At 33.7% G+C, this 62,440-nt stretch overlaps 5 protein-coding genes and 1 long non-coding RNA gene across 7 annotated transcripts; 3 read left to right on the top strand and 3 right to left on the bottom strand.

Moving 5' to 3' along the window:
- Positions 1-15,362: 15,362 nt before the first annotated feature.
- Positions 15,363-16,373, top strand: LOC139905081 (uncharacterized). The gene is made up of 3 exons (XR_011779559.1): positions 15,363-16,025; positions 16,078-16,217; positions 16,280-16,373. It is a non-coding gene; the product is annotated as an uncharacterized lncRNA (long non-coding RNA).
- Positions 16,374-19,990: 3,617 nt separating this feature from the next.
- Positions 19,991-23,885, bottom strand: smo (smoothened, frizzled class receptor). The gene has a single exon (XM_040710338.2). It carries the CDS (start codon positions 23,534-23,536, stop codon positions 20,765-20,767), a length of 2,772 nt encoding a protein of 923 aa, XP_040566272.1. The 5' UTR covers positions 23,537-23,885; the 3' UTR covers positions 19,991-20,764.
- A 187-nt stretch (positions 23,886-24,072) lies between these two features.
- Positions 24,073-26,073, top strand: LOC121116115 (ubiquitin carboxyl-terminal hydrolase MINDY-2). 2 transcript variants are annotated; one of them, XM_040710337.2, is made up of 6 exons: positions 24,073-24,475; positions 24,527-25,238; positions 25,302-25,391; positions 25,532-25,566; positions 25,600-25,670; positions 25,734-26,073. In XM_040710337.2, exons 1-6 carry the CDS (start codon positions 24,328-24,330, stop codon positions 25,746-25,748), a joined length of 1,071 nt encoding a protein of 356 aa, XP_040566271.1. In that variant the 5' UTR covers positions 24,073-24,327; the 3' UTR covers positions 25,749-26,073. The 2 variants fall into 2 exon arrangements, 1 of the variants encoding a protein (XP_040566271.1); XR_011779876.1 differs by lacking the exon at positions 25,734-26,073 and having other exon boundaries at positions 24,198-24,475; positions 24,527-25,242.
- LOC121116626 (DNA repair protein rad50) lies at positions 25,917-30,305 on the bottom strand. The gene is given in 5 exon segments (XM_071888064.1): positions 25,917-26,510; positions 26,569-27,050; positions 27,053-27,081; positions 27,141-29,110; positions 29,241-30,305. Coding segments are annotated over 5 exon segments (3,975 nt in total). The 5' UTR covers positions 30,265-30,305; the 3' UTR covers positions 25,917-26,040.
- Positions 30,306-31,270: 965 nt separating this feature from the next.
- Positions 31,271-36,179, top strand: LOC121116114 (histone-lysine N-methyltransferase SUV39H2). Its single transcript, XM_040710335.2, has 7 exons — positions 31,271-31,410; positions 31,483-31,653; positions 31,724-31,869; positions 31,934-32,339; positions 33,310-33,537; positions 33,635-33,779; positions 35,679-36,179. The coding sequence occupies exons 1-7, from the start codon at positions 31,321-31,323 to the stop codon at positions 36,023-36,025; spliced, it is 1,533 nt and encodes a 510-aa protein (XP_040566269.1). The 5' UTR covers positions 31,271-31,320; the 3' UTR covers positions 36,026-36,179.
- A 13,417-nt stretch (positions 36,180-49,596) lies between these two features.
- Positions 49,597-56,069, bottom strand: LOC121116113 (uncharacterized). The gene is made up of 2 exons (XM_040710333.2): positions 55,767-56,069; positions 49,597-51,899 (listed from the first exon to the last, which is right to left on the bottom strand). Exons 1-2 carry the CDS (start codon positions 55,800-55,802, stop codon positions 49,824-49,826), a joined length of 2,112 nt encoding a protein of 703 aa, XP_040566267.1. The 5' UTR covers positions 55,803-56,069; the 3' UTR covers positions 49,597-49,823.
- Positions 56,070-62,440: the final 6,371 nt, after the last annotated feature.

Here is a 62,440-nt window from a genome sequence, read left to right as displayed (position 1 = left end):
TGTCAACAATATGTGCTTGCTGAAGTAATTTTACAGAAGTGTACATTGAAACTAACATAGCCTATAAGATAGTAAAAAATTTTAGCAAACTATTTTTCTTGGTATTAGAAGAGTTCCTTGGATATATGTGACACTTTGGCAGTAGTTTTTAAGGATCCAGCCAATTCATCCAATACATTCAAGGAACCCCACTAATACCAAAAAATAGTTTCAAGCCCTCAAGTTGTGTGGAGTACTTGGGAATACCCCTGAGTCCATAAAAACTACCACCAATTCATCCAAAGAACCCCTCTAAAACCACAAAATATTTCAAAGCCCTCGGATTGGCCGGGGTACCGGGGGTAGTGTGGGATAGTTAAAAACCACTGCTAAAACATTATATAAGCCCAAAAACTCCTCTAATATCAAAAAATAGACACCAACCCTCGGTTTGTGTGAGATACTTGAGGGTACCCACGGATCCTTAAAAAAGGAACCTTTCTAATACCAAAAAATAGTTCATTAATTTTTTTTTTTATAATGTTATAGACCATTTATAATGTGTTATTATTCATCATGAAGTTTGAACAAAATACGGGCGGGCAATTTTCCTAACTAGCAATTTTCCTCCACGGCAATTTTCTCCAGGGCAATCTTCCACGGGTAATTTTCTCCGGGCAGTTTTCCTAGTACCGATTGCATCATATAGATAGTTTTCCCTCCAAAAAGAGAGGCTATTAAAGGAGTTTTTTTTTGCAAGTGGATTATCCCTTGAAAAATGCCGCCAAAGAAAAATCCAAAGTTGTTCTGTAATCTAACTAGACTCCAAATTTTGTCTATTTATTTCTTAAAAGTTACGAAAAACGAGCAGTTTTTACAAAAAAGGAGCAAAAAAAGCAATTTTTTTAAGTGATTGAGTGATCGCTCCCCTATTAATGTAGATGTAAATCGTCTATATTTTTAGTTGGTAATCTGAAGTATGAATGTTCTATTCCTCAGTTGTTGATATTCAGGATTTACACCTGAATAGTGAACATCTCTCCAGTCCAGGCTTATGACAGGTCCTTAAGACCGTCAGTCGTTCAGACTCCCAGTAAAGAAACTGATTAAAAAAAAATAGAATGACGACATCAAGGACACAACTTTATACTTTTTAAGAACTAATCAAAATTAATACCTTCATGTAATCCAGAATTTTCAATTTGATGTATCGTACCGACTGCTGGGCAAGACAGACATATGTGGACGTCATAGAGTATAAAACAGTACTCTAAGAGTAACAGTCAAGGAAGGTGGTATATTCACTTTTGGTAAAAGTTATACTCTTTGACGTATCTATTAAAAAAGCCTGATGGAAGTCAAACATCAGTCGGAAAAGCGTTTTGGTATACCTTGTATTTATATTAACCTTGGGACTGAGGAGTAGAACTGAACTGGACTGGACCGAGACTGAACTGCAGTCTTCAGTCCTAAATAGGGGCCGACACAATACTACTAATAAATCTCGAGGAGGAACCTTCGTTATTAGTGGTGAAAATCCTGTGAATTTTTTAGCTGGCAATTTTTTTTGAATTGGTAGTCTGAAGAATTAATTTTCTTTTCTTTAGCTGTTGTCATTATTATTTAACTCCTGAGACGTACACTTATGTTCCTACTACATTCACTTATAGTCAAAACCTGATTGAATATTTGTGTGTGCCCATAAAAGACGGAGAGTAACCTTCATGATTTGTTGCGGAGTTACAATTGTAAGTCCTTTTTGTACTGAGAGGACAATTGAAGATAGACATCGGAGTAATTCTTGCCAATTTCTATTTCATTTCATTCTCCCCTTCCTCCCTCGTCACAGATGATAATAGCTGATCTAATGAAACGTCATAACAGCTAAGTTGTCGTGAGTCAGCCCTTTCCATCAAGTGAATTATCAACCAAAAAAGGCTACAACAGGATGATTGAGTAAAATTTTCTTAAATTATTACAACTACAAGATAACGAGTCAGAGACTGTTCTGATTCCGACCTAACAAAGATACAAGACATTTTATGACTTTTTTATATTTCAACATACTTTTCATGTAACTCTAAACCATTCTGTCAGGGATGCTCCCATCTCTGTAACCCGTCCAAATTGTACTCGGTGTTTTTTTCTCCTAAATAATTATTCACAAGACACTTTTTGTTTTGGGTCCATTACTTCGAGTTGGATTGAATTAGACGTGTCAAATTTTAACAGAGCAAGTCTTTATATGTTTGCAATTGTTTGAATCTATTTAATATTTACACTTTACAAGACAAATATTGAATGACAGCTGTATACTCGATTTTTGTCCATTTTCACAATAACACTCACATTAACTCACTCAAACGGCACTTACATAACAGCTGCTCCTTCAAAATGGCTGAAACATTGAACAGATTTGTTTAATTATACCAGATCGGAAAATATATCGTCATCAACCCATGTCTAGTCTTAACGCTAAAACGATCTATTAACACGTCATTGCCTTTATTGTATCACCCAACCTTTTAACCAAAAAGAAACCGATAAGAGGACCGAAATCATATGGTAGTTAGCCAAATAAGTCAACCTACCAACTGCTATATATCTCTTATGTACTTCCAGACTATCATAGTGATGTTATTTATCTATAATTTTAAAAATATATATATGGAATAATATTAAAGCCCAAAAATGATTTTATTCGATCCTTTATTATGATATTGCCGTGTAATATTTTATAAAACGTACTGTAAATTTGTATTTCAATATGATTGCCAAAATTTCGTCGTATAAATAATAAAATGGTCAATATAATATATATTATAAACAACGAGGGATCAAGAAGAAATTATATTTCTGTTCTTTTGGAAACGGAGCATAAATATAGAATAACTTATTACTTTGTTTATTTATGAAAAAGACTACATTATGAAATAGCCATGACGTATCAAAAAAGATGAAGAAATCAACAGCTAACAACAAAATACAAAGGGTATTTTTGTGTAAGCGAGGTAACGCCGTGTTAAAGAATCAACAAAAGAGAAGGATAAGATCAACCGTTTTTCCTCTTCTAATCTTGAAAGTTTTCTTTTTCAATACATTTTGCCCATAACTACTTATTTTCATAGTTTCTCTAATTTGCCGCTCTATAACCCCGTTGGCCGTATCCCCTAAGTTCAATAACCACTATTCTAATATAGTTGATTACATACAAAAGCTTCGTTACCCCTGAGCTAATACCTAGATGAAAAAATAAAGTACTTGCATTAGCAATTAAGACATGGGACTACTAATTGTAAGTCTTACTTCGTAAACTCATGTTATACTCCATTAAGCCATGTAGAAACATCATGAATCATAACATTACACAATCATATGTCAATAAGAATTATATCATTCAAAAATTGAATACAATTATAAATAGTCAGCACTATAGTATTTCCGATTCAAAATGCAAATAGTCCAATTCAAAATGTGACCAGTGAAATTTGAGATGTGGAATTTCCAATTAAAATGGGAACTATTCTATTCAAAAAGAAATAATCTAGTTCAAAATGGATACTGTTCTATTCAAAACGGAATACTATAATTGAAAATGGAATAGTCAAGTTCAAAATGGGAAATTTACGAATCAAAATGGGAACTGTTCTATTCAAAATGGAATAGTCGTGTTCAAAATGGAAATTGTTCTATTCAAAACGGAATAGTCCAATAAAATGTGGAATTATCGAATTCAAAATGGGAATAGTACAATTCAAAATAAAATTATCTAGTTCAAAATGGGAACTGTTCTATTCAAAACGGAATTGACCAATTCAAAATGAAAACTCTTCCATTCAAAAGGAGAATTGTTCATTTCAAAATGAGAATAGATCAATTCACAGTGGAAATTTATAAATTCAATTCAAGAACGTAGGTAAATTAATATAATTGGTACTGCTTGTTGACAATCCAATACAAAAAAATGACTCCGATAACCTGTGCAAGATGTATCACAAGTTAAGTCAGCGTTCCTATAAATCTTGATGGTATGAGTTTTTTTTTAATAAAATCATCTCTTTCACTATGTATCTGATTATTATATTGGTATTAGTGTTGGGGTTCAGTTTGGAAATCCTAGACCGTTCTATGACCGTTATATTCTTTGTTGAACCGAACTAATTCGCTCCAACAAAAAAGCTCAGTTTGGACCAGTCCCATATAAAAATTCGGTCTAGATCAGTCCAAATGAAAAATTCGGTCTACTCAAGGTAATAGAAATACAAGGTTATACTATAACACGTGTACGACTCATGTTTGACATGCATCGCGCATTTAATATTGACGTCATAGTAGATGAGTGGTTGTGTGTTTTGTCAAAATCTGCCTGTCTTGCCCAGCAGTCGGTACAATACATCAGATTGAAAATTCTAGCAAGCCCAATTACATGATGGTATAACCTTGTATTTCTATTAACCTTGGGTCCCAAAAAAATTGGTCCGATTTACAGATAAATAGTTTATAATATGACTTCAAATGTTTTTTAAAGTACAATTACGTTCTTCGAAGTTTTAACAGAGATAGCTTGGATAAATTTTGATCCTACCGTCTCTTATATGGATTCATTATTTCTTCGAAAAATTATTAACGTCTACTTTTGAATTTACTATGAGAAAAATGAATGACCGTTGATCTAGAAAGAAAAATGGTATCTCATAGTATATGAGACCGAAAAAACTCGGACCATAAATTGAGGCCGGACAAAAAATCGGTCTACAAAGTGAAACAAAAAAATCGCTCAAATGTCTGAGACCGCGGTCTTGGGCGAAAAATCGGTCTAGAAAAAATCACTTAAGACCGAACAGAAAAAAAAATGAGTCCTCAACCCATATTTTATAAAACTCTATAAAATTTTAAATGTTAGTTTGTAAACTTGAATCAAAATTTGCAGGATTTGAGGCCAACTCTATACTAACATATGAACTGAAAATTTCAGGGCTTCACACATATATGGCGCTATATTTATTTATTTTTAATTCACCACATTTTCAGTGAGTATCAACCTTTAAAAGACAGCCATCATAATTTCATGACAGTCTGTTCTTTAGTTTGACACTCCTTTTGTTATTCCTTAAACAATGGATCACAAGCAATATGTTTTTTTTTTATTTTACACGGCTTCTTGATGGGGGGGCCGTAAAGCTGCACAATGGCTTGAAAAGTATTATGTGGACGCCGCTCATAAAGTGGATAAAAAATAATAATAATATATATTTTTTAAACACAAATTTTAAATTCCTTAAGAACGTTTGTCCTACGGACTGTCAGTATTAGTCTTTAGTCCTAAATTAGGACGGACTCAATACGTACTAAATTTGAGTCCAACCCGTTCACTCATAGAATTGGTAATCGGAAATATGGATTTTCTTTTGCTTAACAGTTTTCATAATATATTAATTCCTGAGTTGTGAACTTCCTTTCCAACTACATTCAACTATATTCAAGACACCTGATTGAACAGTCGTGTGTGATCATAAAAGACGGAGATTAATCTTAAGGATTTTTTGTAGAGTTATAATTGTATAACTATTTGGACTCAAAATAGAATTGAGGATCGACATACGAGTAATTCTTGACAATGCCTTTGCTCATTTACCATGTCGAATTTCGGTTTCTTTAATTTCACATGCCAAAAATACAAAAGATTTTTGTCACTCAACATAACCCATGATGATTGAAAAGGTTTATTGGGAAATTTATAAATAAACTTCAATTTTTTCATTAAATCCTATGAATTAATTTGTATTCGATAAGTATCAAAGATATGATAACGTATCATATGTTTTTATCAAATTTTCTATAGTAGTCAAATTAGATCAAATCTACCAGGTCGGATGGAGTTTTAAATTTCACTCAATTGTTTATTGGTTTTGTACTCTAAATTACCGGAATTAGTTGTGATACTAACCAATGATAGGTAATGTTAACACTAGCTTGAAACATTTATATGATTTAACAGACTTAATTGGACACCAATCATTATATGGCTTTTCAAATACAGAGTGCTGCATTGAAATCTGAACACTTACTAATTCAATAATTAATGAAGGTTGAGTGATTGAAATTAATTCATATTTAGATATATAAAGGCATAGATAATTAGTTACAAAACAAAACAAACCTGAGCTCTCTAATCTACATACTATTAGAGATAATGAAACTTGAACGTGATCACCGAATTTCCATTCGCCCACTACAAGCAGTTGGACGTCCCCAGGACTACCATCTACGTTGTCAGCAAGTTTGGAACGTTCAAGAGAAAGAATAGCTCTGTCAAAATGGGCAAACTGGACCCAGAGGAGTTACAGAAAACAGTCCAGACAATCCCCTCAAATCCATGAAGGCCCATGCAAGAAATCTCGAGATTTAACAATACTGTTCAGAGAGCTATCATAAAAATGAACGGAAAGAGCATTATGACGACGGAGAGACCACTTTTGAAGCCAATAACGAGAAAAACCCATCTCTCATATGTTGTAAAACTCTTTTGAATGAGTCTTTTGAGTTCTTTTGAACTCTTTTTTGATACTTTTGGCTCCCCCAAAGCCCTGATGCCAAACCCCTCGACAACATCCTTTTGGTACAAGTCGGAAGGAAGGCGTGCAGTGTCCGTCATCCAAACACTGAGTCCCTCAAAGCAACTGTTGGCCAGTACTGATACCCCTAGTCAGGGGATTATATCCACAGCTGTTGGCAGGTCCTCTGCCACTGCCTGGAAGCCACCATTCATGCTAAGGAGGGCTACATTAATGATTAAGAGAGCTCAGATCTCACATCTATTTGTAGTATTCATTTTGTTGAAAGTCTTATTGAAGTTTAAAATTCAAAGTGCTCAGATTTTAATTACCACTCGTTACATCTAAAATCTATAAATTTCTAATTCCTTCGTTATGCTGATGATTTACGGTTTTCTTTCAAATCTTCAATATGCAGAATAGATCCTTTGGAACATGTCCTAGAAACCAGGAGCGATTTTTTCTTGTAGTTAATTTTAACATAATTTAAAACTATTTAGCAAAGATTTTGTCTTTATTATTCCATTCTTGAAGTCAAAACATCGAAGAATAAATTATTAGCTAGTGTATATGTTCATGAATAGTGCTGTAAATCGTCTGTATTTCCAATCTTTTAGATAGCCTTTTTTTTTGGAATTGGTAATCTTAAAAATTAATTTTCTTTTACTTAGCAGTTGTAAATTATTATTTAAATCCTGAGTTATTAACTTCCTTTTCTAATACATTCAATTATATTCAAAATCCGATTAAATATTCGTGTGTGCTCATAAAAGACGGAGTTTAATCTTGGGGATTTGTTGCCGAGTTATCATTCTAAGTCCTTGTTGTACTCAGAGTAAAATTGGAGATCGAGATCGGAGTAATTCTTGCCAATTTCTTTTTCATTTCATTCTCTCCTCCTCCCTTGTCACAGCTGATTGTAGCTGATCCAATGAAACGTCTTAGCAGCTATGCTGCTCTCTTTCAAAACATTTTTTAAATGGTCAGGGTTGCATGTTAATTTGCGGTTTCTTTATTCTTTTAACATACCCGTATATGCTATTGGCACTTATGTATACCTAGTAATTAATATATTACATTCAAAATTAAATATTACATACAGTTATATTTTACAACTCCTAAATTAACAAGTCTTTGACTTCTAATTCTGTACCTTCTACTTGCAATTTTATGAGTTTTTCCTTCGTAGATCCTCAATTCTACCCCGAGTTCAACCGGGACTTTTTTTGAAATAATCCCCTAATTGGTCACATAGAGTTGCACTGATATAAAATCAGGAGCGTCCGTAGGGGGAGGGCTGTAGCCCCCCCCCCCCAACAACAACAAAAAAAGAAGGAATTTTTCCTTTTATCTAGAAAAAATTTTATTTGAAATTTTGTATACAAAAATTTAAATTAAATTTTTCAATTTTTTTTTTCCGAAAAATTTAATTTTCTGTGTATAGCTATGGATTTTGAAATTTTTCTCTAAAAAATTTAATATTTGGATATTTTTTTCCAAATTTTTTTTTGAGAACAGCTGTTCACAAAAAAAAAAAAATATCTAATCCTGCAGACGCCCCTGTAAGTAAACAAAATATTAAAATTACTCCACGGCACATAGGAATTGTATTTGAAGTCCATATATTTAATGTATATTTCTCCAAGAGCGATCGAGTATCGAACCTACACAGTACGGGCATTCAGTTTAAGATAATATATTCTCCCTAGCGTGTTGTCCATTGAGCTACGTCGCTCCATAACAGGTTCTCACACTTATAATTCCCCAGAAAATCCTCGTTTATCCTGAATAACATCTTCCATCATCTCATCAGAATCCCTATCGTTTCAAAGTACAGGGCGTCCACAAGGGTTTTCCAATTTTCTTGTTTTTACAGGAAAATGTAATATTTACTGAATAACATCTTCCATCATCTCATCAGAATCGTTGGGGCTTATTGACTATCGGCCATCTTAAGAGTTTTCAAAAATATAGAAGAAAAATGCACAAAAATCAATTGTGGAAGCATTTTGAGAAACTCTCTCTTTTTGCTCTTCATGTACTCCTCTCGAGAATCAACTGAAAATCAACATGTTAGCCCTACCAATTTGATAAGGAAGAGGGGCAGAACAATATCAAAGTACTTACAAGTATAACTGTTCCCTCGTCCTCTGCCACCATATAAGATTCAATCTATTCAATAATTTTTCAGGTAGTAACATGAAGGGGAGATTGCATTAGCCAGTTAATTCACCTTGGATTGATTGAACACTCATGAGAATTCAATCTGTTCTATAAAGCCAAATAGTTACATTGTAGAACTAATTTGAGATATTACGTTCGTAACATGTCTTCTTGATTACTTAAGACAACATCAATATATTTCGAAACAAACATCAGATCTCACTTTCATTATCTCCACCATGCGCCCGTGGAACGGGCAGGCTCATACTAGTCTTTACACAAAAATTGGGGTTTGAGATATAAATCAAAAAGTAAGTGGCATCTAAAACAACCAACTAACCGAATAAAGAGGCTTTCTTTATTTATTAAAAATCATAAAAGTTATGAGCAAAAAATGAAATTGGCGAATATTGCGGTTTTGCTTTTGTTTTCAGGTGCAAAAAAAATGGATTTTCAATTGAATATTGGATTCGTAGATAAAATGAAGTTTGTAGAAATGTGTCTGGAAATTCGTTTGCATATAAATGATGAATTTGAAGATATCATTTTAACCCTAATCATTATTATTTTTAATTTCCATAATTTTTGCAATATCTGTAAAAATCAACTAGTTATCGAGGTTTATTTTTACAGCGACATTATTCTCCATAATTTTTTTGATTTTGCAAGTACGAAAAAATCTTGCTAGTTTTGTATTTCTCTTTAAAATTCCAATAAATGTTACTAAGTACATTTTTGCAAAATTAGTCAAAACAGTTTCTTTCCAATTGTCTTCGCAAATTTCTACTTGGTGTGTTACTTGAAGTTTATAACACTTTTTTTTTAATTCATAATAATTAAGGGGGATAATTTTGTCAAGAGTAGAAAAGCGTGCGAGGAGGAAGGAATAAATACGCATGGCATCATTGCTTGAATAGTATACATCTTCTTCTATCAAGAACGTTATCATTCCCGCCTATATTATTCAATATTAATATAATATTAGATGCTGATAGTCGATAGAGAACTGAATAAAATGCCTAAAATAACGTTGCCTTCTGTCTGGATTTCTGAAAAATTTCTGGGGCCATCACAGCTTTAGAAGGACGATTACCCTTACTTGTCAGCATTACTATCGTTGAACTGTTACGAAATGATATTAAGCTAGAGTCATTCCGATCTAAATTGACCAATTTCCTATTAGAAAATCCAGCTTAAAATGAATTGCATGACCTAGCCTGTGTTGAAGATTCAATTTATAGAAATACCCCTATTGTAAATTGTGAAGTTGAGAGAATTTTCAGCATGTTTAGAGTCTTCCACACCAAATTAAGATCAAAGTTATCAGTAAAAAGAATAAAATATTTACTGATTTCGAAATGGAACTCTGAATTTTGTACCATCTTACAGTAAGTATTCATTTTTTTAAATCTAATCATAAAATATGATTTTATTTTAGCTAAAACTATAAAGAATTGTGATACACAACTCATAAAAGGCAAGAACAACTGCTTAAATGGTTACAACAAGGGGGTAGTAGCTTTGGATGGTTTGCAACTAGTTTGTCTGACACTGGTTTCTTCACTTAAAGACTTGGGTATGATCATTAGGTTTTCCAATATAACATAGTCAATAAATATTACTTTTTTGTCACTTAAGGATTAGCTATGGTTCATAAGCTCCAAGAAAAGGTGTTCAGAAAACTCATAAAAAGTAAAAACAACTGCTTAAATGGTCACAACAACGGGGTAGTTGCATTGGGTGTAGCATTATAATTAGCAATTGTGTGTATCCTTCATGATAATAGTATGTTGTTATACAAGCATAAATAACCGGGGGGAAATCTTTTTTTTGATGCTCTTAATAATGTGTATAAGGTTATCGTTAGACATTACTAAATAACTAGCTTTTGCTCTAAATCTTTACGATGTCATGTTAGAAAACTACATTAAGTCAATAATGGTTGCCTGAATTGTTAGTTATAAAGGAGTCTCATTTTTATATCAAAGGTAAGTAATTAAGGTTTAAAATTTGACTGCATGGATTAACTTTTCTTTTTTAAGATAAACATGAAATAAATGAAAGTGGGATTCTAAAAGCTGTTCGTACTAAGATTGGAAGAAGATATGGATTTAAATCTAACATTATTTTATGATTTTGACATTTACTTTATTATTAATAATTATTAAGATCTCATCGGTAGAAATATATCTATCCTGTGCACAATTGTATATGCAACTTGCACATGAGGAAAAAAGGGATGTTGATCTTTTTGGTTAAACTCCACGTTTGGCTTGTGTTTCGCAACCTAAAGCTTTGATATATTGAACTGAATTCCGATGTCAGAACAAGAAAATATTATTTGGATCAATTTATTATTTCAATATTCTGTATTTATAATTTATTGTTATTATTAGTTATATGATTCTAATTGTTTAATTTTGTATATTTGACTTAAATGTATGATGGTTTATTTTTTATTTTTTAGTATGTAAATAATATTGTCTAATTTTATGATTTTGACTTTTACTTTATTATTAATAATTAGTTAGATCTCATCGGTTTTAGATATATCTATTCTGTACACAATTCTATATAGCAACTTCCACATGAAGAAGAGGGGTGATTATCTTTTTGATTAAACTCCACGTCTCGCTTGTGTTTTGCAACCTAAAGTTGTGACATATTTTACTGGATTCCGATGTCAGAATAAGAAAATATTATTCGGATCAATCTATTATTTCAATGTTCTGTATATAATTTATTGTTATTAGTTATATGGTTCCAATTGTTTAATTTTGTATATTTAACATAAATGTATGATGGTATATTTTTTAGTATGTAGATTATATTTCATTTAAGCCTTCTATTTTAAACTTGGAACTTCAAATATATTTTGAAATACTCTTACTTTGTCGTTTTATTAGTAATTATTCTGAGAATATGGTTCATAATGAATTACAATTTCATGGAGTGTGACGTTTTCAAATCTATTGTAACGGATAAAAACCGTCTTTAAGTCAATTATGCGTAGTATATCTTTATTAAACATTTTGCTAATAAAATCTTTCGTTATACCCTCAAAAATCATAATAAAGGAGGCAACTGATAAATACTCATGTGATTATCAGTGAAAATCACATCATTATTTTAAACAGTGATACCATATGTCTTTCTCTCTCCCCCCCCCCTTCTCCTCGCACGCGTTTTTTCTCTACAATATTATCAACTATAATTCCATGTTATATACAGGTACTATATTATAACGCTGGCCCACACCGAAGGGGTTCAAACATTAAGAATAAATAATATTTCCCACTCCCTCCTTGGACTGAGCAACGCTGGGTAACCTGCTGCTAGCTACTTCATATTTTGATGTTCCCTTCCCTGGATTGAAATAATAATAATAACAGATTTGAAATATACAAAACGTCCTGTTCAGATTGCCAGCTAGAAAAAGTCGCTCCCGCTTTCTCAAGCATGTTTTATACACCTTTTATTATTAATTATAATAGTATGTATAGTAAAAATAGCTGATTTAGACTTTCAATTTTTCAAAAGGGAGTCAACCACCCACCCTCTGCCATTAAAGTCTCAAAACAAGCAACAAGTATCAACTTATAAAAAAACTCTCACAAAATGTCGTTGTATGTTTAATCTTAAGTTAATCATTTTTTTTTTTTTTTGAATGCATTAATATACATACTTCACGTGTTAAAACTTCTTTAAAAACTCAAGTGATTGGTGGAATAACATGACATCATTATTGACCAGAAACCAAGGTTGTATCCGGTTCAGTTTCAGCGGTTCTATTGGCCGTGGTCTCAGCTCTTTCATTTCAACAGTTTAGGTCTCGGTTCTTTTTATACGGATAACAGGGCCTTAAAACAAGGGGCGTCGCTAGAAAATTCAGACCCAGGAAATGATATTAGATACAAACAGGGCCGTAGCTACCTTATACGTATTGTCCTAAGTTCCAGCGGGAGCCCCAAAAACTAAAGTTGCTTAAGAAAATGGTTTTCATTTTTCAAAGTGGGGAGGAGGCGTGAAGGGAGGATCGGGTTGGGGGAGGAGGTAGATGGAGAATTGAGGATTGCTTTCAGTCTACACATAGATAGTACGACGCATGTTTCGTATAAAGGGGGCCTCAGCTAAAAATGTATTAGTGTAGGGGGCCTTGGCATAATAAAGTTTTGGAAACCCTGCCTTAAGAAATATTATAGTTATCATATTATAGGACCTGGATCCATAATCTACCCACCCCTTCCCTCTTGTATTTACACTGTCTGGTGCCTAAAACCACTTTTCCAGACCCATAAGAAGCCCTTAGCTATTTGGAACTCGGATACAACTGTATCATCCTGGCGAAGTAAAAAATCATTGGAAAACGCTGCAATCGAACTATAAAGAACTCAAAAAATTGACTTATTTATTAAAGCTAACTTATTTTTTATGTATTCTATATAGGAACAAAAGCACCAGAACTGAGACCGATAAGCAATATATTGTGGTCTAGGGTCTGATGTCGGTTCGATTTTGTCAATCCCCGTTTGATGGTTCAAGAACCGGAACCGCTATACCGATAAGGACACAACCTTGCTAGAAACGTATTAGTTGGAATATTTATCGGTTTTATTAATCGTGAGTCATCCATAGTGACTCACATTAGCCACTCGATAACCTAACCGTGATTAACATTGATGCTAATATTGAGCATGTTAAAAAAAGGGAACATGGTAATCTGACAATTTAAAGAATGTTTGAGTGGAGCGGAAATTGGCTGCCATAAGTAGAGAGGGGTATTTTGTTAGAAAGGATATACTAAAGTACTCCATAGCTTATCACGTCATCCAAAGATATCAAGCTGTTATTATTATCCTTTCATTGTTGAGGAGAGAACATCTAAGTATTGAGTAATTACGTGTGAGTGTGCTCATGAAAAACAGAGAGCACCACTAAAGATTCTATCTTTACACTTTCAATCTAGAACTTTATCAAGATGTATTTAGGCAATCCCTTCTAATAGGGTATGTCAATAAAAGAAAAGTAACTAATATGATGTGTTGGCTACTATAATCATCAATGTAGACCCCTTTGGCAGCAATGATGGCTTTCAGGCGGCTTCGGAAGACCTTGCACCCATTGCAAATGTAGTCCTCAGACATAGCATTCCATTGCTGATTGACGTTGTCCTTGAAATTGTTGATATTTGGGGGACGGACGGTACAGGCCTTGGAAAAATTAAGTCCAATAGGGTGGCATCTGGTGAGTAGGAGGGATACATTTTTTTGGCCAGAAAGGCAAGTTGACCTCCAAGCAAATTTGGGCCTTTTTGGACATGTATGCAGGCACACTATCCTGCTGGAACACCATGTTCATGTCCGGGTAGTTAGTTTGGACCCATGGAAAGAACTTCTCCTCCAAGGTCTTCCGTAGTCGGCCTCTGTGAGCCTATACCCGACAGAGAACCAGATGAGGGGAGTGACCTTATCATCTGAGGCCACAACCCCATGGGACATGAAAGATGCAGAGTGCTCTGTGGTAGGGAGTGCCCGAAGAGACTCATCAACTTCTCCTAAGGACAAATATCTGTCATTTTGACGGTTTTGCAAGGGGTCCACTCTCCATGTCTTCTCATCACTAAATATCACAACCCAACTGGCCTTGGTCTTCTTGAGGTCATTCAACAGAGCCTTGCATAGTTGGAGATGGGTCTCTTTCATGGCTGGTGTTATGAGGGGCCTCCCATACTTACAAGGCTTTTGACGCCATCCTTCTTGAGGGTCTTGTAGACGATTCGGTCCATAACGCCAAATTCCTGAGACATCATCAAATAAACACACACATCTTTGATGACGTCCCAGAAGCTCTGGGAGCTCGGATAGTAAGTTCTTATGCGTCCAGCCTTGGATTCTCGTAGGCAAAAAGCTATCGAACAGAAATAGGTATGCTTGACTTAAATAGGATGATTGTACCACATCTTATAAAACAAAGAAAATAAAATTACTTTTTCCCCTAAACTATTATAATGCTATGAATAAAAATTTATATTTTTTATATTGCTTAGTGATTCGTTTATCCGTTAAAAATACCCCGTACTTTAATGATTTAATGGGGCTAAGATGATCTCAATGATTGGCGGTTTCCCTGATTCATTATGGATGAAAATAATAATTGAATTAGAGTTGAGCATTTTGCTAATGTAAAGGTAAATACAAAAATATTTATCTAATGTTGATCTAATTGAAAATGTGTGTTAATTGAATGTTTCTACTTTTAAGTAATTCTAAAAATGGAAAACATTATAATTGTAATTTCTTGGGGAATTTTGTTAAATAAAAAAAAAGCTGGATCGTATTTTAATATTTGTAAGCAACACCTAGTAAAGATAATTACGAAAAGTAATAATGAAGTATCTACCAATTCTTTGGGAGTAAGATTTTTGATTGAACATAGTACCCCCTTATTCTTCCCCCCACTGTGATATTTCAAAAAATTGAGATGTTAATGTATGGCATTTCCCAAGCCAGTCAATGTCGTTCAAGTATTAAAGAATGATGATAACAGCTTTGGAAAATAAAAAAAACACGACTACAAAAGTATTGCACTAGTTTCAGGTCATATTTTTGGCAACTCATTTTTTTCTACATAATCTATTATTAGTAAGGGTGATAATTTTGGTAAGAATAGAAAAGCGTGCGAGGAGAAGAGAAGAAATACTTATGGCATCATTGATTAAATAATATAAATCTTCTTCTATCAATTATGAACGTTATCATTCCCGCCTTTATTATTCAATATTAATATAATAATATTAGATGGGGATAGTCGATAGAGAACTGAATAAAATGCAAAAAATAACGTCGCCTTCTGTCTGGATTTCTGAAAATGGAGGCCTAGGAATTTGGAAAATACTTACCGGATGAGAAACAGATGGTTTGTTGGATTTGTCGATATAAATGTGCCTTTAGTCCCCTGTCTAGAATTACACGCCACTCATTATCCTCATCTCATAACAAGAGTATGGATATTCATCTATAAAATCAATTTAACGATGAATACATCAAGTCAGACTTTAACTCTGATCTCACAACGATGCTTATTGCATGTAATATAACTTTATCCATTGCTAATCATCTACGTTCAAAAAATTTATGGAGAAATACAAGGGTAAACATATCCCTTCCCGAGGAACCATCATTAAATTAATGGAGGATGTTGTTACTGATGTCATTTATAGAAATACATATAAAAATGTTTTGAGTCATCCACACCAAATGACGATCAAGTTATCAGTAAAAATTATTTACGAATATCGAAATGGAACTCTGAATTTTGTACTATCTCACAGTAAGTATTCAATTTTTTTTTAATCTAACCATAAAATATGATTCTATTTTAGCTAAACATATCAAGAATTATGATACACAACTCAGTAAAGGGCAAAAACAACTGCTTAAATGGTCACAACAACGGGGGTAGTAGCTTTGGATTGTTTGCAACTAGTTTTTCTGAGACTAATTACTTCGCTTTAAGACTTGGGTATGATAATTAGATTTTCCAATATTACATAGTCAATAAATATTACTTTTTTATCACTTAAGGCTTAGCTATGGTTGATGGGCTCCAAGAAATGGTGTTCAGAAAACTCATAAAAGGCAAAAACAACTGTTTAAATGGTCACAACAACGAGGGTAGTTGCATTATAATTAACAATTGTGTATATCCTTTATGATAATAGTATGTTGTTATAATAAGCATAGCTAAATAACGGGGAAAAATCTTTTTTGATGCTCTTAATAGGGAGTAATATCGCCGGACATTACTACATAATTAGCTTTTGCTCTAAATCTTTACGATGAATTTATTTCTAACATTTTTTTATTAATATATTTATTGTCTAATTTTATGATTTTGACATTTACTTTACTATTAATAATTAGTTAGATCTCATCGGTAGAGATATATCTATCCTGTGCACAATTGTATATAGCAACTTCCCCATGATGAAGAGGGGGAAGAATCTTTTTGATTAAACTCCACGTCTCGCTTGTGTATTGCAACCTAAAGTTATGACATATTTAACTGAATTCCGATGTTAGAACAAGAAAAAATTATCTGGATCAATCTATTATTTCAATATTCTGTATTTATAATTTATTATTATTAATAGTTATATGATTTTAATTGTTTAATTTTGTATATTTAACTTAAATGTTTAATGGTTTATTTTTTAGTATATAGATTATATTTAATTAAAGCCTTCTTTTTTAAACTTTCAGCTTCAAATACATTTCAAATACTCTACTTTGTCGTTTCATTAGCTATTATTCTGAGAATAAGGTTAATAATGAATTACAATTTCATGGAGTGTGACGTTTTCAAATCTACTGTAACGGATAAAAAACGTCGAAGTCAATTATACGTAGTTTATCTTCATTAAACATTTTGCTAATAAATACATTCGTTATACCTTCAAAAATCATAATAAAGCAGGCAGATGATAATCACATCAGTATTTTAAACAATGATACCATATGTCTTTTTTCCCCCCTCCTCCTTGCACGGGTTTTTCTCTACAATATTATCAACTATAATTATTAGTTATTATAGCTAAGGGTGATAATTTTGGTAAGAATAGAAAAGCGTGCGAGGAGAAAAGAAGAAATACTTATGGCATCGTTGGTTAAATAATATACATCTTCTTCTATTAATCTAGAACGTTATCATTCCCGCCTTTATTATTCAATATTAATATAATATTAGATGGTGATATTCGATAAAAAACAGAATAAATTTCCTAAAATAACGTCGCCTTCTGTCTGGATTTCTGAAAATGGAGGCCCAGAAATTTGGGAAATACTTACCGGATGAGAAACAGATGGTTTGTCGGATATGTCGATATAAATGTGCCTATAATCCCCTGTCTAGAATTACACGCCACTCATTATCCTCATCTCATATCAAGAGCATGCATATTCATCTAAAAAATCAAGTTAATGATGAATACATCAAGTCAGACTTTAACTCTGATCTCACAAAGATGCTTATTGCATGTACCTTATCCATTGCTAATCATCTACGTTCATAAAATTTGTGGAGAAATACATGGGTAAACCTATCCCTTCCCCAGGAGCCATCATTAAATTAATGGAGGATGTTGTTACTGATGTCATTTATAGAAATACACATAAAAAAATTTTGAGTCATCCACACCAAATGACGATCAAGTTATCAGTAAAAAGTTACTATATATTAGTTATATTTACTAATTTTGAAATAGAACTCTGAATTTTGTAATATCTAACAGTAAGTATTCAATTTTTTTTTAAATCTAACCCTAAAATATGATTCTATTTTAGCCAAACTTATCAAGAATTATGATATACAACTCATTCAATGGCAAAAAAAGTGCTTAAATGGTCACAACAACGGGAGTAGTAGCTTTGAATGGTTCGCAACTAGTTTTTCTGAGACTAGTTTCTTCACGTAAAGACTTGGGTATGATAATTAGGTTTGTCAATATTACATAGCCAATAAATATTACTCTTTTTATCACTTAAGGCTTAGCTATGGTTGATAGGCTCCAAGAAATGGTGTTCAGAAAACTCATAAAAGGCAAAAACAACTACTTAAATGGTAACAACAACGGGGATAGTTACATTGGGTGTATCATTATAATTAGCAATTATGTATATCCTTCATGATAATAGTATGTTGTTACATAAGCATAAATAAAGGGGAAAATATCTTTTTTGATGCTCTTAATAAGGAGTAATATCGCCGGACATTACTACATAATTAGCTTTTGCTCTAAATCTTTAAGATAGATTTATTTCTAACATTTTTTATTATTAGTATATTTATTGTCTAATTTTATGATTTTGACATTTACTTTATTATTAATAATTAGTTAGATCTCATCGGTAGAGATATAACTATCCTGTGCACAATTGTATATAGCAACTTCCCCATGATGAAGAGGGGTGATTATCTTTTTGCTTAAACTCCACGTCTCGCTTGTGTATTGCAACCTAAAGTTATGACATATTTAACTGAATTCCGATGTTAGAACAAGAAAAAATTATCTGGATCAATCTATTATTTCAATATTCTGTATTTATAATTTATTATTATTAATAGTTATATGATTTTAATTGTTTAATTTTGTATATTTAACATAAATGTATGATGGTATATTTTTTAATTTGTAGATTATATTTAATTAAAGCCTTCTTTTTTAAACCTGGAACTTCAAATATATTTCGAAATACTCTACTTTGTCGCTTCATTAGCTATTATTCTGAGAATAAGGTTCATAATGAATTACAATTTCATGGAGTGTGACGTTTTCAAATCGACTGTAACGGGGAAAAAAATGTCTAAGTCAATTATACGTTGTATATCTTCATGAAACATTTTGCCAATAAATAATTTCGTTATACCCTCAAAATTCTTAATAAAGCAGGCAGATGATAATCACATCAGTATTTTAAACAATGATACCATATGTATCTTTTTCCCCCTTCTCCTTGCACGCGTTATTCTCAACAATATTATCAACTATAATTATAGCATATATTAATTCACATGTACAGGGTAGTCCAGATAAATTGGGAAAACATTGAAAGGCTTATAACGAACAAACTGTTGAAGTAGAACCATATTTTATTTTGATTTTTTTTCTATTTGAAGGCTACATTTAATGACATTAAATTATTCATAATGAAATCCACCTTTCTAGATAACCTCGGCAAACGGCGCCGGAAGCTTTAGAAGGCCCGGCCGACCTCGTGCAGATTCAGCATTGCCGTTGTACGGGTAATGGCCTTGTTTATGGCCTCGACAGACGAATAATACTTCGTACAGTCATCATGTTCGACTCTCCCCCAGAGATAGAAATCCCATGGGTTCAGGTCAGGACTATTTGCAGGCCAAAAATCCGGGCTCAAAAAGTGAGGGAATTTTGTGGGGGAGACATCCTGCATTTTTTGGGGATTGTGGACCGTCTTGTTGGAAGGTATAATTTCTTCTTTGGGCTTCTCCATCCATCCAGGAAATGTAAATTAAAAGTAGTACAATAGCAAAGCTGGATCCACACCAGGTCGCCCGTGCTTCCCAAATTTTCCGGCGCTGTGTGGCCTGGTTATCAAGAGAGGTGGATCTGATCTCATTATGAATGATTAACCCTCTAATATTATTTTTCAACCAAAAGGTCCTTCGCCAAAAATGCTTTCAGCCACGTATATTAGTATCCACTGATATAATATATACGTAATAATTAAAAAACACAAATGATTAAATCCGCGAACGAGTGAGGGCTCAACGTATTATATTTTCAAAGTACAAAATTCTAGAGAGTTTTTTGTTTTTTTTTAATAGAAAAAATATACAATTCTTTTAAGTGTAGATATAATTAATAAGTGGTATAAAAAAATACATTATAAAATAAAAAATGATGAATTTTCTGTGGTTAGCATATTATATATCAGGCAGTTATCGTGCTTTTCTTTTAGCTTGTAGAAAAATAGTGTTGGTATCCATTAAAATATAGGTATAATATATGTATAAGTAATTTTTAAAAAAAAACGACATAAGAGATCAGAAATTATAGTAAAGTATAATAATACTGAAGAGAAATAATTTGAATTGTTTCATCTCCGTTTTGTTTGCTTCAAATAATAAGAGTATCATGTTATGTAGATCAAAGTTGGAAGACGAGAAAATAATATCTGAGTAGTGACCATATAATGTATGTGGTATATATATCCTTGATTAAATATATAAATAGAAATAATAATTAGGTAAAATAGACCAAGTAAGTAAATGAGCAGCACGCCTGAGGACGCCTAAAAATAAAGGCACAATTATTTAAGAGAGGATTTTGAGAACAGACATCATGTACAATATGAAAAAAAAAGATATAATTATAACGTTATTTCACAGCACAGATTAAGCTTGATGTTATTATTATGGGATATAACAACAGGGCTCACAGAGAGGGGGGGAGTAGTGTTCATAATTTATCGTTAATTCTAATGGCAAACATGATTGATACTAAGGAATATCAAAAAATAAAATGTATCCAACTATGATGTACTTGAGGTATCTATGAGAGGTGAGGCCGGTAGAGGCCGAGAAATGACACCAGAAGACAGTCGATAAAGTTCAAGATCATCTTTGAGATGTTTAAAAGAAGTTTCTATAATGGCTCCTCTTCGTCCCCGATTATGGAGCGGAGGTCCTCGATGTTCATGCTTATCTTCTTTCAGAAAGAGCTCATATTGATTACCGCTTCCATCTCCACTTCCGGTTCCTCCTGCAGAGGAGGGGAAACTACTGGATTCATGTTCATCTGTTATTTGTATGACCACAGGTTCGATGGGATGAGGTATTGTTTGCGATGAGGAGTCTGAAGCTCCTGGAGGAGGTGTAGTTTGAGTGCCTAATTCGGATTTGTGAACAACTTGTGTTAAACCACTTAAATCCGTGAATGATGTTTGAATGGATACAGTTCTTCTTTCTCTTCCTTCCTCTTCTTCTTCTCCTCCAGATAGAATCGTTGTAGTCCCTGTTACATTCCCCATTTTCTTACTACTATCATCCAAATCCACTGATGATGTCTGCAATACTTTTAATTTCTCTTTGAGCTCAAAGAATTCTTTTGGACTTGAAATAAATCTTTTGGAACTATGACGTGTATCCATTAATTTACGCGGATCCAGTGTGATAACGGTTGCCGATGAACTTTCCTTAGCACATACAAATGATGAAGAGCCGATGCTGTTTCTTCTTGAGCTCATTCGAGACTCTGGTCGAGAAGAAGAAGAGAATATCAGCTTACGCTTTTTGGATCTTTTCTTGGGTCGCTTTTTTGAAGAGGAAATGGCTTGGTCATAAATAGCTTGAAGTCTATCCATATCAAAGGCTGGAACAGAGGAGGCTTGAGATTCAAATGACTGGCGGCGTGATTCCATCCAGGAAAATCGACTTCTATTCACTGAAGAGACTTCAGAATCAAGGGAGGATCTTCTTTGTTGTTGAGGGTTGATAAGTTCTCCGCCCACAAGAGCACCACGTCTTTGCACAAGACGTGGAAGAGCTGCAGCCCAAGTAGAGCTAAAGTCTCCACTGGAAACACCACCACGGTCGTCGAAATGAGAAGGATTTCCAACTCCTACAGGATCAAAGCGACTACTCTCAAAAGTTAGGCTTAAACGCCCTTCTAATGCAAGATCCTTTCTTTTTGCAAAAGCTTGAGTAATTAATTCATGTTTTCTAACTTTTATATCCTTCATTCGCTCTTCAGATGAATTAAATCTTCTTCTGAAAAACTTTCGCCAGGATTTGAACGTGTTTTTATTCCAGACCCAAGAGGCGGAAGCAATAACACTAAGAAAAGTAGGCAGTATCACAATTTCAGAGTATTTGAGTGGCTTGTGAAACTCTTCTCCACCAAGGTACATTTTCAAAATGGCTTCATTCCGTTCCTCTTCATATCCACTAAATATCCAAACAGAGGAAAACACGGTAATGAAGAAACAGGTAAAGTAAATGCATGAATATATGACAATTTTGACAGTCGTTGAGCGAATTCTTCTGGAACGAGCAGAGATTCCAGCTATTTCAATGGCAGACTTTTCAGCAAGAACAAGGGATTTCACACTGCTCACAACAAAAAATGTTGATATGACACAAATACCAGCAATAGGAGCAATGACGAATCCAAAATAAAATGAGGGGCTACTCTTGGAAACAAAACAAATACCCGTAAGTGGATCTCCTTCCACACCATTCAAGGAAATGATGGCAATTGCAAGAACAGCTGGAACAGACCAAGCAATCATGTGAAAATAAGGTGTTCGCTTAAGAAGAATTTCTCTCTGAGACATTGCTGAGAGGAGTCCCATGGAGGAGAAAAGAGAGTTCCAAGAGAATGTGAGAATGGCATACCATAGTGCAGATGATAATCCGAAATAATAAATAAGGACAAAGAGAGCCACACATGCCAAATCCTGTCCTTCTCCTGGTTCTTGAACTCTTCTTGTATTATCCGGGTTACAAACAAAAGAATTATCTCCCTGGAGGAATGGGAGGCCCCAACCGGATATGAATAATAGTCCACATAGATTAATATAAAAAATGATTCTATTGGGGTAGGAAGAGGATTTCCAATCCAGTATAAGGGTTGCAGTTGCGAATGAAGAAGTGGAAAGAGCTGCCAAGACCCCAATTCCAATCAGGGATTGTATTTTTCCATACTGCTCAGGTGTTTTATCAGGAGGGAAACACTGTAAGCCACAGCCATCAATGAATTTAAAATAATTGGCAGGATTTTGCGCTCGAACCAAGGGTTTATAGCACACCCCCTCATGAGATTCAGGGAATTTGAGGATATCCCTTGTACCTCCAGCAATTTCTCTTTCACAGAAAGACTTTCCGCGACACATAAAAGCCCGATCCCATTGTGACTGAAGAGAGAGCGGCAAATACTCTTGTTTGAGGGCACGACAAGGCCCTTTCAGAGCTTTACACAGTGCCTTGGGCACGCCTAAAGTCTTATTAGTGATGGGAGAGCATTCTGGAGCATAGAGAGAGCAGAGTAGAGGTCTGAGAGAGGACCAGCATTTCGGGATCCGCTTCAAATATGTCCATGACTCCAAAAGACCCAGTTCCGCATCTTCGGGGATGAAGGAATAGGGAAATGGAGATCCAAAACAGGTGGATGAGTTGGAGGGAACGCAGATCTTGGACTCTTGGGACCAACAGTCTTGTTCTACTCCATCTGCATATCCAGGGATCCACTCCACGAGAAGCACGAGCGTCACGGAACCCAGGAAACCAAAAGACACCTCCTTCATTCTCCTTTCTCCATATGAATCACCACTCTTGACTCCTGGATCAAGAAGCTAAGCACCGGACTTCTAAGCTACTTAGTTAGTTGGAGTGTCAGTGTTACGGCTTAGATTTGGCATCCAGGCACTCACTCAAGTCTCAACAACAACTCAACAGATGAACATCTAAAAGATTTGAGTTTTTTGTTCTTCTGTGACGTCATTAAAACCACTTCAGCTACATTTTTACCCCACTCTGGCCACTCCGTCTTTTGCTAACGCCCTTCTTTTTAGTAGGTCATTTAATTACTAATAATTATTAATTGATAAATCCTGGCTACAATTTTAAAGCACGATTTTATTTGAGATTGTACTCTTATTAGTACTATCTTATATCTACAATAAAAATTATGTGAGTATAGGTCTTATCAAATAATGAACATCGTTTTAATCGTAGTGCCACAGAATGCTGTTCCTTTTTTCTTGGTAAATAAGGTGTACTTTTTCTTTTCTTTTTAATCTATATGAAAAAAAGTTACAATAGTTGTCTCAAAAAAAGATTTATTTCGTGAATGTAAGTTATAACGAATTCACTATTTTCGAGGTTGCGTAGTCATATAATAACCAAGTCTGTATTGTGTTTAATTATGACTTTTGTTGTTGTAAGAATTATGTCAGAATGACGTAATTTGTCTGAATGAGTTACTTTATTTTATTTCATACAATTTCTACTGAATCGCATACTGACATTTTTTAAATTTATAAAATTATATTTATACAGCCATAATTAAGGTTACCTATTCAGGTCATCACCAGTTATGGATGAAAGCACTCCCACAGAAACAAAAGATGAGGTGTACCATATAAAATGGATCACATGGAAAGATAATGTTGTGCCCATTTTGACACAAAATGCTAATGGGCCATGTCCACTCATATCCATGATCAATGTTCTTTTACTTCGAGGTGGTTTTGTATAATTAATTATCATAATAATCAATGAATGTCATTTAATAGGAGGTACTGAGGAGATGAGGAAATGTGGTTTGAAGGGATCTGAAATGGTTCTGGGCTCAAGGCTTTTAGAATATTTAGGAAATGCGGTTCTTCACTCCGTTCCGGGTGACCTCTCGGAGGATGAGAAACTTAACTATGAAGCCAACGTGTCTGATGCCATTGGCATTATGCCTCGCTTAGAGTACGGACTTGACGTGAATGTTAAGTTTACTGGTGTGCGACACTTTGAATATACCAAAGAAGTTCTATTATTCGATCTCTTGAATATATCATTGTACCATGGGTGGCTTGTGGATCCTCAAAGTGAGGAGGTCAATGTCGTCGGAGACTTGAGTTACAATGCCCTTATAGAAAAAGTCATTTCTGATAAAGCTGCCCTTGGAAAACATTTTTTAGAGTCCACGGCATCGCAGTTGACATATCACGGACTCTGTGAATTAACGTCAGCCATGAGCGATGGAGAAATCGCTGTGTTCTTCAGAAACAATCATTTTTCTACTATTACTAAAAACAAAGAAAGACTCTATCTTTTGGTAACGGATCAAGGTTTTCTAAAAGAAAATGGTGTTGTATGGGAGACTTTGGATAGTGTGGATGGAGATATTCAATTCGTTGATCATAAATTTTGCATTATTCAGTCCAGAACACCACCAACTAGTCCATCAGACGTCCCTCCAGTGCCTTTAACAGAAGATCAACAAATAACCCATGAGTATGTAAATATGAATCAAATGATATTATGAAGTCTCCTCTCTAAATCCATTTCTATCTTCAGTCTATTATTAGCAATGAGTCTCCAAGAGGAGATTCAAAATGAAGTTCAAGACATCCATAGAGAATTAAGTGATTTGTCACAGTTGTCTGAGTAAGTTATGATAATTATATCATAGGCGGAGTTTGATGGAGGGCCTCTTTAGTATAACTTTCAAACTCCGCCTGTGTATCATTTACTCGAGTTATAATTATTTCAATTTATGAGTATAATTTATTAAATGTATATTATAGTTTGGAAATTGCTCGGAGATTGCAACAGAAAGAAGTTGAGGCAGCAGCAACTAGAAGTGAGAAAGAAGATAGAAATCGCAGCCTAGCCGTTCAAGATAGATCCCCAAGAGGTGGCTTTATGTCAAACGTTAAAAAAAATGTAAGAAGCATCTCTGGTCAAGATGCGTTTATCCACAGTATATTATATTTTATTTTATTTCAGTGTTGTATTTCCTGATATTTGGACATGGGCTCTCCACAATATAAAAATCATAAAATATTGGCAAATCTCACAAGCACTATAAAGAATGAGATTCTAGCATTTATATTACACTATTACTATTGATCATATAAACCATTGACGATGACAAATCATGTTTTTAAGCATTTTTATAAAATGAAACAGTTAATTTTAGCAAAATTATATTTTAATCATTATATTATTCATATTTACTTTGATAAGTTATAGACTAAATGAAAGGACAATACAATATCATTTATATGGGTAGCTTACAATTAAAAATATAGCCTTAATCTTCTGCCTGAAGATTATGAATATTAAATTTCCTAATTTGTGACAATCCGTTTTCATTTCTTGAAACTTTGTAGTACTTATCCACCTTTTCCACTCTTCCCAATTGATCTATCAGATCTTCATCGTGAGTAATGACTATGAGTTGAAAGTTTGACCTCGAACTCCTTTCTTGAACAATTCTGGCGAGTGCATCAGCCAAGGAACAAATGTTTTCCCGATCTAAATTTGTTGTCGGTTCATCAAGGGCTATGATTCCGCAATTTGCACTGAATGTCTCTGCTAAAGCCAGTCGTATAATAAGAGATGCAAGGACTTTTTGACCGGCAGAGCATCTACCTCGCATATCCAAGTCTGTATCATTCTTAACCATCATTACTCGATAATTGTGTGTTTTGCGCTTATCTGCTCCTGAGCTAAGAGTTTCTGCATCATCCGTTTTGATTTCTATATAATCAATGTCGTTACCTAATAAAAAAATATATTATTTAAATTTGTGAACTGAAGTTATTAATAGAACATTTACCCTTATAAGTAGCCCTCCATAGCTCTCTTATGATCTTGTTTATAACTTGCATTCTCTCGTGATGAAATTTCATGATTGCCCAGTCCAAAGCCACATAATATTTATTTAAATCCGAAATGACATGATCTCTACATTGATGCAATACATGTTTTTCCCTATAGCGTTTCTCCGCATTTTTGAATTTGGCCGTGCCTAATTCTCTATTCAAATCTCCCAAGACTCTTTTAAGCTCTTCGAGTCTCCCTCGCTTGACGTTGAAGTTAGTCTCAAGAGTGTTTCTCTGCTCTAACAACTTGGCTTCTTTTTGGGCATATGAGTCCAAATTTAAGGACTTCATCTTCTCTTTTAATTGATTGGCATTCTGAAGGTGTTTGACTTCATCAACACGGTATTTTCGTAGACGTAAGTTATCATCTATTGCTCGTTTACGGGACGATTGGTTGGATACATATGAATCCATTTCGAATATATTTTTTTCAGTCAATTTTCTTTTGCTTCATTACTTTCTTTGACCTAAAAGTAAAATGATGTATGAAAACCACCGGAAGAGTTCTCATAACGTTTATATATACCTTGGATAATTTTTCTTGATTCTCTATGTACCTTTTGAACTTATCTTCACTATCAGAGTCTTCATACTCCAGAATTATCCTATGGAGAGAATGTAACTGATTTGAAAAGTGTTTAATTTTATCCATTTTTTTATTAATTGAATCCTGCAACTTAGTTTTTTCTTTGTTCAAATTATTTCTCTCTTCTTGGAGTTGGAGCAACTCATCTTCAATGGGTTTTAACTTTGAGTCAGTTAGCTCTCCAAGCTCTTTTTCGAATTCAGATATATTGACTTCAAACTCATCACGTCGAGCCTCAATATTAGATCTCTCTTGTTGTTGAGCCTCAATCTTTAATTTCTGTTCCGTGAGTGAATTTATTTCTTGGGTCAGTCCATTCAATAACTTCTGTTGCCTCATTTCTGTGGCTTGATCACCTTCTATGAGCGTACGAATTTTATTTAATTCGTCTGAGACAGACTCTTCTTCTTCTTTAACAACTTTGTAATCCCGTGAACTAGATATTTCCGTACCTAGATTGGATTTAATATCTAAAATATCCTCTTGCAACTTTCTTTTATCAATATCCAATCGATCAATCAATTGAATATCATCTCTAAGATCCTCACAGGTGCTCATCTCCATGGATATTACATCACGTGTATCCTCAATTTTACTCAACTTTTCCTCGTACTCCTTGATTTTCTTTTCAATTCGAGTTAACTCTGTCTTTTTCTGGGATATTTCATCAAACAACTCATCACACTGTCGCTTTTCTGGTAGAAGATCTATAAGAGTGTCCCTTTTTGATTCTGCTTTATTCAACTTTGTCTTAATACTTTTCACTTTATTCGGTATTCTCTTTATTTCCATTTCCAAGTCGGATATGAGTTCCTTCACCTCTTCTTTTTTATGAAATGAACGACTACAAGTAGGACAACACGGAGAGTCTGTCTCTTTAAGACGCTCGATAAATTCTTTGTAAGTAAAAATATTAGCTTCTTTGACTTGGACTTCTGATCGCGTATTCTCAACCTCAAGTTTAGAAAGCTCCAACTCCTTTTCAAAAGGATCATTTTCCTCAAAAGATGAACTCCGATCAAAGCTAACTGCTTCTTCAGAATCAATGATGGCCATATCTGACATTCTCTTCCTAAAATCTTTTACTCGTTTTTCCTTAATTTCAATATCCGCAATAATTTTTTTCCTAGACTCTTTCATATTTGAAATATCAGACTTGTATTTGGATTCATCGTGAAGATGAGACTTAGATTTCTGAGACAGGGATTCGTACAACTCATTAAATTTATCTTTAAGAACTTGAGCCTTGGGGATATTCTTAAAAATATCCTTCAATTCAACTTTTCGTTTGGCTAAAATCTTGTCAGATTGTTTGGATTTTTCCTCTAAATAACTATTTTTGATCTCAATTTCGGAGAGAAATTGTTTTTGCTCTTCTAGTATACTTCTTTCCTCTTTCAAATCCGATTCTTTTGTATTTAATTCGGATCTTTTAATCTTATTCCTCTTAATTTTTTCTGTCAACTCCTTTAGATCAATCGTCTCAGATTCCCTTGCATATTCTTTACGCTTGGCTTCTAACCTTCTAGTTATAGCCTTGATTTCATCCGAACTACCCTCCAACTCACTCAATTTCTTTCTAAGAATAGCCGATTCTCTCTTTGCTTTTATCAAGGACAATTGTTTTTGCTTTTTCTGTTCTTCCAATTGAGCTTTCTTGATTTCAACTTCGCTCAACTCTTGATTTTTTCCATCTAACTTACTATCAAGAGCCTTCAAATCACTCGAAAATTTAGAAGAGAGGGTTTTAATTTTATCTGTAGTATGTTTCATCACATTATCTCGCTCTAATGGATCATTTTCATCAGATATATTTGGCAAATCAAACTCCTCTCCTTCTGAACTTTTAACAAAACTGCAAAACTTTTTTTTGTTCCTTATGTAATTAAGCTGTGATTCCCGATACTGACCTATGATTATTATATTAAGATGAAAATATACATTGCTTGTTTAAAATAGCTTTTAAAAAATCAATATCTTACCAATAAGAGCCAAGACTTTTTTTAACTCAAGCTCCTGATTCGCAATGTCCTTTTCAACTGAGTCCAGATCTTTTTTTTAACCCAAGAATTTCAGTTTTCTTCTTTTCACATTCCTCCTCTAACTCGTCCTTCATTTTTCCGATCTCTTCGTCGGATGTTGTATCCTCAATTATGAATTCCAAAGTTTTTTCAAGGTGAGTTGACTCTTGTCGACAATGTTCTAAGTTTTTTTCCGCGGAGGTGATGTCTTTTTCAATGTCCACAAAATTTTCCTTGATTTTTCTTATATCTCGTAATTCGTTTTCGATGGGCTTCATTTTTGATTCAAGCTCAGCAAGATCATTCTCCATGACTTCCTTTGCATTTTCTTTGCGGGCCTTTTCTGCTCTTTTTTCATTAACAAGTTCCTTATCTTCTACAAGATATTTAAGCTCACTAGACTCGATTCGATGTTGCTCCATGTGCTTGGAACGTACATCCTTAATTTTCTTTAAACAATCCTTATACTTTGCAGAGGCGAAAATCTCATCAAATTTGTCCTTGACTTTTGAGCCCTCGTCAAGGGGCCAATTGGAATCTTCCTGATGGCAGAATATCACATAGTTAAGAATAGCTTTGGATACACCTAAATGAATGGACATTTGTGCATTGATGTCTGAACACTTGCCACTTATTGATGAATTTGGCTCTCCATTCATGCCTCTACGCGTGATAACAGCGTCTAAGGTTTTAATAGTTAGGGTTTTTATTTTTTGAGCTGCCTCTATGGTTCGAGAAATGATGTAAAATCGTCCATCTAGGCCTTTGAATTGTAACTTGACGTGGCCAATCACTTTGGACTCTCTAGCCATTTTAGGATCGTGCACAAAGGAGCGGCCCCCATGGGAGCCAGGAGGGCAATCCCCCGTAGTAATATATCGGAGACATTCAATGATGGTTGTTTTCCCACAGCCATTTTGTCCAAGAATGAGTGTCAATGGCATGGATTCACCATTGGAAACAAAATCAATCCGTGACTTTTCTTCATCTCGAGGGCCAAAGGACCGAATCCCTTGTATTTGAAGTTTTTCGATTTGCGACATGCGTTTTCCCTTCGAAAATTTCCGCGAACTTTATTCAGTCAAAATGACTTCAGAGGGCGACACCTCCGATTACGCCTCCTCCTCCTCCTCCTTCTTCACCTCGACACTGGATATGCCAACTCCAACAAGGATGAGTCCCAATAACTCCTGTCCAACGAGTCCCACGCTTAGCCTACGAATCCCTTCAGTCAAGATACGGAATTTAATCAAATTAGATCCAGATGTTCAAGTCGTCTCTCAAGAGTCCGTTCACTTACTAACTAAAGCTACAGAACTGTTCATTGCCTCTTTGGCACAAGAGAGCTACGAAGTCACCCTCAAGAGCTCCAAAAAAATCATTAGCCGATCCGATGTGGATACTGTTCTGGAGCAATCGGATCCCTGCGCATTCCTACTCAACGGAGATCTACTTCAACAATTTGATTTCAAAGACCTTCTCTAATCTAATTCTAGTAGTTTCATTTGTCTAATATCATCCTGACTATGTAATTGTCCTTGAATCTATTGTTGGAACAGTCAATTCTTTATTCATTATTTCCCTCCTAAGTTCCCCTGGATTCCTCGGGCTCTCCGTTTTAAGTCAAATATAGTCATGTCATCTCTTAATTTAATCCTTTATTTATCTCTTAGCCTTTATTAGCCTATGTTGCTCCACCCTCCTAAGGATCAGATTTCTACTCCAAATGGGAGTAGTGCCGATTACTGAAGCGGGAAGATATTAGCGGTTTTTTAGGGGAGAATACAAAGTTAATAGAAATACTTCTAAATATCAACCTTGGGGAGAACACATCTCAGTAATATCAGTTTTCTCAGCAGCTTCCGTTTTTCCTTTGATTTTTTATAGTATTCTCAAGCTGGGATTTAGCTCCTGCCTGCTCCCTCTCCGGCCGGCGGCATCAACTGATTTGCTGTTGCTGCTGCTCGTGGTGTGTTGTGAGTGACGTATATAGTTGAAAAGAGCTAAAGCAGCAGATGTCGCTTGAGTTCCCTCCACTAACAATGAATCTCTTGTTGTCATGATTCTTAATTTACGGCGGGAAAGACGAGATCGTCAAAATGGATAGGAACTCCTCTTCTTCTACCTCCGTTCTTTCTTCCAAGAAGCGTCGTAACATTAAGGATTATTTCCAACCAAGTGACTCCAACGTAAGTAACTGCCTTTTTGTTGCCATTTCCGTTATCTTATTTCTCAGACCTAATATTTTATTTATCGAGCAGGGAAAGAAAGTAGAGACTCCGCTGGGAGTCAAGGAGATTCAACATAATATTAAAATTAAGAAAAGGTCGGTTGGAGAGGATAAGTGTGCTGACAAATCCATTAGTAATGCGAGTAGAGAAGAGCATTTCGAAGTGGAAGAAATTCTCAACTATGCCTATTGTGAAATCCAAGTAAGGCTCCTTCGTCTCATACTTTACATCTCATTTATTCCATTCTGTTTTATCCCTTCTACTCCTCTAGAAAAAGGGCAAATACTTGGTGAAATGGGTCGGATGGTCCAGTAAGCATAATACATGGGAACCCTATAGTAATCTCTATTGCGAAGAAAAGCTGAAGGAGTTTTACTTTAAACGTTTGAGAGAACGAGAAAGGGCCAATCCCTCAAAGTAATATCCCACTTCTTTACATCATCTATAAGGCTCATTTGTATTTTTTTACTTCTTATTCTAGGAAAAGAACCTTGGAACTACCCCCGGATCCCATTACTCATTTTGAAAAACGATCTGAATTTTTAGACTCTGTTTTCTCACCTCCTTGTTTCTCAGAATTGAATAAATACTTTCAGAAAATTCAACGAGGCGAAATCAAAGTGGCTTATCAATGTACTCCGCAAGATTTAGAAGAAATGATTGATAGCTTATCCATTTCCCGTTCCAAACCCAGTAGTAAAAAATTAGATGTTTTAAAAGAACAACTTATGTTGAAACATATTCGTGATACGCGTCAATCTCAAAAGACGCGAATTAAAGAATGGGAGGATGAAATCAATAAAATGGAAAGAGTTAAAATTACCGTTGAAAATGAAACGGACTTGGAGGGTCCTCCGCGACATATGACTTATATAACTGGATACTTGGTGTGTAGAAATTTAATTATAATATAAATTAAAGATTGTTTCGTTTTTAATCACAAAACTAATTAGCAAATATGATGCCCTGATTCGAAAATTGTACCTCATATATATTATTTTAGTATTTGGTGAATTCGGTTTAAAATATTTGTGCATCTTAAGGGTTTAAGATGGGCTCAATAGTTTAGGCTACCCTTCTAAGCTGTAAGATAATTTTTACAGATTTTGACTCGTACTATCATATTTTGGATGGAACAAGAGGTTGTAAATTATGCAATTGTGACGAAAAACTCAGATTTCCTTCCAAATTGAAATAGCTTGATACCGAGTGGTCCATTAAAATCTGAACACTTTGAATTTGAAACTTCAACAAGATATAATTGATTAATGAACAATAGAATTGTCTCAAAATTAATAGTATAAATGTCCTAAGCGGCAAGGAAATTGCGGTATAAGCCCTGGCACCCGCTGGAGATGCAGTCCTCTTATCATGGCGTTCCATTGCTGGCTGACGTGGATTTCAGGGCCTCAGTGTTTTTAAGACTGGCATTACAGGGTTGGTTTCTTTAACTTAGGCCCTTTTGACTGAGCCCTTCTTCCTCTCTAACGTTTTGGACTTGCTGACTACGTTGAAGGTGGTCCTGGAGAAGCTGAACTGCTTGGAGCGTGCAAATAAAAATTCGTCAATCACGTTCAAGAGTCATTTTCTCGACTTGTACGTAAGCTTGAGAGCTCAAATTTGATTTTTAACTAATTGTTTCTGGGTTAATATATCGAAAATAAATTAATTTCAATCTTCATTAATTATTGAATTAGTACTTGTTCAGATTTCAATACCACCCGGTAGGTCTCAAACTTCACAGAAATCAGTTTTTATCCTCTTTAGCTGAAAAAGCCCATATATTAAGAAATAATATTAACTTGCAAAAGTCTATGTTCATTAATTAATTGTATTTATCTCCTTCTCACGCTTCAGCCAGCTCAAGGAATTGTTATCCCAAATGACCCTCCTTGTGGATGTGAATGCACAAGTTGTTCCCTCTCAACTGAAAAACAATGTTGTCCAAATAGTTACGGGCATTCATTTCCTTATACAAAATACAGAAAACTTCGTATAGGCATTGGTAATCCAATTTATGAATGCAATAAGCGCTGCAAATGCGATTCAAGTTGTTCTAATCGCGTAGTTCAAAAGGGGCGAATGGTAAGAAATATAATTTGCAATAATATTAAGCCCTCCATTCATCATGGGATTACATTTAATGCTGTTAATTTATTTTAATATTACCTAATTTTGACAGATTAAGTTGTGCATTTTTCGAACGGATAATGACTGTGGCTGGGGTGTTAAAACACTAGAGAATATTAAGTGTGGCTCCTTTATCGTGGACTATGCGGGTCAAGTGATTACCAGTGAAGAGGCTGAAGAACGTGGGAAACAATATGGTACGTAGTAATGTCTTTTTGCGTAATTTCTTATATATGTTGATGGAAAATAATACTATTTAGAAGGGGGGAATGTATTGTTGAATAGCCAACGCCCTAAAATCAAGTGATTGAGGTATATACTATGTTGTGTTACTTGCATGAACCTATTGTACAAGTTACAACTTAAGAAAGGATGAATTTTTTTGAGTAGTTTTTTGACGGGGATAATGTATTAATTTAAAATTCTATGGATAATAATAGTGTAATAATTGACTTTTTTGATTGAACTTAGTCTTTCATAATTATGTGGCACACTATAAATTTCCAATCCCCAGTTAAATTTCTCCTAAATGTATATTATAAGTAGATCAAAATGAAATAATATCATCATTTAGTAGTTTTTGATTAAGATGACTGATGTAATTACATAAATATGACGTTGTAGGACGTAGAAATTGTATCGTATAAACCTCGCCAGTGTACATATACAGGTTGTTAATATCAAATCGGCGCATTTTTCAAAAATCTTTAAGATTTACTTGAATTGTACATATGAATGATGAGGAGAGCTCATTTGATGTATCCGCTTCCTTTATCAATCACTGTCTGGATCTGGGCTCGGAAGATGGAGCAACCGTATGTAGCCCCAGAATAAATAATCCATTAGATTAAGTTCCAAACTGCTTGGTACCATATTTCATTCCTCATGAAGTCAAGGAAGTGCTCACTCAGCCACTTCAGCGAATTATTTGATACATGAAAAGGTGATACGTCTTCTTGCCTGACCCTAGGCCGATCTCCAACGATTTGGTGGATCCAAGGTAGTACAACTTCCTCCGTCACCTTCAGATGGATGCCCGTGTTGACTCTCAGACCAGCTTTGAAGATGTGAGAAGCCATGGCATTACTCACTTTTTCGCAGAGGATGACGGGTCTGGGATCACCAGTCTCCAAAAGCGCCTTGCGAATCTTTTGTGTGGTCCGGTTGGTACACCACTCACATTTGAGACCTCCCGATTTTAAATCTCCATTTTCTGTTGGACAAAAACCAACGCCCTTCTTTCTCCGTAAATTCAATCTTATTTATATCTGAGGCAGCTGTTACCATAATGTCCAAAACTTCAATAAAGTTTGCTGATACAAGTGACACACAAATAAATTATATAGGATAGGATTAAAATATTTTATGTGTGTGTCTAATGTACGTCCTGCTTAGAAAAACGATGATAAAAACTCAAATATTTCAAAAACAAAGATAGACTTTAGATATATAATAATAGTTGTTCGGAATTCTGAGCTACGTAAGTAAGGCTGTTTCATTCTAATCAGACCAAATTCCGGGGCTCTGGTGAGCAAGTTTGTTTTTTCGCTAATAAAGGGATTTTTTTCATAAAAATAGATAGATTCCACGTGTTTCAAAGTTTTTTTAAATGTATGGGTTGTCCATTCGAAAATGCACCAAAAAAATTACAAATCCAAAAAATTAATTATAAGACTAACGGAAAAAAGGAGAACGTATATTAAATTCAAATTAAGAAAGAAAGAAGAGGGTTAGCGAGTTAGCCTTTAGTATGTATCCTCATTATGGGTGAAGAAGGAGCATCTTATATAATAATTGTATTTATTCCACTTTTGGTAGCGATGGGTTTCCACTTTCACTTATAAGAAAAAAGTTCCCAATGAAGTTAGCAAGTTTGTATTTATTTACATCAAATGGACAGAAAACAATATTAAAAAATTTATACAATAGAAATTTACCTATTATTTATTTCTAGTTTATAATTTTAACATAAACAAACTAAATATAAATAAAATCTTTTAATTTTTCATCGACTATCTTTAAGATAACGTGTTCACGCTAGTGTTGAATTATATGTATATATTTTTACATTAACTTAATCAAATTCATTTTTGCAGATTCTGAAGGCCGAACTTATTTGTTCGATCTTGATTTTAACCTTGGAGACGAATGCCCTTACACCGTGGACGCTGCTAATTTCGGAAACGTAGCTCATTTCATAAATCATAGTTGTGACCCTAATTTGGCTATTTTCAACGTTTGGATCGATTGTTTGGATCCAAATTTACCTCGACTCTGTCTTTTTGCACAAAGAGACATAATAAAGGGAGAACAATTAACTTTTGACTATTGTCAGAGTACTACTGCTGATAATTCTGTGTCTTCGTCGTTATTAAATAAGAATAATAGAATGTTATGTCGATGTGGGACATCAAAGTGTCGAAAATGGCTTTTTGAGCGATAAGAAAGAAATAAGCTCCATGATTGATGGATCCTTTATAAATAGTTATAATCATATTTCTTCTTCTTACGAACTCGTTGTGTTTTAATGTACCTTTTTATATTTTGACATTTCCAAATGAATTTTTTTGATCGTTAATAAAGTGATATTAATTCAATCGATTGTAATCAATCATTATTCTGTTTAATTTATTCTGTTACACGTCGCTACTTATATTGTAGCTCGCAACCTTTTTCTTAAGGTGAGAAATTTTGTACTAATGAATTGAAGACAATAATTGAATTTAGCTATGAGCGTAGAATCCAAAACGGATCTCAGTTTGTCCCCCAATCATTTGAAATATCTGAGATTATAGTAACTCGGGATTATTATTGTATCTCCTAGGATCTTTGTTCCATTTGGTATTTTTTAAGTGACTCGGAACGATAATAGTCCAAAAATTACTTTCATTCAAATGACTTGAGATCCGTTTTGGATTCTGTACTCAAGCATAAATTCCTTTTTTGACTTAGATTCATTTGTACAAAATGAGTGTTCCCCTGTGTTTCATCATACATCTTTTACTAGTAAAAGTAAAAGATGTCTGATGAATTATAATTATATACATGTAACATCTATAGAAAAAGAATTATATATCTAGTTTTTCTTAGTTTTATAAAAATGAATGCCAAAGCCAATCCAAAAATCACAAGTTTGGATCAATTTTAATTCAAAGTAATGACGTACCGATTTCGGATTATTGTGTACTCATCCAATGATGTTGAATCCTTCTAGTTGAATTGTATTAATTATAAAAAGTATTGTCTGATGGAATTATTGACATTTTTACCTGGTCAATAACATGTTTTCTAATTTCAGAGTGTCATTCCTGAACATAAATTGCAAAGTTTCACTAGAAGCAATACAATTGAATGACACTCTTGCAATTTTTCATAAATATATTTTCAGGGTTTGTTATATGGTTGAAATATTTTTCAATAATTTTTGTATTCTTCTGACATATTTCATGTTTTATCTTCACATGTTCACAAAGTTCAGTTATATTTGAGCCTTTAGCTATCAAAATTTAGCCACAATAATTGCATTTGTCCCGCTCTGTGTGTTTTTATTTTTTTAAAGGATCCCAGCCTTTGCTTAAATGAGTAATGCGCAAGTACTCAAAGTTCGAGATTTTATTTTGAACTGTGCGCCAAGGGGATGAAAAATAATGTAAGCAGGATTTAACGGCTTGAGCATGCATGCTATTACTATGTATATTGGACCAGTGGTTCCCAAACTTTTTTGAGTGAAACCCTTAAAATATGTGACTAGAAATTGTGCGACCCCTACACTTCCCATTGTAATATGGATATAGAATTTGGAGTGAATTTTATACAAATAAATTACTTGCTTATCGGAGTAATTTTTTTGAAAAAATTTCAAACATTAAAAATTTTCCTCTGCAGTATAATTTTAGTTGAATGACATTCAATTATTTTAGCGAAGGACTAAAAAATATAGTCAATTCCACAAATTCCTAGATTCTTCGTATCCAATATGTTTTTGTTAGAGATGTACCTACTATAATACTTCTTAAAATGATCTAGAAGATAAATATTATTTACATACACATAATCAGTATTTAAGTTTTGATGCCACAATTTAAATTATATTCTTCTTTTAGGGAAATAATCTCGCAAACCCCACTTTGGGAACCTCTGCATTAGACTATAATTAACTTGAAGAAACTTAACGAAACTTAACTTAATTAAGTCCTTGTTGTCCGTCTCTTTAAAAGAAGTTATATAATATATATAGCTAAAGTGTGTAGTGTCTTCAAAAGACGTACTACAGTTCCTATGGGTGAAAATAGAAACGTTCGAGGTAGGATTAATATATGGTCTATGTATAGATTTGGGCCAGGGCTATATTTTGAGCAATTGGTTTTCAATTTGTGGGGCTCATCAAGGAGTTATACTCCCTTTACAAGAAATATTTAGAGTAAGAGATTTTGTGAATAGATTAAAGTTGGTTAGAGATGAATAAGCATAAAATACATTGTTATGGAAATTTTTGGAGGTTTCTAATTATTAGGGTCCCGGTACTCGTAAAAGTGGATTTTGTCCCCTTGTTTGAGTGAAAATAAGTTTTGATACTCCCATGCGAATTAAATGTCCTTTTTGGGGATTTTGCAGCTTTTTTGGAGGCAATTAAACTTTTTATGAAGGTTGTAGGAAGTATTTTAAGTTTTGTTTAAGACCCATCCAATACCAGTTGGTGGTTAGTTTTTCAAGAGTAGAGATTATGCATAAGTTAAGAAAGTCTTATGAAAGAGTAATATATAATTGTCAAAGCACAGACCTGCATAATTATTCTATCAAAATAACCCCTATAATCTGGGCATTCTATATTTTGAAAAGGATAACCTTCCGATTGGTCCATTAAAATCTCAATACTTTTAATATTAAACTTCAACAAGATATAATTTATTAAAAAACAATAGAACTTCAACAAAATTAATACAATAAATAGATGTGTGCCTGAGCTCTCTTAATCATTAATGTTGCCGCTTTTAGTGGAAATGGTGGCTTCCAGGTGGTGGCTGAATACCTGGCATACGCTACAGATGTAGTATCGTGTGATGGCGTCCCAGTGCTGGCTGACAGTGGCATTGAGGGCCTCGGTTTTGGACGAGGGGAATTGTTAGTGTCAAACAAGCCTATCCACCCGAATAGGCTCTTTTCGCCCACTTTTTTTGATAGATCTCTGAACTGTCTCGTGTGAAACTCCGAGACCTCTTGAATGTGCCCTCATGGACTTGAAGGGATTGCCATGAACTGTTTTATTTAACTCATCCGAGTTCATTTTGGCCTCTTTTGATAGAGCCCTTCTTCCTCTTCAAATTTTGGACTTATTGACGACGTAGACGGGGGTTCTGGAGTCGCCCAACTGCTTGGAGTGTGCGAATGAAAATTCGTCGATCACGTTCAAGTGCCATTTTCTCTACTTGTACTTATACTAGGAGCTCAGATTTGTTTTGTTTTATAATTAATTGTTTATGCTTTAATACATCGAAATATGAATTAATTTCAATCACTCTACCTTCATTAATTATTGAATTTGTAATTGTTCAAATTTCAATGGAACACCCGGTACTTTGGGAATTCTAAGTTTTAAAAAGGATAAAATATATATAGGGATTTGAAAATAGTCGAAATTCTCTTGAGCATACCTTTAAAAAAAATATACAAGATTATTATTAATTATTTCTCCCTTTCTTGAAAATTCAAACATCTTTACGGTCAAGGAGCGCAGTGATACTAATCAGTAATCACTCAAAACTTGATAATCCTGTAGAGAAAAACGCGTGCAAGGAGAAGGAGGGAGAAAGACTTATGGTATCACTGTTTAATATACTGATGGGATTATCATCTGCCTGCTTTATTATAGTTTTTGAGGGTATAACGAAAGTATTAGCAAAATGTTAAATAAAGATATACTACATATAATTGACTTAAACGTTTTTTATTCGTTACAGTAGATTTGAAGACGTCACATTCCATGAAACTGTAATTCATTATGAACCATATTTTCAGAATAATAACTAATGAAACAATAAAGTAGAGTATATCGAAATATATTTGAAATTACAAGTTTAAAATGGAGGCTTAAATTAAATATAATCTACATACTAAAAAATAAACCATCATACATTTATGTTAAATAAACAAAATTAAACAATTAGAATCATATAACTAATAATAACAATAAATTATAAATACAAAATATTGAAATAATAGATTGATCCAAATAATATTTTCTTGTTCTGACATTGGAATTCAGTTAAATATGTCATAACTTTAGGTTGCAAAACACGAGCCAGACGTGGAGTTTTAGCAAAAAGGTCATCATCTCTTTTTCCTCATGTGGAAGTTGCTACATACAATTGTGCACGGGATAGATAAATCTCTACCGATGAGATCTAAATAGTTATTAATAATAAAGTAAATGTCAAAATCATAAAATTAGACAATAAATATACTAATAAAAAAAATGTTAGAATTAAATCCATCTCTTCTTTCAATTTTAGTACGAACAGCTTTTAGAATCCTACATTCATTTATTTCATGTTTATCTAAAAAAAAAAAGAAGTTAATCCATGCAGTCAAATTTTAAACGTTAATTACTTATCTTAGATATAAAAATAAGGCTCCTTTATAACTGATAAGACAATTAAGGCAACCATTCTTGACTTAATGTAGTTTTCTAACATGACATCGTAAAAATTTAAAGCAAAACCTAATTATATAGTAATGTCCGGCAATATTACTCCTTATTAAGAGCATCAAAAGATTTTCCCCCGTTATTTATACTTGTATAACAACATACTATTATCATGAAGGATATACACAATTGCTGATTATAATGCTACACCCAATGTAACTACCCCCGTTGTTGTGACCATTTAAGCAGTTGTCTTTGCCTTTTATGAGTTTTCTGAACACAATTTCTAGGAGCTTATGAAACATAAGTAATCATTAAGTGATAAAAAAATAATATTTATTGACTATGTAATATTGGAAAACCTAATGATCATTACCAAGTCTTTAAGTGAAGAAATTAATGTCAGACAAACTAGTTGCGAACCATCCAAAGGTACTACCCCTATTGTTGTGAATTTTTAGCTAAAATAGAATCATATTTTATAATTAGATTTAAAAAAAAATGAAAACTTACTGTTAGATGGTACAAAATTCAGAGTTCCATTTCGAAATTAGTAAATATTTTATACTTTTTACTGATAACTTTGATCTTAATTTGGTGTGGATGACTCTAAACATGCTGAAAATTCTCTCAAATTCACAATTTACAATGGGAATATTTCCATTAACTTTTTATACGTAGGATGATTAGCAATGGATAAGGGTATATTGCATGCAATAATCATCATTGTGAGATCAGAGTTACAGTCTGACTTTATGTATTCATCATTAACTTGAAATTTTTTAGATGAATATCCATGCTCTTGATATGAGATGAGGATAATGATTGGCGTGTAATTCTAGATATGAGACTAAAGGCACATTTATTTCAACAAATCCGACAAACCATCTGTTTCTCATCCGGTAAGTATTTCCAAATTCCTGGGCCTCCATTTCCAGAAATCCAAACAGAAGGCGACGTTATTTTAGGCATTTTATTCAGTTCTCTATCGACTATCAGCATCTAATAATATTATATTAATATTGAATAATAAAGGCAGGAATAATAACATTCTTGATAGAAGAAGATGTACATTATTTAATCAATGATGCCATAAGTATTTCTTCCCTTCTCCTCGCACGCTTTTGTATCCTTAACAAAATTATCAACCTTAAGTATAACCCAAGGTTAATAGAAATACAAGGTTATACCATAACGCGTGTACGACTTATGTTTGACTTCCATCACCCTTTTAATAATGACGTCATAGTAGATGAGTGGTTGCGTGTTTTGTCAGAATCTGTTTTTCTTGCCAAGCAGTCGTACGATAAATTAAATTGAAAATTTTAGCAATAGTGAAGGTTTACTGATTAGTAATCAGTTGTATTTTTTTAGCTCACCCATTTTTTTTTTTTTTTTTCGGGTTGGCAACCTGCAGAATGAATTTTCTTTTTCTAATAGATACAATTAGTGTTTTGCCGGTCCATATTTAGGACTGAAGACTGCATTCCCATCCAGTTCTGTCTCGAACCAGTACATTTCAGACCTACATATCAGCCCTAAAAACTTATAAAGTTGTTTCCTCATGACGTCCATTAAATTAATTCTTATTTATTTAATCAGTCCCTCTAGGACTAAGTGTAGAATTGAAGATCGACATTGGAATAACTTTTGCCTCTATCCTTGTTTGTTTCTTCTCTCCCTCTCCCCTCGTCACAGCTGCTTGTAGCTAACATCATAAAACACCATGGTAATTATACTTCTCTCCTCTAAAACATTCAATTGTTACCATGTCTATTTTTTGTTTCTTTTTTTTAACATGCTAAAATAATATCGAATTGCATCACTGCCTACAGTTTTTATTGTGATCTCTGTTAGTCAATCCCCATAGTCAACAAAAATCCTGAATCCCAACAGTCTTTATAGTCTAATTATACACGGTGTTACCTCAATAACACAAATTTACGATTTATTTTGTTGTCAGCTGTCGATGTGACTTCTTCTTTTCTCCGAATCAGTGCTTTCTGAACGTTGATTGGTTGAATTAGAATAGGATATTGCTAAAGTGCTTTGTACAATTGTTAACAATTATTGCATATTAGTTGCATAGATAGGAAGAATTTGCTTAGAATGAACTAACTATCAACTGATTTTGGGGGTTTCCCCATGTTTATTTTCGTATGAAAGGATGAGTGATACTATACAAGTAACGACATGTATCACAGCTCCCTCTTAGAAACAAACAGAACTATAGTTTATATTCCTTTTCGTAAAGGACTCTAGGCAAAGAGTGGACATTCAAGGCAAGGACGGTTGGATTCAGTAGTTCTTTATTCTGATTGGCTTACAATAGAAGCTGCTACTTGTTCCTCCAGGCACGCATCCAGTTTGAGCAGGCCGTCTCCTTCCTATTGAAAAGAGAAGAATAATGACGACTATGTCACAGCAATAACTAAGGTTGATAATTTTGGTAAGAATACAAAAGCGTGCGAGGAGAAGGGAAGAAATACTTATGGCATCATTGATTAAATAAAGTACATCTTCTTCTATCAAGAACGTTATCATTCCCGCCTTTATTATTCAATATTAATATAATATTATTAGATGCTGATAGTCGATAGAGAACTGAATAAAATGCCTAAAATAACGTCGCCTTCTGTTTGGATTTCTGAAAATGGAGGCCCAGGGATTTGGAAATACTTACTGGACGAGAAACAGATGACCTGTCGGATTTGTCGATATAAATGTGCCTTTAGTCCCCTGTCTAGAGTTACACGCAACTCATTATCCTCATCTCATATCAAGAGTATGGATATTCGTCTATAAAATCAAGTTAACGATGAATACATCAAGTCAGACTTTAACTTTGATCTCACAAATATGCTTATTGCATGTAATATAACCTTATTCATTACTAATCATCCTACGTTAAAAAAAATTATGGAAAAATACACGGGTAAAATCTTCCCTTCCCGAGGAACCCTCATTCATTAATGGAGGATGTTGGTAATGATGTCATTTATAGAAATACCCCCATTGTAAATTGTAAAGTTAAGATAATTTTCATCATGTTTAGAGTCATCCACACCAAATTACGAAATGGAACTCTGATAAGGATTCTTTTTTTTTTTAAATCTAATCCTAAAATATGATTCTATTTTATCTAAAATTATCAAGAATTATGATATACAACTCATTAAATGCAAAAACATGTGATTAAATGGTCACAACAACGGGGTTAGTAGCATCGGATGGTTCGCAACTAGTTTGTCTCATATTAGTTTCTTTACTTAAAGACTTGGGTATGATCATTAAGTTTTCCAATATTACATAGTCAATAAATATTACTTTTTTATCACTTAAGGCTTACCTATGGTTGATAAGCTCCAAGAAATGGTGCTCAGAAAACTCATAAAAGGCAAAAACAACTGCTTAAATGGTCACAACAACGGGGGTAGTTACATTGGGTGTAGCATAATAATTAGTAATTGTGTGTATACTTCATGATATGTTGTTTTATAAGCATAAATAACGGGAAAAAAATATTTTTTGATGCTCTTAATAAGGAGTAATATCGCCGGATATTACTAGATAATTAGCTTTTGCTCTAAATCTGTATGATTGATTTAATTCTAACATTTTTTTATTAGTATATTTATTGTTTAATTTTATGATTTTGAAATTTACTTTATTATTAATAATTATTTAGATCTCATCGATATCTATCCTGTGCACAATTGTATATAGCAACTTCCACACGAGGAAAAAGGGATGTTGATCTTTTTGCTTAAACTCCACGTCTGGTTTGTGTTTTGCAACCTAAAGTTATGACATATTTAACTGAATTCCGATGTCAGAACAAGAAAATATTATTTGGATCAATCTATTATTTCAATATTTTGTATTTATAATTTATTGCTATTATTAGTTATATGATTCTAATTGTTTAATTTTCTATATTTAACATAAATGTATGATGATTTATTTTTTAGTATGTAGATTATATTTAATTTAAGCCTTCTTTTTAAACTTGAAACTTCAAATATATTTCGAAATACTCATACTTTGTCGTTTAATTAGTTATTATTCTTAGAATATGGTTCATAATGAACCACAATTTCATGGAATGTGACGTCTTCAAATCTACTGTAACGAATAAAAAACGTTTAAGTCAATTACATGTAGTATATCTTTATTTAACATTTTGTTAATACTTTCGTTATACCCTCAAAAATCATAATAAAGCAGACAGCTGATAATCACATCAGTATATTAAACAATGATACCATAAGTCTTTCTCCCCCCGTCTCCTTGCACACGTTTGTCTGAACAGAATTATCAACTTTAAGTCAATGACATGATATTATAGGTCGGTGTTAGGAACATAGTCTTCCTTGTTTTTAGATTGAATTGTTTATTTTCCCTTAACTGCTCTTTCCCTAGAGTCCTTTACCTTTTGGTTGTTCTCATTAATTTTTTTAAGTTGGCTCTTGTATAATTTGAAGCAGCTTACTTTTCGTATTATTAACTCAAAAAAGGTCAGACTTGGATATATATCAATCAAGAGCCTTCGTTTAGAATTCGTGTCATCTTAACTCTGTCGACTCTCATTAATATTTATATTGATAAGAATACCAATTCTTTTTATACTTATTATTAATAACTATTCTCAGTATAATCCTTTACCGTTGGCAACAAGAAAAATACACAAAAACTAGCTACCATATGTTTTTCAAATTTTTCCTATCCCTTTTGACAGTCGAAATTGACATTCGATAAATAAACTAGTATTTATATGTCGTCTATGAAAGTTGCCAGCACATAATTCTTTTTTTAATTTACACTCACGAGGATCTAGACAGTTTTCACATCCCTACTTATATAGATATATCAGCAGTGATGAAATCCCAGTTTAGAATGAATGGGCATGTTTAAAAAAACCAAAAATCAATATCATAACCCTGAAAAATTGAGGAATATTTTAAAGGAGATCAGCTGACAAGGGAGGAGGGGAGAAGGAAATGAAGAAGGATATTGGCAAGAATTACTCCGATGTCGATCCCCAATTCTACTCTGATTCTAACAGGGATTTATAATCATAACTCTGCAACAAATCCTCAGGGTTACCCTCCGTCTTTTATGAACGCACACGAATGTTTAAACAAGTTGTGAATATAATTAAATATATTTAGAAAAGGATGTTCACTACTCAGGGAATTAAATAATAATGACAACGGCTAAGGAAAAGAAAATTCATTTTCCTGCTAGCTGTTGATGTGTCCGCTTCTTTTGTCCTAATCATTGTTCTGAACGTTGATTGGTTGAATTATAATGAGCTCTTTTTAAACTGTAAACAATTCTTAATAGGGAAGGGGTGCGCGATACAATAAAGGTAACAACATGCTATGACGGTTTTTATAATAAAAACATGACGTCACTTTATCATTTTCTCGCATGACGTATGCAACTTTTTCTTCCGTTCCCAAAATTCATATTGTTATGTTAATTCAATTACAAGGACGAGTTTAGGGAGGTTGCCTATTTAGTTATACTTATAGAGAGTCATGTTTAACATTAATACAGGGGGACAATATCAAATGTGGAATAACTTTAGACCTCAATATTTTGGCAACCCTGGGATATATGTAGGCTTGTAAGCGTTCCTCTATTTTTAAGTTCAGTGTTCATCGTTCAGGCATTATTTCCGTTCCACGTTCCTACCATAAGGCGGTACCATGTAGGCTGTACGACAGCAAATCGAGACTTCCCCTTTGATAGTTTCAGGGAGGCCTCATTTGAGAACGAGGTGTCTAGATTTTTTAACATAATAATTCGGTGAATATTAGCGTTCAAATGAGCTACAACGGAAAAAAATCGGTTCTTTCATGTCGAGAAGGAGACCAAAAGGCAAAGTATTGCCGATTTAATTTGTACCCTGCATAGCAACAAGACAAAAAAACTGGACCGTATCCTCTCGACTTCTCGCCACTGCCACAAAAAGGTCTCTCAAGTTTTTATTAGCTTTATTAGCTCTTTAAATCATTATTAAATCTTGAAAATAGTAAAAAAATATATATATCCTTTGATTTCTTGAATTTTTGTAGATAATATTGGAACAGAAAACTAAAATCTCATTCCGTTCCTTAAACACACATTCTATTGGACGCCGTTCTGTTCACTGGCCTGGATATATGTACGTTTAGGAAAGATTCAACTGATAAAACTATGTAAGAAAAAATACAATATCCTTGAGATATCCTTCGAATACGAACATCGTGCAGCCATTATTTTATGCCACCCCTAAGAAGATTACGAAGCTGCCTCAATCAACTGTTGACGATGTTACTAAGCCTTTCAAGGAGTATCATGGGTGATGAACACCTGCAAGGAAGACTCATGACCACTCTGAGAGCTAAAAATGCTCTCCAATCATAAAAGAGGGATCGTAACCCAGAGGATTAGTTGCGGAGTAATAAGTGTTAGCTCTTGTTAGTCACCCAGTAGAATTAAGGAACTTCATCATCAAGGTCTGTGCCAGATTCAGGGCCAGGTTGGAGGCTGTAATTGACTTCACTATGCTCCCCTAGTGTATGAGCTGTAAATAGCTGACTATATTTTGGGAAATAAATTATAATATTCATTATCCTTGTATACTCAACGTTCTTTTCGGAGAAAAAAGTATTCCCGTGTAGTCAACAATGTTTGGGCTAATATTGATCACGTGGCTTTCGTTTTCCCTCTTGGTAACTGTCTTTGCTACGGATTAATATACGATACATTTTAACACATTTAGCTGTATTATTCTCAACCATTCAAATGGATGGCCGTTATTTACTCCTCAACGCACTTAGCACAAAACATACGAAAATAAATTTTATTTGCTAAAAAATAGTAACTGCAATTAGTTACTGCTCCAGTGTGCGAAAAATAAACACAGACACTGTGACATTTATGGAATGGAAAGAACATCATCATGGCAATAACCTATGTTCTACTTTAATATAGCATTACTTATACAACTCTACGGTCGGATATCCACACCCATTTTGACGTCATCAAAAAAGAAACGGGGAGTGGATCCACTCTCTCAACCTTTCATGTGTTTTTTTATTTATGATAATTGATAACAATCAAAATGGATGCATCGTCTCCCCTTCTTCCATATTTCACCGGAGCCTGCATGTACACTGATAATAATAAAAAAGAAAGAAAAAGGGATTGCAGAAAATAAAAATCCATTTGACAGACTTTAATAATATATAATATTATTATTATTATTACTAGATTGACCCTTCATTCTGTGCCTGTTACTATTATTGCACGCAAAAGGAGAGAGTTTCTCGAATCTCGATGACAAAGGAGAGTTTTAATATTTTGTGCACATAAAAAGGGCTGTAGGTAGTTAGAACACACATACAAGAAGAACAATCCAAGGCCAACGACGCGTAGATGTTAGTTATATACCTTCTTTTTTTCCCTTCCGCATATTACCAGGGGCGTTAGTTAAGAATAGGATCTTTCACGATAGAAGAAGAGGGGCTCCTCCCTTTTATCCACATAATATTATGTATGTACTTTGTACTATCTACGAGTACGGCTTTTAGTGCTATTAATCAAATGGGTCATTTGAAATTGGCCCAGTGATGATGGGGACCCTTATTTCGTTATATATTATTAACATAAGGATCGAATACTATTAAGGAAGGACTACAAGAGGGGAATCAAATACTGGATGCAAATCCACATTCTTAACTAAGGCGTGTTCGTTCGTTTCTCTCTTTATTACATGAGAAAATACACAGCACTGTGCCCCTTGTATCTCCACATACTCTGTTTTACAAGATATGCTTTTATTTTCCTCCCTTAAAAAACTGCTGCTAACTGAGATGACCTTTCTAGGTGGATAGAGGAACTAACAACTTATACTTAGTAGTTACTTAATATACATTAAGGGTTCTTCTCTCTTTTATGGAGAAGGACTCAAAACGACGTCTGTATACTTAGCACATACATAGAAATCTATTGGCTTTTAATATGTAGCCTACTTGTGTAAATTTCTTTCAACATACGGCCCACCCATCGGCCATCAAATTATCATTCTGTCATCCAAGATTACTCACATGAAATGAAATCCCTTTTAATTGTGGAGGTTTTACACAGTTGCTCCCAACTGGGGTTCCAAGCATAACCGTATGATATGAATTTTTCGAGTGGGCAACTTCAAAAAAAAAAAAAAATAATACTGAATAATGATCAAATATAGCAAATTAATTCCCTGAATAATACTAAGTATATTAGCTATATTTTTGCGGAGTCCCGCCCTGCCTTCTTGTCTCTACGCCTACGTCGTCAAGGGCTCCGTGATATACAGAGTTGATCTTATCTAATCGCAGACATTTTATTACTTCCAATCCGCAATGACATTTGTACAAAATCATCACGGAGAAGGACAATTAGACATCTTATCTCTGAACAAAGCAATCTGAGACGGTAGAAGAGAAAATAAAATTCTAAATTCTCTGAAGGACAACAAAATCCACTGTGAATAAGCAGAATAGCCGCTACATCACAACCGAACATTCAAACAATGTCTCAGCTTCAGTGATACGTGTCTTCAGAAGAAAAAATCTAGCCAGAACTTTGGTCTTGGGGGTGGAAGAGTCTGCCCTTCCATTTTTGTGGAGAGGAAGGACCGCCTCAAAGCAGGTGCTTACATCAAACTTCTGGATAAGAAAGTACTACCAAGGGCAGTTAAAAGTTAGAACAAGTTTGTTTTCACTCAAGAAGGAGCTCTGTGTCATTACATTACTTCCCGCTTAAATTTTACTCTTGAAAAAAATAAAATGTGTACCACTTGATAAGATCAGTCCTGAATTATATCAATAATAAATAAAACGTTTAGTTGAGCGTATTTATGTGCCGCCATGATGGAAGGGTCGGGAGTCCCTGGTTTAACACGACGCCATCTCATACATTTACAATGTATCTTGTTGTCAGCTATGGATTTTGAAAGTTATGAAAGTCATTGATAGTGTTGTTGTATCTGTTATTATTATGGACTGGTCATTGTAGTCCTGTTCCGTTCAGTCATGCATATCAGTCCTAAAAACTTATATGTTTTGGTCTTTGATGACGTCACTCCTCAGTTCTAGTACTAACAGTTGTAAGGACTAGTCCTAAAACTGGACTTAATCGAATAAATATGGACCCAATCACCACAAGTCGTTGATAGGTTGAATTCGAGTTATATTTTCTATGTAAGCAGTGAACAATTTCCAAATAATTGTTAAGAAATAATTATTCCATAGTTGGGGAAAAATAAGAATTGCCCAACTGCTACACAGTGATTTTGGGAAAGGTTGCAAGGTACAATAAAGGATAGGACGTGTTGCTAAGCATACAATTTATTTTTGTATTTCAACTAGTGGACAGGAATTTTTAAACAGTATAAAAAGTATAAAAATAACTGAATAATAAAAATAAAATAATAATGATAATATTTAACAAGTAATGGGTCACTATTTGGCTCATTGAGCACACACACACACACACACACACGGACACGTTAATTCCAAATCACATACCTATGTAACTGACTTGCAAGTTGGCGTTGTAATTATTATAAAATAGTATTATCGTGACGTTTTAGATGAAGTGCGAGATGATCTGAACGAGAAAATGCTCTTTCACACATTTGACATTGGAAGGGACGATCCCCTGTGTGCTTCCTCATGTGACGAGTGAGTTCATCGGATCGAGCAAATTTCCAACCGCAATCAGTCCATCGACATATATAAGGCTTCTCGCCCGTGTGTGTCCGTAGATGAGCCTTCAAATGACTGGATTTTGTATAACTCTTTCCACAACCAGGATGGTCGCAGATATGAGTAGGGAGTTTCCGTTTGGAGGGTTTCTTTCCTGATTTGCTCCCAGAGCCACTATTTGAAGCTTTTTTGCTTCTGCTGCTGTTGCTCACAGAAAGAGGAATGATTGAAGTCGAAGAGGTGGGGGATGGAGATTCGTTTTTAACTAACATATTTTTTTGGAAAACAATTTGACTATCAGGATGAGAAGAAATATGAAGGTGCTTGCCACTTGGACTCGTAGGTGGGGAAAGAGATTGTAGAATGAGGGAATTTGAGCAAATATTGGGATTCAAGGTGGCTGCAGCTGTTAGATAGACACTTGATGAAGATGATGCATTTGTTGTCGTGGTAGACAGCTTCAACAGATCCTCTTTTTCGTCCGGACTTGAAGGAGGTGTTATTTGAATAGAGTGTGTTTGAGGGGAGTAGAGAGATGTGGTGGTGGTGGTGGTTGGTGAGGAATTCGTGGAGGCCATACACGTGGTTTGAGTAGTTGTTTGAACGAGAGTCATAATAGTTGAGGTTTGCCCGTTGATGGACATTGAAACGGGACGAAGAGTGAATTGATTTGAGGTACTACCTGGTAGACTGTTATTACTATTAGGAGTTGAAACATTGTTCAAACAATTTGAGGATATATCTATAAGGGCATCATCAGGAGAGATCCGTCGTGCCCTGTTACTAGGTGGTTCATCCTCATCTTCTATCATCAACTGTTTCGTCGATTTCCGACTCCTTTTCCCGACCCCAGTTGCTTGTTTGGTGCATTTGGTGTTATTTTTGAATACACAATCAAGTACTTGCATTTCAATTTTGAGGTTGTTCGTAGGAAGATGAATCGTTGTGGTTCCTGAGGGAGTTGTTTGTGGTTGAGGCTGAAGAGTAACTCCTCGAGTAGTAGTAATGAGAGAAGGCATGGGTTTAGAGGCTAGAGAGTCATCTATTAGAGAGCGAGAGAGTGGCTCCTTTGGAAGAGATATCTGAGGGAGACTACTCAGAATAATTTGTTGTGGCGGTCCCAGATGTTGTTGCTGCCCAGGGGCATCATTATTTTTGTCAACAGTCATATTGACAAGGGAGTCAATGTCCCAATAATCTAAATCTCCAGGAACATCAATATTGGCAAAGGGTTCATCCACTTGAAAGCTGCTACTATTTGTAAGATGATGCAATCGCAGTTCGTCAGTTTTCAAGGCACTCGACACGGAATTATTGTTATTAATATTATTTGGACGTTTGTTCTTTGAAGACAAAAGAGCTTGTCGAAGGAAACTGGTCGTTGTGGGAAGGGGAGATGGTTCTACAAAGTAATTGCAGTTCTCTTCTTGTTTGATCGTATCATGGAATTCATTTGGCGAAAGGGAAGAGTTCTCTAAGTCACTCTCCAATTTATGATGATCCAGAATGAAAGAAGAGTTTAAATGGTCATTTAGAGTAGTATTTGGCACTTCTCGAAGTGGCTCAAGATTCTGTAGAGATGGAGGAGATAGAGAGTCTAAATCCAAACGATCCTCAGAATGATGATGTATAGGATGTAAGGAAGTATTCGTTGTTGTCGAAGAAGTCGAGGATGACGAGATGGAAGAAGTCGAAGAGGGAACATCATCAACCATAGGAGATGATGTCGACGACGACTGAGTTGTTGTAGTGTATATAATCCCGGAATAGTCGATCCGCAGTGATGATACATCCTCATCCCCCGTGCTTTCAACTATTTCTTTGACGAGTCGTGCCTGTGGTGGTTGGGGTCCATTGAGTTCGAAGGGGCTTAAATGATGAGATAAGTTTGGGGAATTTTCAAGGAGTATACTCTCAAAATCATTCCATACCTGGAAATAGGGATTTTTGGATAATAATGTATATAATGGTATGTACATGTAGGTATATATTCATTTATAATAATGAGTCTCTCTGTCACATAAACAACTCTGGATTATACGATGTCTGTGTACATAGGTACTTAGTTATAACTTATAATAAGTAGGAACTAAGTTACTATTATTATCATTATTTGGGGAGGGTTAAAGAAGCTTATTTATGAATCAATGTAAAGGAATATCATCTTCCTCTCCTGGCAAAGGAGTTATTGAATACCCGTAGATGGATATCAAACAACAGAAACATAGTAATATTATCATTCACGAAAATAAACATTATATACACACATACATAGATATATACCATATAACCATGAAGGAGAGAGGAAACGAGAGCTATCTACCATTATAGCTCTAAGAGATGCTATACTAAGTAACCAATTGTATTTCTCTCTCCATCTTTTTCTTTATAATATAGGAAGTTTAATTAAAGTACCTTCGTATATGCTTGTTATAACTTATAAGTATTCCTTACTTAGTTATAATAACTTATAATACTTATGTATATACGAAGCAGTTGTTGTCTTCCTTTCACCCCCCCTCCTCTCCTCACCACCAAAGATTGCCTTGATTTTTTTTTAAATTTATAATATTTTCCGTGTATGTCATTGTTTATGTGTTACGACTTGAATATGTATATTCAAAAAATAGATGAAGAGAAATCTATTCTTCCAAAGAGAGAGGGTCGGAGAGATGAGCCCCCTTATATGACAAGGTTAATCATTCCTCCCCCCCCACCTTCCTCCTCAACATCTATCGACTGACTATCTATCAATCCCCTCCACTATATATATATATATACAATTAATCATTAAAATCATTCGTAAATATGGAAAAATAACAAATAATTGGCATCCATTTTCTTTTTTTAAATTAATTCAAAATGAAAGTTCGATAATCTTCCCTCCTTTTATTTATTTTTCCTTTTTCTTCCTTCTTTTTTTTTCTCTCTCTCTTTCTTTAATTCTTCTTCTCCCATTGTATGTACGTAAAAAATAAAGATTTCAAGACAAAAATGTAATTATAGTGTCTGACGAAGTAACAAAAACAAAAAGGTCAGAAATCTCTTAATCATCTATGGCCAGGTCTTATACGTCCATGATATAACTTTAAAGAAGGGAGGGGGTGAAAGAAACACGAAGCGAGACTGAATAATAAATACATAATTCATATATAATAACACAAATCAGTCAATTTCATATCTTCCCCTTTTCCCCTATATTATATCTCGCAACCTTTTCTCCTTCAAAAAGGAAAAAAAAAAACGAGTACAAAATCCGTTGGTGGAACTAGTTAAACAGTTTTCTCCCACGTTAATAGATTTATTGTATCACGCAACCTTGCATACAAAAAGAAACCGATAAAAGGACCAAAAGCAGTTGGTAGTAGGCCGATTTTGAGCCAATTCTTCCCACCTATGGAACCATTATTCTACAATAATTACTTATAGCTTAACAATAGTTAATTTTTATTCAACTTATCAACGTTTAGGGGGGGGAGTGGCATTATCGACAAGTGGAATATGGAATTATTATTCAATACCTTGACATACGAGTTTAAATCGATCCTGGACGGAGCTCATAAGTCAGAGAAATTTATTCCATAAGAAATAATAAACCAAATCTCTGGACCAGCTTTTATATCAATGCAAATTTTTGCACAGAATCCAGCTTGTATCTGAAAACACGTATGTTGGGAAACTCGATTTCCAAAGTATTACTGTCATTGTTTGGAATGCTTAAGAACTTAAAAACATGAATTAATTGATATTATTTCAATCAACTACGTTCAAAACACAGCTTAGAGAGACACATCGTTATTTTTATTATAACTTACTACCTTTCTTTAAAAAACAAAACAAAACAAAAACGGAGTTGCTAGGCAGTTGTTAGCAAGGCAATTCATTCTAACTATGGAATTATAGTTCAATAATTGTCGACAATTATTCACAAAAGCTATTGTAACTCAACCAATCAACGTTCAGAACACTGATTAGCGGACAAAAAGCAGACAAAACGACAGCTGATAACAAAATACAGTGTATATGTGTGTGTTGGTGACATTTTCTCTTCCTTTTTATTGTGGTCTTCCCAGAAATTACTTTAAATAATGACATTATAACAATTATAATTTGACATAAATAAATATATATTTTTTTGTTGGTTAAGACATGGTAGTAATATAGAATAATCAACCAAAACGCTAACCTCAAATTGAATATATATATATATATATAATTATTAATGACAAAAAAAAAAACAAGAAGAAAAAATTGAAGGTTAACTTCATTCAAGGTCAATATTGATGATATTATGGATAAATAATAAAAACAAAAGTAAAAAACCAGACATGAAATAAACTTTTTTATTTTTCAAAGATAAAACTAAAACATACTTTGGGCTCCCCCTCCACCCCTTGAGGATCCTCATCACATCCCATCATCATTTTATATGGTTTGGGCGTTTTTTTTTGTTTTTTTTTTTAAAACCTCAAGGCTCTACAATATACGTACAAGAAATTTTTGCATTTCTTAATGTCTGTTACTAGAGTAAGTTCTACCCGAGTTGGGAGTTGATCATCAGTGTGATGCTAATATTAGTATTTTGTCCCCCCCCTACCTGGAGGGACTTGCATATCATAAAACTGGGTGGGGTTGTACGCAAAAACGAAGAGAGTAAAAAAAGTCTATTGATTGATGATGAATCCCCATAACGAATTGTGAAAACCAAACAGAAATGGAAAAAAGGATTTTGGTTTGAAAGAAATAAAAACAAACTTTTTTTTGTGTGTGTGTTATAATAAGTCTTTTTAACTCTACGCAATCTCCTCTTGAATGGATATAAATTATACAATCGTTAAAATATTTGCAAATAATATCTTATTTAAGTGCATTTCAATAAATCTACGCAACCTCTCTCCCCCTACGTATAAATATATTATATTAAAAGAAACCTATATATTATTACTTATATAAAAAATAATATAAACTAAAACAATGTTAAAATATTAAAAAATAATCTTGTATTAAAGGCCATTTAAATAGGCCTATTTACTCTCCACAACCTACCCCACCCTTACTTTTGAATAGATATTAAAAGAAACGAATGTAATATTACTTATATAAAACATAATGTAAATTTAAAAATTGTTAAAATATTAACAAAAAATAATCTACTATTAAAGTGCATTTAAATAGGTCTGTTTACTCTATGCAACCTCCCCTACCTATATTTTTGAACGGATATTAAAGGAAACTAATGTATATTTCTTATATAAAAAGTAATATTTAATAAAAAATCGTTAAAATATTCGCAACTAACCTTTTATTAAAGTGCATTTAAATAGATTTTTAACTCTACACAACCTCTAACCCCCTAATAATGAATTGGTTTAACGAAAATTAATATAAATATACCTTGTATAAAAAAATAAAATAAATTAAAAAATTGTCCAAATATTTTTGCAAACACCTTCTGTTTTTGTTTTTTTTATTATTTACTAATGAGAGGAGTAGTACCTTTATTACTTGTGATATTTCGTTCACTATTATAAACCACTTTGGGCGTGGCCATTTTTACCACTACTCGCAATTTTTATTTTTATTGAAATAAAAAGGATTAAGAGCAAAAATAAGAAGAATATTTCTGGATTGCCTTAATGCAGAATGAAGACTACATACTTTTACCTTCATTTAGATGTTGTATCTAAACAGCTCCCCACCCACCCTTCCTTTATTTTTGAGGTAGCTTTTTTTGAATGGAATATAAATTAACACCTTTAAAAAATCGGGAATACATGTAATAAAAAATGAAAACTTACGTCATTTTGCTGATATGACGAAGAGGAATCTGTCATTTTCTGTTTTTTCTCCTTTTGAGAAAAGAATGGAAGGGATTTTTCTGTGGAATTTGTCAAAGAGAGTAAGTTTGACAATTTTTTATTGGATTTAATATTAATTTTTCGTTGCGATTTTTTAAAAAGGATCTGTGACTTTTTACGGAGCACTTATTAAGTATGATTATATATACACATACATATATACTAATTATATACAAGTATTAAATATATTTCCTCGACTTCACATATTCGATATCAAAGCTGAATGCACGACCATATTAAACTGAATTTTTACTTTAGGCCGATTAAAAAAAAACCAACCAGGCGACGCCTTTTTTAAAAGAAAAAATGTGTATTAAAATATCATGGTGCGCGCTTCGCTAAGAAATAGATGATGATACAAGTATATATGCTATTATTTTAAGGTCGCATTCCAATACATAGATAGTAGTTTAACCATTTCCAGCGTACTTTTTTTACGCAATTGTATGCGTCAAAAAGAATATAGGTATATATATTGTACAAGTTGCAACTTGAACATACAAGTTGCTACCCAATCAAAAAAGTTGGATACAAAATGAGATAGAATAATTATTTGTCTGTTGGTACTCCTGTCAAAAGACTGTTAATTTTTATTATACATGGTGTAATAGAAAATATAGATTATATACATGTTATTTACACAGGGGCGTCCCCAAGGGGTGGTGAGAGGGACTGCGGCCCCTTCCCAATATCCAATCCAAACTTCAAAAACAAAAATTAAATATAAATATTTATGAAAAAAATTTATTATATGAGTTTTTTTCCTCAAAAATTAAATTTTTTTGTGAACTGTGGATTGGTGAATTTTTTTCCGAAAAAATTGAATATTTGACATTAAATTTTGCAAATTATTTTACAAAAATGATAACTGTATGTGAACAGCTGTAAATTTAAAAATAAAAAATCAAATAAATTATTTTTTTTGTGAATGGCTATTTATTTTGTAATTTTTATCGACAATTATAATATTTGATATTTCATTTTTTTGAGTAAACAGCTGTTGATTTTTTTTTTTTTTTTCAAAAATGCAATTATTTTTGTATAGCAGGTTATTTTTGAATTTTTTTTCCAAAAAAATTAATGTATGAAATTTAATGTTTGAATTTTTTTCTCCAAAATTTTTTAGGTGAATAGCTATGGATTTTTAAAAAAAATTCAATTTTTTTTTATCGGAAAAAATCTAAATACCAAGTTACCCTCTAAATATAATCCTGTGAACGCTCCAGGTACAAATTGCTACCAAAAAATGAGATGACCAACTTTAAATAAAAGATTTACAGTACTCCGGATAAGGATAATCCAATAATTGAATATTCCATCGATAGTCGACATATTAATGGTATAATTTTTGACTATTTTAATACAAATGACTGAAATATAAGTATTCTCTTCCACAGTATAAATGAATAAATTTTATGTTAAAGGAGTCAATTTGAGGCCCTTTTATTAGGAAAAAAAAGAATCCCTAATGGACGAGCAATCTAGACTATATATATAAATGTACAAGTTGTAACTTGTACAACAAAATTGTTCAAACTTTGCAACCCCTAAAAATGGGGTGAATAGTTATTTTAAAATAAGAGTATTTAAAGTCCTAAGTTTGATGGAGATAATTCAATAATTAATCATTTTGGGATAGTTGAAATGTTATACATTTTGTAATGATCAATATTAAATTAATTATGAATTATCTGTGGCACACTATAAAGTTAACATGCCCCCAGTTAGATACACTATAAATAAGTAATTTATATTATAGATTAAATGATAGCCTTAATATGTAGTTGGTAATTAATATGAGCCATTTTGTCATGAAATAAGATATTAGAAGGCGGATAAATTGTCACATGTACAATACGTTTATGCAAGTGGGAACCTGTACAGAAATCCCAATTGTACACAGCATAATATATTCTTCTTATCAAAGTGGATAATTAACTAACGGTTGGTAACTTATCGAAATGAGTTGTATAGTACATATGTAATTAATGAAAATACACATTTTGTGATTAAATTAGAAATCATGAGATGAAGAGATTGCAAATTGTAGAAAACATGTGTATATATGTATTACTTCCGAATCGGTAATATACAAGGTTGGGCAGAAAAACGTGGACTGTTAATTAAAGTAAATTAATTCTCATTAAAATAGAAAGGTTGAGTGATTATTTTTTGACATTCTGTTTCAACCATCCTTATTGCATAAACAAACTAACATAAACATTATAGAGCTCCTAGATGTTTAGATAGCGAGGATTATGAGATTGTGAAGTGCTTCAGGATCCTAATTTTAATGTGGTCAAGATGAAGAATGATGGAAAAGACCTCTCCAGGAAAGCAGGAAGTGGAAGGAATGATTTAAAGAGGGTTCCGGAGTTGAAGAAGATGAAGGAGGGCCCCACCAAATCGATATTTGTCAACGATTTCTACGTGGCTTCTATGACCATCAGGATTGTCCTCATTCGCGATGACCCTACACCACCCTCTAACAGAGGTTATGAAGGGTCGAGAGTATACGTTTTACTCGCCAATCCTCTAGTTGATTTACTCATGGACTATTGATTGGGATTCTATACGCCATGCACAATGAAGACATTCCAACTTGTAAAAAATCCCAACTTGTACAGAACATGTAGGATCATTGTTGCAGATGGAAGCCTATATTGTACAAGTTGATCTTTTCTGCTACTTCAAATATTCTCGTACGTACGCTCACATTGAAATAAATACTTAGATATCCACTCACTCTGAGAGTCCTTATCCGTTTTTCAAGGTTCTTTTCGTCCGCTTCGTCGCGTACTAATAAATAGGAGGAGTACACGGGGAGGGGAGGGGGTTAAAAACAAAAACGAATGGTTGGGTGTGACACCATCCACACCACTTCTTCTTTCTAACAGAGTTCTATTCGGGAGAGTTGCTCCTTATATAAGATATATATATATATATATTGATCCATTATTCTCCTTCTAAAGTTTGCAACGTAAGACGTTATTGTTTCTTCTTGCTACAAGAATTGTGCGAAAATCATTTCCATCCACTTGGGATGACATATAACTCATATTATTAAATAGGCCTACACACAATATAATCACATAGAGTAAGGCGGTTCCCCTAGTAAGTACATTCATTGTAGACGTAACATATTAAAATATAGGCCTTTGGGCATGGATTCAATATGATTAAAGGTGGGATTTTTGGTAGAGCGCAAGGAAAAGGCGGGAGAAGGATATATAGTACACCTGAATTAAGACCCTTGTATATATCAGCTGCCTGTTCTTTAAAATAACATTCGTGCAGGAAAAAAATATATAGATTTTTTTTGAAAAAAAATATCAAAAATCCACAGCTATTCAAAAAAAAAAAAAAATTCCGAATTTTTGTTTCAAAATCCACAGCTGATCAAAAAAAATTAAATTTTCAGAATTTTTTGTTTTAAAATCCAAGCTACTCACAATTAATTAGATTTTTGTGGAAATAAATTGAAAAATTTACAGCTGTTAAAAAAAAAAAAAAATTCCGAATTTTTTGTTTTAAAATCCAAGCTACTCACAATTAATTAGATTTTTGTGGAAAAAAATTCAAAAATCCACAGCTGATCAAAAAAAATAATTTAAATATAATTTTTTCTCTTTTTAATTTCAAAAATCCCCAACTATTTACAAAAAATTACATCAGACCTGATGCGAACACCCTCGACTTCTCCTTTATGGGTGCATGTCGAGGGGAAGGCCCGCAGTGTCCGTCAACCTAACACTGAAGCCCTGAAAGTCAATATCAGCCAGCACTAGGAGGGTATGACAGAGGACAATATCTGGAGCGGGTGCCATGAGCTGGTTAGAAGCCATAATTCCCGCCAAGGGTGGCTACACTAATAACTAAGAGATCTAACACATCCATATATTTATAGTATTATTATTTTTTTTGAAATTCTATTGTTTACCAATTTATTATATCTTATTGAAGTTTAAGATTCAGAGTGTTCACATTTTGATGGACCACTCGTTAATTACAAAGTAAATGTTTGTGGAGGAGTGAATGAGCTTAAGCCACAGAGATATAAGACCATAGAGTGATTATGTGATGAAGAAGTTAACACCCTCTTAATTGACCAAAACATTTAAATTGGTATGTTTTAACAACATAGAGGACGCTTCAAATATTTTCAAGTTCAATCCTCCCTGTATTTTACATTTGATTATATTTACCTCCGCCAACGAAGTTGAACGGAGGTTATGTTGTTGGGTTGTTTTTTATTATTTTGTTTGTCTTTTGGTGACTAGAACTACCGCAAAAGTTACAGATTAATTTTGATCTAACTTGGAACGACGATTATATATGGTCACGGTTCTAGATAATTTTGCATCGAACATTTTAGGCGCTGGTAATTTTGCCTCGAGGACATATTCGCCGCCTTTTAATTTTTTTTTTTATTGGTTCGAACTTTACTGTTGTATTAATTATTTCATCAATATATTTTTGTTTTTTCTTCTTCTCGTAGCTACGCTACGTAGCCTTTTAATTAATCTGATCGAGACACAACAGTAACGTTGGAACCGATAATACAAAAAGGCGGCAAATATTTCATTCGGCAAAATCTTCTCTAGGTAAAATTATCTGCAACAAAAATGTTTACTGTAAACTTACCGTTCACAATGGTCAAAGTAAGAGGCCATTAAATTTTAAAAGGTCAAGGTAGCACACAACGTTAAAAATACATAATTAACTATGTCTTTAGAAAATATTGAGGCACAAAGCTAAGGTTGGTGTCGGTACGGACTCAAAAATTAGAATCATCTTAGAGGAGGAAAGCCTCCGTTCTAAAAGTCTGACAATTTTATACTTGCCGCAGTTCGAAAGAACTGACAAAAAGCTACAATTTGATATTTGTTTTGTTTTTGCGCGATAAAAAATGTCTGAGCAAACCGGTAGAGGGTGTGCGATCTCCTCCTTGCACATGTCGCACATTGGGCCATGTTCTGAAAGGGAGATATGATCGGTTCTTGGCTGAATCAAAAGATCAGGTCGAGGTAACATTCCGAACCATACATACAGCTCATGTCATTGTCTTCGGCGTCTGACGGCAGTTATATACCCACTACTTCTTAAAGGCCCACGGGAAAGTTCACACGAACAATAATTCTCTCCCAAATGTCGATGCCCTGAAGGCCATGATCACAGAGGAGTGGAACAACTTGTCCTCAGACTTCATCAAGGATAGATGTGCTCCTGTTTGTCCTCGTATTGAAGCCATCATTCAGAATAGAGGGGTTATAAATAATAAAAAGAGTAGAAAATTGTTGAATTATCAACTTTTGCTTCAAAAGTTTGAAATAAAAATGGTATCAAATAAAAATATGGAGCAGTGAAACCGCCTTTTAAAATGTATCTAATATTTGAGTCCTCACCCTGTAGGTCTAATAAAGATGCTTCATAAAGCAAAGTCCCAATCCACGAAAAATGATCATAGGCCGAGGTTTGCGTCCTACCGAGTGTTCATCCTAGGCTTCGTTTTGAAACTCTTAATTTTATTTTCGATCAAACTATGCAGCAGAGCCAAAAATTGAATTTTTTAATTTTTTTTCCAAAAAATTAGTATATTTTAAATTGAATTTTTGAAATGTTTCTTTCAAAAAATTGAATTTTTTCTGAATAGCTGTGGATTTTGGATTTTTTTTTTTGTAAATGGGTGTAGATTTATGATTTTTTTTTTGAAAAATTTGGTTCTAGTAATTTTTTCCCAAAAAAAAATGAATTTTCTGTATTTTGTACTTTTTTTTTTTTTTTTTTTGTGAATAGCTCTGAATTTTTGAAAAAAAATTGAAAAAATTTAACTTTCTATGATTATCTTAATTTTTTGATTTTTTTTCAAACAAAATTCAACAACCAAAACCTTCTCAAAATATAATCTTGTGGATGCGCCTAAGTATATGATGATTCCATACTTCTCAAACTTCAATACGTAGGTTTCAAAGCATTATGAAGGGTACACGAAATACTATTGCTAAGGTCCGTTGTGAAGAATCATTGACATTCATATGCAGTCAGTTTCTTAATCAAGAGGCCATGGAGAGGATTGTGCTAGAGTTATAGAACTAGATCAATATGTGGGCCTCGTCCATGAAAGTCGACATGCATTTCTGTATATGATGTATAAATATTCTATTAACTTATCACAATCAACTTCCACCCTTCACATGTGATTCCCCCACTGTGCCTCGGGGAAACGACTCTGTTCTTTGTAGCAATTACCATCTTCATATTACTGATAGGATTTTGGATCCTAACGAATGGAAGTAAAAACATTATTTCAAGACCCTTCTGAAATAAAACATGATTTTTAGTGGTGAATAAATACAAGAAGCCGATTGATCTGTTGCGTTTAGGATTGAATAGGATTAGGAGATCTTCACATTTTGAGGTTTAAGGTTGAAATATCATTTACTAATATAATAATAACTACAACTTTTATTTCACAGTCAAATTCAAACTCAGAAATTCCATGCCTAGGATGGGCATTGGACATCGTTAATTATAAGGGCCTTTCTTCTGAAATAGCGAATCGAAATAGCTTATATTAATCCTTGTTTTTGTAAATGTAAATGGTAAAAATATAC

Source organism: Lepeophtheirus salmonis, chromosome 4 (assembly GCF_016086655.4).
Source record: "Lepeophtheirus salmonis chromosome 4, UVic_Lsal_1.4, whole genome shotgun sequence".
In the NCBI taxonomy this organism is placed as follows: domain Eukaryota; kingdom Metazoa; phylum Arthropoda; class Copepoda; order Siphonostomatoida; family Caligidae; genus Lepeophtheirus; species Lepeophtheirus salmonis.
This window is presented reverse-complemented; position numbering and strand designations above follow the sequence as displayed.

Excerpts from the sequence above, each read along its gene's own strand:
- LOC121116115 (XM_040710337.2), top strand. The coding sequence starts at position 24,328 with ATGGATGAAAGCACTCCCACAGAAACAAAAGATGAGGTGTACCATATA. Across the intron at positions 24,476-24,526 it reads CAATGTTCTTTTACTTCGAG|GAGGTACTGAGGAGATGAGG; the intron begins GTGGTTTTGTAT and ends GTCATTTAATAG. Across the intron at positions 25,567-25,599 it reads GAGATTGCAACAGAAAGAAG|ATAGAAATCGCAGCCTAGCC; the intron begins TTGAGGCAGCAG and ends GTGAGAAAGAAG.
- LOC121116114 (XM_040710335.2), top strand. The coding sequence starts at position 31,321 with ATGGATAGGAACTCCTCTTCTTCTACCTCCGTTCTTTCTTCCAAGAAG. Across the intron at positions 33,538-33,634 it reads TAGTTCAAAAGGGGCGAATG|ATTAAGTTGTGCATTTTTCG; the intron begins GTAAGAAATATA and ends TAATTTTGACAG. Across the intron at positions 33,780-35,678 it reads AGAACGTGGGAAACAATATG|ATTCTGAAGGCCGAACTTAT; the intron begins GTACGTAGTAAT and ends TCATTTTTGCAG.
- smo (XM_040710338.2), bottom strand. The coding sequence starts at position 23,536 with ATGAAGGAGGTGTCTTTTGGTTTCCTGGGTTCCGTGACGCTCGTGCTT.
- LOC121116113 (XM_040710333.2), bottom strand. The coding sequence starts at position 55,802 with ATGACAGATTCCTCTTCGTCATATCAGCAAAATGAC. Across the intron at positions 51,900-55,766 it reads CGTCATATCAGCAAAATGAC|GTATGGAATGATTTTGAGAG; the intron begins GTAAGTTTTCAT and ends CCCTATTTCCAG.